A 69865-nucleotide genomic window follows, 5' to 3' on the forward strand; every position below is an offset into this window, starting at 1 on the left:
TGCTGTAGCGAAAAGGAAAGTTTGAAGCCTAATCTTAAAAGCAGAGATAGTGTCTGTCTTAGCAGCCTCGCTTCTGTCAGTCTGCCACAGGGCAGCTGTGGCTACAACTGTAGCTTGCCTCCACCAGTGTGTGAATGTGACAGTGAATGAATAATGGAATTGTAAAGCGCTTTGGGTGCCAGCGCTATATAAATCCAATCATTATTATTATTATTATTATTATTATTATTATTATTATTATTATTATTATTATGAAAGGAGTCTTTTTTATTTTTATTTTATACTTAAACAGTTTATAAACCCCGCTGACCACTGCTCGTTTATCCGTGTAAGCACATCTGTGACACAGAAAAGTCACAGAAATGTTGGAAAGTTCTGGCGCAACACCGTGAGCCCGCGGGGCCGGCAGTGACGGGCACTTCCGTGCTGTGATTTAATTGGCTGAAAGTTTGTAAGCCAGTCTTAGGCTCCGCCTTCCTCCCCTGTGTTGAAGAGTAGCGCAGCAGTGCACTATAAAGGCTCTGAGGCGGGGTGGACCGGGTCACTGACCGGAAGTAACACAGCAGGTCATCACAAGACTGTGAACCGGCAGGCTCCCAGGCAGGTGAGTGGCTCATCCCACAGGTGTGTTCCGTCCTGACAGCAGTCGTAGAGCCATGTTTTTAAGCTGTTTAACCAACTTACTCGTGCGGGTTGCCCAGCTGAGCTTTAGCCTTCGGTCTTACTTCCAGTTAAAGCTGCGGAAACAGCTTTTCTTTTAAAGAGAACCCCATGAAGACGAAAAGCTAAGGCACAGATCGGGAGACTGATTCGGAGAAGCCGTTTGTTTGGTGCTGTGTTAAGTAACGAGTCATAGTTCCTCACATGGGTGAAAGTTCACCGAGTAGAAAGGGGAAGCAATGAAAGACGGACCTGATTAGCTCTGCTGGGAATCATCGTCATGCTGCTCAGAGCCTTTGCTTAAACTAATATTGTGCACTCGGTTACCTAAATCTTTCTTAGCTTCAGAGCCTTTCAAAATCAGGCAATCTGTTGTTGTGAGATTTCATCTCCGGTTGTGGCCTCAGTGTGTGGGCATGTGCTCTGAGTAGTTCAGACAGGTAGTGACTTTTCCCACTCGGATTCATTTTTCAGTGGATATTTTCGGTGGATGGTTTCACAAGATAAAAGCCAGAGCTCAGTAGACCACATTATGTTTCACTTCTTTTAAATCGTCGGGTGACCCCATCAAATAAATCCAGGGACCATTGCAGGGCTCTGACTGCTTTCCAGCCCATGCAAAATAACATTACACATCTGTGTGTCTTTTTTAGGTGGAACTAAAGCATAGATTTCCCTTTAACCTACATAAGTGTCTCAGTAGTTTCCGATAAAGCAAAGTCACCTTTGATATCGAGACTTTGAGTTTTAGCTCTGGCTAATACACAGTAGTTTCCCCATCCCCCTGATGTGGCCCAACACTGCAAGGATGTCACACACAAAGCAGTAGGAAGAGGCTTGATAGGATTTTAATGGCCACTTTACTGGATTCAGTTGTCAGTGAGATGATCATTTTGAGAAGTCTAAAGCAGCCGGTTGTGTTGCATAAAAGCCTTCTTCATAACTTGTACTGTTATCGCAGGTTCATCTCGCACTTGATATCAGGGTGCACAGTGTCAGACTTTGCTTTGTAATAAAACTGGTGAAGATCTCATCAACTGCCACTCAGGAAAAAAAAAAACCGGCGTTGCTCAACCAAGCTGTTGCAATAACGTGTAATTCTGAGTCACGCACAGGCCAGAAAGATCTCTTCTGGATTGCCAGAGCTCACGAAAAACAAAAGTTAAATGATTTTATTCACACTGACATCCAAACTGTGTGAAATGATTGAATAGTAGCTCTATAAAAATGCCAGTCGTGGCTGAGGCTGTTGGATTTGAGGCTCGTCTCTTGCTGATCGCCTCCTCCTGTCAGGTCGATGAAGCCGACCTGAGCACTGACTTCAGGTTGCCGCTGGTTGGCTGCACACCTCAGGATGCTGCTGGCTGTTTCTCCAGCAGGAAGATCTCAGGACTCATGCTTCTCCCATTCATCTGCTTCTGTTGTGTACATCAGGTCATGCATGTCAGACGCTTGTTAACAGCATCCCAGGTAATACAGGTGGAGTCCATTTATGTCTGTATGCCATCTGGCAGAACGCAAGCAGATGCCATCCACATGTTGCAGGCACCAAAGGGAGAAGGGACGGATTTTGCTGCAGATGTTTCTTTCCAACTGGCTAACGGGCCTCTTTCCTCCTTCCTTCTCTTGCTTGTATCTCTTTGTTGTCTTAACTATATGCTTAAGATACAAAGACAGGTATGTGCATGTGCGTGTGCGTGCATATGCACAAAGACAGGTGTGTGTGCATGCATGTGCGCTAATTACCAAACTGAATATCCCCTCGTTGTTCAATGTGATGAGTCTGCCTATTCTGAGGTTTTCCGAGCTCAGGAAGTGTCCTTTGGGGCGAGTGACTACCCACCTAAGAAAATTTGGTCAGAGTACAGTGAAGCTAATGAGATTGTATTACCTCATTAAATAAAACTCAATGCATTTTCTTTAACTTGTAAAGAATATTATTTCTATATGAGACCCTAATTTAAAAATGCAGTACTGTGCAAAAGTCTTGAGCCACCCCCAATTTCTTAAAAAACTAATAATAATATTTCAAGAAAGTATGGCTTTTGGAAACAAAGGTTTTCTTTTTCACTTTATTTCCTTTCCTATTCAGTTCTTGTATCTCACTGTTGAATCTTTTTTGTTTGTTTAGCCACGTAACGTGACCTATGACACATTTGTCCACACATAACAGAAGACTTGGAAACAGGACAAACTTTAAATGGACTCTTCAGGCACTTTGTTACCAACAGCTTGTCCCAAAAAGACATCATTTGGTCCTCTTTTCTTTGGCTAATTGGAGATAATGTATCGGAATTTCAGGAGCAGGACCGCGCCTCCAAACGCGCTCCGTCCGGTTGTCATCTATATAGGTTCCCCCAGTTCTGCAAGCTGTTCATTCTCGTTTACGTGCCCCACCCTCCCTCCCTCCTTGTTCTCAATTATTTAACTTCTTCATTTCTATTTAGTGCATGGGGATCTGCCAGGCCCGGGAGCCACCGCCAGTCCCCTTTGAGGCCTTCCCCAAACCGCAGCTCAATTCATGTCAAACCATTCACTTTTACCTACTAAAACGCTGTCAAACCTAAAATGAGGATGTGGGCCCAGCTAGTGAAAGGAAGGATAAATGAATCGAGATTCCCAAAAAGCTGTTAGGTGAAAACTTGGCATCTTGGTATGATATGTTTACCTAAGAAGTGTGAGGTCTTTTTTTTTTTTAAAAAACAAACAAAAAAACCCCATCTACAGCAGACTAACCATATCTGAAAGTCATGTCATTAATAAACAGGACAAAAAAATTCAGCAAAGACCAGACGGATGATTTGGACCTTCAGCCGATCTATTGTTCACTGACACCTCATCAGAAAATGTCTCGGTGGAAGGGCGGCTGTCAGGAAGCCTTTCTTGATGAAGGGAAACGGGGAGGAAAGGCTGAAGTTTATTCAGCACATCTGGGTAGAAAAACACACAGTGGAACAGTCAGTCATGGATCGGCCTCCCCAGAGCCTGGGCCTCAGCATTATTGAAGCAGTGTGAAGAGAACAAAAGGCAGAAACACCCAAAGAAGAGCTTTGAATGTCCTTCAAGAAGCCTGGAGAACTATTCCTGAAGAGCCTCACAGAGAGCTGCTCAGAGTTCAGACTGAGCTGAAGGATAAAGCTGTGTACACCAAATTTTTCATATACTGTTCCATGTATATTTGCACGAGTTAACACATAATTTTTTGTATTATTATTATTTTTTATGGTGCTTCTGATACAGGTTTTTATAAATCCTAATTCCCACTCCTAGAAGAGACACGGCAGGCTGGCTAGGGTTGAAACGACCTGCAGTGAAACAGAATAAATTGCTGATTAATTTCACAGCGTTGCATGGCCCAGTTAAGTATTACATTTGATCTTCATTTAAGACACTTTTTCATTGTATTCATGTAATATGGTAGTTTTTCACTTGAGTAATTATTTTGGCCTAGTTCTCATTTAAAGAAATATTTGACACCAGCGCAGCACTGCTCGCCGTTTCCCGTTAGATTAATAATATCAGATGTCGTCCATTCTGCCTGCAAGCCGCCACGAGAGCTCGTGAACACTCAGTGCCCTGCGGGACCGCGGTTCGTGCCATTAGTTCTGATTTTCCTCGGACTCTCATCCATATTTTGAAATTATCAGAACTTTCATAACCACAGAGTTCTCTCGCATGATTTATCATCCCTGTTTTCTTTTTATGTTGTCGTCACATTTCCTTCGTTTTGAATGCGAGTGCAAGAAAAATGTGAGGATCCGTGTTCTGTCAGGGAGCTGTGCTCGCACTTAGAAGTCCAAGAATTGAATTAAAGGAATAAGCCCCAGATGATTTTTGTTTCACTCTTTTTAGTAACAACAGGGACTTGCGATGTGTCGTCCAGCCATTTGTACTTTCTTTATTTCTAATACACTTCAAAGCATAAATCATTCTTGGGAGTTTTCCTTTGATGCTGCTGCTGCTGCCAGTGATGTTAGTCATGTTACCCTAACTGCTGTGAAGAGCTGTTAAAATGTCAGGCTTTTATTCTTGCAGTCTTGAATCACATTTTGGCTCAAATCTTTCCTTCAAACACAGATAATCATGGAAGAAGAGCTTAAAAATCATAAGTTCAGTGATTACGTATGCATAATGCTCACGCCTTGACTTAACAAACACCTGTCTCATTAATTCTTGCTTCATACACAGCTTTGTTTTAATGATGCTGGAAGTTGACAAGAAAATACTCACTTCCAAATGTATCAGTTTTTAATGTAGTTTCGTCTGTGTTACATCATAGTGTTGACAAATGAATTTGGCGTGGCTGAGCTGCCTTTCCGCATGCATTAAACTGACAGGACAAAGATTGCTGTGAGATAAAGTATACCAGCTATTTAAACACAGAGTATCATAGAGAAAGCCGTTATTTCATCATGCACAGTGGGCAATGTGAGGCGAGTCTCTGTTTCTGACACTCTGTATTCCACGACACAGATTGAATCCAGCAGTCACAATGGCAGACAGCGGGAAGACTAATGAGAGTGCAGCTCCGGCAGCAGAACCAGCTAATGGAGAGCAGCAGGTGAGGGGCACTGTGACCTGAAATGATCCCTAATGCATAACACGAGTCTACTGTGAACTCATTTGACACTTGATATTTCCCCGTTTTGATCATCTACTCTTGGAAATTAATAATTATTCCTTATTGATTACTAATACAGACCTGAAAAGAGCTGAACTATACTGTACTGTGAGACAGGATTGTGCTTTCAATAACGGCGACGGTTCTATTTTTGTCCTAGACTGTTGTTTCACGAGTGAGCAACTTGCCCTTGGTCAGTTCGGCGTGCGAGGTGGTTTCAAACGCCTACAGTACCACCAAAGACAGCGTTCCCCTACTGAAGGGAGTGATGGATGCAGCCGAGAGCGGGGTCCGGACTCTGGGTGCAGCTGCCACCGCAGGGACCAAACCTCTCTTGAACATGATCGAGCCACAACGTAGGTTCCCATCTCTGCAAATCCGATGTAACGTATGATAATCGCACAAAGATGTACCTCAAACAGATATTTCATGCTGGTTGCGCATTAAAGGTGAGAAGCTGAAGTCAAATCCATTGCTGCCTCAGGGATAGAATGCAATAGAATCATAAGACTGTTTCTTTTATTGTCATGAGAATAAACTTTCCAAATTTTATCGTGGTGTAATTTGAATCTCTGACACTCATCCAGTTCTAGCTGTACTGTAAACCTGACACGATGCCTGTTTTTTACGGAGTGGTATTACTCTCACTGATTCTCGCGTTGTGCACTTGTTGCAGTTGCCTCTGCAAACGAGTACGCTTTGAAAGGATTGGATAAGATGGAAGAAAAGTTGCCTATTCTTCACCAACCAGCAGACAAGGTCAGAATATTTTAATGTAGCATCAAAAAAACCTAACCCTATTGTGCTTAAATGCTGTCATAAAAATCCAAAATGATAGACTTGATAAAGAAAACAGCTCTCTGGCCTCCATGTGCTTGTTTTCTTCGTATTGGTGCATTCTGGATGATTTTGACAATACAGAAAACGCAAAATGCTTCGCTGATCATTGCTCATTTACCTCTTTTCCACTAACGTGTTGTCACTGCTGGCACTAATGCAAACTGAGTAGTGGCAGCATTTTACAGCAGCATGAGCACAGTTTATCAGCTAGCATTAATGATAAACACTGGGGTAATTTCAGAGGAAGAAAGTCGTGGCAGAATTTTATTTATTTATTATAGTCGGCACCAAATCGAGCTCCGGCACCACGTTGGTTTTCAAAAGAAGGTAATTATCTTATCTCGACTTCCTCAGGTGGTGTCAGACACAGTGGGAATGGTGTACCAGTCTGTGGCAGGGGCCAAAGAAGCCGTGGTGGGGGCTGTGATGGGTGGCGTCGAGCTGACCCGGGCAGCAGTCAGCGGAGGAATCAACACAGTCATGGGCACTAGGATGGGCCAGATGGTTAGCAGTGGGATGGGCCTGGCCCTCAGCCGATCCGAGGACTGGGTCGACCAGAACCTACCGCTCACTGAGAGGGAGCTGGGTCAGTAGCTGTGCTAATCACTTCATCGAAAACACTGGGTGGTAATGAACCCGTTTGCCTGTTGTTGAATTATATGAATGTGTCTTGACAGATAAAGGTTTAAAAAATGAATAATTGAGATTATCCCAAAAAATAGGTCACAAAAGCAGGATGAGGTAATCTGGTGAAATGGGGGGGGGTGGTCATCATGACTGTTGAATTCGACCACTGTGACTGAACACGTGGATGGTCGGTGCTATTCATAGAGAGGCAGGGCATTCCAGTGAACTTCCCTTCTGTTAACTTGGCCCAAAAAGTACCTGCAATTTCCAGCACTCGCAGCTTTGACACCTGCTACTGTGATGTCATGTTATCATGACAACCTGCCATACTCCACTGTGGAAGCTGTGAAAGAGCCCCGTCTCTGATTATGGCTATGTGGCACAATTGCAACTGTGGCAGCAGCACAGTTGAAGTTGTTCCTTTAACCATCAAAGTGGCTTTTAATGAAAGCACAGTGATGCAGCGTTATGTCCTTTTGCTTGCACAGAACTGATCAGAGGCTCTGTAGTGGCTCTTAGCAGCAAAGCTTCAAACAGATGGAGGGGAAAAGTGTTTCCATCAGTCATGACATACCCAACACCCTGTGCAATGAAGATGCTACGTATTTTAACGGTCTATTTCTGTTAGTAATGTCAGGGTCACACATCTGATTTAGCACTCGCCTCTTTCAGCTGCTGTGGCCGAACCTGCCAGCAGCGAGGTAGCTACCTCTTCAGACAACCCCAGCTACTTTGTCCGGTTGGGGAAACTCTCCACTAAGGTACAGGAACGAGCTCTTCAGCACTCTTTGGATCGGGCACGTCACTACCGGGACGCAGCCTATGGTACGGTGGCTCAGATTACCATCACTCTAGACCTGCTAGAAAGCGCCCGCGCCAGTCTCGGTTCAGCAGGTAACCAGATAGGAGGAGCCTCTGAGAAACTCCTGCAGCGCTGGACCGAGTGGAAGCAGAAGCACGGAGGACATGATGGGCAGACGGAGTCTGAGCCAGAGCCAGACGGGACCAAAAATGAGTCTGAGGTCAGGACCGAAAGTCTTTGAAACAGATTATTCAGCTGTGTTTTACAGATATATTTCATAGCAGCATTTTTACTTTGACCTCCTAAGACCCGAACTGTTTCATGTCATGCATTTTTAATTTCTTTGCTATTTGGGCTGATTGGAACCTGATGAAGGTAAAAACAAAGAATTGCCTGATTTATTGATATTTTTTTTTAACCTGATTTTTGTTCCTTAGAAAATGAGATCCACATATGAGAACATTTGTTTAAAATTTAGTATTGTGGTCTAGACAACCCAAAATGTGATGTCCACATTTGACCTCTGACCTCTCCTTCAAGGTAAATAGACTGATTTTTGAAGGTTGAAGTGATAATGTATAATGTGTAGAGCCACCTTATGACCTCCTCAAGGTCATAAGGTCAAATTTTCATGTCTTTTGTTTCAAACGGCTTAATTCTTTTGCCCTTTGTTTGTCCTGGCAACATTTACATTTCACATCTGCCTGTCTGTCAAGTTGATCACAGAATGTGTGTGTTAAAGACATTATTGTCAAAAGGAAGGGAATGAGCTGCCTAGTTAATTAGAAATGTATTATATGATATAATCTCTATGAATAATGTCCAGTTACTTGCAGATCAATCCACGATCTGCTCCTAGATAATGTTTGTCTTTACTGCACTAAAAACTTGTTGAAGTACATTTAAAAAGAACAAAGAAACAATATTAATATATCCCCTTAAATAAATGCTGCCCAGAGAGTGAGCTTGCTTGGCATAGGTTCACACTCAGAGCTTTTTATTTACTTTCCACCGTCATTTCCTTCTGTGTCATTGTTGTGCTGTTTACATTTGGACTGTCCCGTTATCTTAGCTTTACATTTTATTCATTTGGTTTTTGTTTCCACTTACGTTCACAGCAGCTTGAAAGGCAGACCCTCTCTATGGTGCGTGGTCTGAGCGACCAGCTGCGGTCGGCGTGTGCCAGCGTGGTTTCAAGTGCTAAAGGTCTGCCGAGCACAGTCCAGGACCAGCTGACCGCGGCTCGACAGTCTGCCGAGGAGCTGTATTCCTCTCTGAGGAACACGAGCACCATCACGCCGGTCCTCCTCGATCGGAGCCGTCATCAGCTGAACCAAGTACGCGTCATGCTTTGCTGTCTTTACTGCTCCAGCTGTGCAGCTGCTTAATTAAATGTAGCTCATAGCTCGAGTTTTTAGTTTCACCCACAGCGCCACCACTCTCCACGTTAGTTCTTGTGTAATGTCACTGGAAAGTCCCATGCACTGCTGATGCTACAACATTCAAGTGTATGTTATACACTTACCAACCACTTTATTAGGTACATCTTGCTACTGCTGTGTTGAACCCGCTTTTTTTTTTTTTTTTTTTTTTTTTTTTGTACAAGGCCTAATTACTGGTATTTGAGTTACTGTTGCTTTCATGTGAGCTCAACACAGTCTGGCAGCAAGGTCAGGTTATTTTCCTGTGACGTCACCAGGCATTTTTATCTGGAGAACTGCTGTCTTACACATTGGATAATATTATTAATTTATTTGTTGGACCATTCTTAATCCTGGATATGGTCGTGTAGGGAAAAGCCCAACAGATCAGCAGTTTCTAATCATCTTTCTTTCCCATTCTGATGCTCAATCTGAACCTCAGCAGGTCATCTTGACCACATCGAAATGCAGAGAGTGGCTTCCATGTAATTGGCTGATTAGCTATTTGCATTAACAATCTGCTAATAAAGTGGCTAGTCAGTGAAACTAATTTGTTTTCAATCTCTGATGGTGCTCAGTATTATTTCAGATCATTTATCCTCTTATTAACTGTACATTTTTATTAAAACTGTACTGTTGTGTGTGTCCATCCCAGGTTCAGAAGTCTGTGGATGGTGTCATGGACTATCTACTGCACAACACGCCGCTCAACTGGCTGGTGGGACCGTTCGCTCCTCAGATCACTGAGCATGCAGAGGGCGACGTGGCAGAGAAGGCCGGACCAAACGAGTAGACGCGAAGACTTCCTGTGCTCCTCTGAGATGATTCAAAGTGGTGTTAGGGGACTATTTCTAGATGTTGATGAACCAGCTCAAAATAGGTGCCATAATATTCATGAAAAACTGTCATCATCATAATTCTATCAGTTTTTGACACTACATTTATCATGCAGAAGTTAAAATCTAAAATGTGGCCTTAGGAAATGATTGTTTTGCACTTTATTATTTATGGTAGATTTGTTGGTTTTTTTTTGTTTTTTTTTTTGTTGTGTTTTGTTAATCTCTGAAAGATTAATGTGTCTTTAAACATTTTTGTTTGGAAGGAATTCAAAACCTTCCCAAAACAAAGTAAAATCTAGTGGCGTATAGGAAAAATAATATAGAAAAGACATGAGGACATCTTGAATCAGATGCATTTAATTTGTTTTCGAATTTTACCTTCAGTATTCTCTTTCTGGAAAGAGTTAATTGTCATTAAACTGATATGTAAATAAATTTCTAACACTGCAGAATCATGAGCGAGTGACTCTTTATTTATGTTTGGAAACAGCCTCACACACAGGTTAGAAACAGGAGATGGTGTCAAACAGAAAAATGAGGATAAAAATAAGTCTAGAGAGATTATTTGTTTTGTGAAGAAGAAATGATTGATTTCCCTGTTTCATCACAAAAATGGAAGTCTTTTTGTGGATGTGGAACTCAAGAAGCAGCATTAGATCAATAACATAAAACAAATTAACTGTAAGATTAAAACGCCTAAATAAAAAGGCCAAAGTCAGGGATCGTGTCCACAGAGGGACTGGGGCCGAACGATGCTGTTCTGACCTTGTGTGTGTGTGTGATGATCAGCTGTGGTGGTGGAGGTGGTGTAGGTGTAGTTTGCTGTGCTGGCCCGTCGCTCTGAGGGCTGACATTGGCGGTGACGTCATGGTCGTTGTTTCGAATGTCGGGAGCTAGCGCTGGGTAGGAGGCCGCGCGCTCTGCTGGGGACACAGCTCACTCAAATCTGAACCCCTCCGTCGTCGACAGCCGCCGATTAACTACGTTTCAGGTAATGTCTTCATTCCCGACTGATTCGGCAGATTCCCGGGATGTGGTACCGGTCATAAACCCAGCCGGGACGCTGTTGGGAGGCGCTCTAGTTTTGGGTTGGCTGACTGCGTTAGCAACTCTGCTAACAGATAGCCCGCTAACACTAGCGTTTATTCGATTGAAAAGCCGCGATCTGCGTATAGTTCGTCACCGAGGACGCTGTAGCATTTAACTTTCGTATTTTTCACGATGACACAGGGCCACCGGTCGAGTTTCGTCCTTCCTTTTACACCTGTATGCAGTGTCAGACAGACCAAACGTCCAGCGAGGCTGTTTGCTAATGTTTGCTGTGAGCTATTCAAGCACAGGACGCCAATTGTTTTCTTGTGCGGACAAACTCGGACTGGGAACAGCCAGCTGGAAGTTGTTCGGCTAAACTGCACGCAGCGCAGTTTTAACGTTAGCCAGCGCGGTTTCGTACTGACGGGGTTTTTGTTTTATTCTTGTTGTCTTTTTCACAACTTTCTCCATGACCAAAAACGTCTTGTGCGGCGGAAGAAAGCGCGAAACAGCTGAGTTAGCGCATGTTTCACACACCGTCATTTACCTTCTAGGGTGTGTGTGTGCGGCTCTTTGGACCCTTTGTTTCCGTCACCGTGCACAGCTCTCCGTGTTTGTTCAAACTAATCCCACAGCTTCCTACTTTTAAAACTCGTGCTTGCTTTGATGTTGTAAGAGGTGCAGTACATTCGGCGATCCGTTTCACTGGTATTTCTATTGCTGCTACGTTTTTGTGTTTTCTAATAATTTTGAAGCATAGTTTATTTATTAGTATTTTCAGTGTGCCAAAGTCCAGGCCTGATTTTGCAGTAATCGTGGACTTTGGCCTTCAGAAGTTGGGGTTGGTCTTAATTTTGGTTTATGAAGTTTATAAAACTGCGACAGACCTTCATTACAGCTGCAAGTAGTGGACCATAACCTTTAATTCACAAAGACCTCTTTTCCACTTGTCCAGTGCCTAATCTAGAGCTGGTTCAATGCATTCCAGTAAATGGGGGGGAGGGATGACTACTTTCTGTGCCAGAAAAGTGTGAACCAGCTCAGTGCTGCAAATTTACTGGTTGTAAAAGTTGGAAGGGGCTTTAGCTAGAAAGTAACAGTATTTGCCAAATAAGCCCCAGGATTTGTCTGCTGTGATTGTCTTTTTTCTTTAAGCTATGTAACGATCAGTCCTCAAGCCTTTCAGAGCTGGACTGGCTCTGTGTCGGTGCAAAAGAGGTAAAAGAAGTCATGATGTGCTCAAACTCTACTCTCATGCTGCAATGCCAATCTCCAAGCTCTTTTAGCTCCAACCTAAAAGCTTTGTAATCAAACAGGGACTGCTAATTATTCTCACTAACTTCTGCAACCCCATTTTCAGGATTATCCTCTCCCATCCCCCTTACCCCCTCTGTCAGAGCATGGCTCAGGAGACCAATCAGACGCAGGTGCCAATGCTTTGCACTATGGGATGCGGTTTCTATGGTAACCCCCGCACCAACGGCATGTGCTCGGTCTGCTACAAGGAACACCTGCAGAGACAACAGGGAGGGGGGCGGTCCAGCCCCCCTGGAGAGAAAGGTAGGAAGATGGGAGAGACATGACCTATAAAAAGCAGGGGTCTGCTGGATAAGGGTGTACCAGGTGAATAAGTCAGGAGCTTTTAAATGGGAGTCACTCAAAAAGTGCACTGGAAATAGGGAGCCGAACTAGCTAAAAGGGGCTGGAGAACAGAGGTAGCATTAGCTGCCTACACTGTGGCATCAGAAAGCAAGAGAGTTACATTGCCATCTGTTGTTGTACATTAACTCAAAGTGCATCTGATCATGGTAAACAAATACATGTAGGGAATGTCAAGACGCTTAGAAGCAAGTGGAAAGTCATCCATGTGTGAGGCAACAACAGATTTTTGTGACTGATCTGACTGTCCTCCCCCCTCCCCGACACACACATGCGTGCACACAGCTGCTACTTCACCAGCGGGATCACCAGGATCGGCCGGTACAACTGTGGAGAGCACAACCTCAGAGCCCAGTACAGAGGTGGCAGGAACCCCACCTGAGGAACAAACAACCAGGTATGCTGAGTTACGCGTAGAAAAGCGCAGAGAGCCGTGTTGTTTCATTGAGTCATTGTGAATCAGTGTTTTAGATGTGATTCATCAAGGAAAAATATACTCCGTGTTGGCTCTTTGACTAGTCCAGTCAGTTCATGCTAGTACCGCAGCTTGCCTCTGCAGAAGGGTAGGCAGTTGTGTGCATATTTATTTATGAAAACAAAACCTTCTATCACCATGGTGCAGTCATTTTCTGGGTGAAAACATTTTTACCTTACCCTGACGACCCCAACCTTCTAGTAAGAACTTTTCAGCTATTTCAATTTGCACGTCGACATTGACAGGTGAGGTTGTGATGAGCTTCTGATGATTATCAAAAGCCAAATTAAGTGTACGATGGGCTGTGTTGTCATTGACACTGGAAGAAAATTAGCTAGAGGATGGTGTAGTTTAAAACTTAGCTTGAGGCCCTGTTCTGAAAAACTGCAGCGTAATGCTGAATAATTTTTTGCTGGCCAAGTTCTTTTTCTGCTATTCGGCGTTTTGAAGGGCCTCTTTTATAATTTGCTTTAACTTTACCATTGGGCTAACCTTTTTAAATGTTAAAAATGGATTTAATTCACTGTGAGGAAAGTGCGATAGGTAAGAAAAGTTCTGCGAGGCTCTTGAAATTGCTAAAAATGGTTTTATATTGCAGCGTGTGCACTGGATCTGTTTCCTCCCAAAGGGGACAAAACCAAAGCAAAGAGAGTACCAAGATAAATTTAATCATTTCAATTCTTTTTTTTTTTTTTTGTTTTTGTTGTGTGTTTTTTCAGTATTTTTATTTAATCTAAACTGAAATTTGCTGACTTGATTTGATGCCCTGTTAGTCCCAGCTCCACCAGCCCAGTAACTCAACAGATGACAGCTATGAGCATCTCCCAGGATTCAGGAGCTGTGGATTCTGATCGAGCAGAAGCCGAGGAGGGTGAAGAGGAGGGTACTTCAAACAGCACAGGTAAACATCGTAGAAAGCAGTAGTTCATTCCCTACCCACCGTCCACACGGTCGGCCCTACTCAAAGCAGAGGAGTACACTATTAAGAACTGCTGCGTGAATAAACAATGGGACGCACTCGCCACCGTGTTCCGGGAGCGTGCCTGAAGTGATAAACACAATATGCTCTGTGATGACTCCATTGGTTTTCCCGTTTTATTTCATTTTGCCTTCTGCTGTGTGGCATGTTCTGTGTTGCAGTCAAATAACTGTGTAAGGAAATCGTGTTTTTACGTGTTTAAATAATATTTTATAAAGCTTAAGTTACGGCCTCTGACCCGGCTAGCATATTTGATTGGTTGAAGTTAATTGTGTTGTCTTTTGTACATGTGCATAAATAAACATACAGCTGTTTTACATACGGTTGCTTTGTTTTTCCCCACCAGAGCCAGTCGGGGAAGCTGCGCAGGCTTCGTCTGATGGCGACCAGACTCCTGATAAAAACAAGAAAAAGAATCGCTGCTTTTCTTGCCGGAAGAAAGTAGGACTTACTGGTAAGTGAGGGAAGAATTTCACTCAAGTTTCTTATCTGTTTATCCTGTGTTTTATGAGTCGGCAGGGGTTCCTCACCCCTAATAAGACATTGATTTGGCACACGGATGTATGTGGTGCAATGTCAAAGACATCTTTAATATTCTTCGCCTGCAGAGCTTTTGGAGCTAAACCTGTTTTTAAAGGACAATAATGACAGCTGCACACAAATGATTCATATGTGCATTTATTCTGTGATGATTGCTTATGTACAGCGAGCGACATTCTGCACTTAAGTGATACATTTCACAGTGTGCAGCTCGGTCCTTTTTTTTTTTTTTTTTGCTTCATAGGAGACTCTGAGACTTAATAGCAATGATTATATATCAGCTTAATTGAGACCACATCTTGAGTAAGCATGTAAAATTGAGCAACATCATCAAGGCCCAGTCAAACTGAATTTAATTAAAACCTTACACAGGGCAGTGTAAGAATAAGTCTGTAAAATAATCGGGATGTAGTAGGACTGGGTGATGCATTTCTTTCTTTTTTAATATAGCCTCAGTCTCCCTCTGCACCTCGAGCTGACTCTGTTTTCCTGCAGCTTGGAGAGAGACACAGGGCTGTTCCCAACAATGAAAAATAACTCTTTAGTTTACGGATAGACAGCATGAAAACTGAGTTTTCATAATGTGTGTGTGTAACCAAAGCTTATTAACTTTTGGAAATGGTACGCTAAAAAGAAGTCGGTGAATTTTACCTCACAGAAGTTGGAAGATCTGAACCAAGTCATGTGGTGAGATTTACCGACCTAACAAGGCAGCAGTCAAGGAACAATTGCCGTATTTTTTTTTTTAAGGTCAAATGAATGTTTTTGTCAGTGGTGTCTTAGTAGTCTGGTCTGATGGCAGGTAATGCATCAAATATGCTGTATATAAACCCAAACATATGTGGGTTTTACTGCTGGCCCTATCTACTGCAGCGCATAGTTTCCTTGCTGCTCTGTCCTCTTGTCTGTTCTAACACACTGATTTGGGGTCAGCACCCGAGAAATGAAACAATCCCAAATTGAAGAAAATAGCCATTCTGCCCCAAAACGAGATGTGAGTTTTGGTCTCTGGTGTCCAGATACATGTGATATCTATAATAAAGCGTCCAAGTTTAATTGCTTCTTTTTCCTCAAGGTTTTGACTGTCGCTGTGGCAACCTGTTCTGCGCCATCCATCGTTACTCCGACAAACACGACTGTCCCTATGATTACCGGAGCGCAGCCGCTGCCCAGTTACGCAAGGAGAACCCCATCGTAGTGGCTGAGAAGATTCAGAAGTTATGAGGACTGAGAGCAAAAAAGAAGTTTCTGACTTTGTGAATTTGAACAATGGCGACTTGGATGAAAACACCTGATATCGTGGCTTCATTTGTTCATGGTAGTGTAAAGCGGGCGGGGTGGGGGTGGTGCGGTCGCAGCCACAGTCCAGACACTTCCCTTACTAGCATCTCCCTCTCTCTCCACTTGTGGCTGCAGCGCGCGCGTGTGTTTGTATGAAAGTGTGTGTGTGCGTGCACATTTGCTTGAGAGCTGGGGAGAGAGCCATGAGGGCTTGGTGGACATTTGTTTTGCCGTGGGAAGGGCAGGAATTTGATTTTTACCCCTTTTGTTCTTTTTGTTGTTGTTGTTTTTCCACTTAGCGGGATCGTGTGAGTGTATTTTTTTATACAATCCCTGTAGGTAGCTAAAATGAACGAGGATAAGCTGTTAAGGAATGTGTCAATCGGGATAATGACAGAAACACATTTAGGGGGTCTAGTGACTCATGTATCAGCAAGACCTTTAAGGGCTTTGGAATATAGTATTTTATCCCAGACTGAAAAATGATGTCAACTACTTGTCAAATTGGCAACTCCTTTACTCTGTGGGCGACCACATGTAGTACTCCAAAGTCTGAGTTTTCCACATGCGTCTCTCTTTGATATGTAGGCTTGTATGGATACCGGGTGCATGAACAGTCATTGGAAGGGGAAAGCCGGGGAGGGAAACAAACGACCTTGACTTAACTGTGTGATTGATTTTTTTTTTTCTTCTTTATTTTAATGAGCGTATGACATCAGAAGATCTATATTAATATATTGTAGTTAGCTTGAATTGTGTGATTGCATTCTATTTATTTTTTATTGTTTGGTTGGTCTGTGCTGGAGGATTGGCAGCATGTGTCCGCGAATCTTTAACGATTTGCTCTTAACTTTTTCTTCGATTATATTTAAGTAATTCCATCCTGATTATGTAACCAGTGAAGAAGAAAATGCGCGCCCGAGCTCTGACGTGACGGAGCGGAGCCCGGCTGAGCCGCTCGGAGGGAGCGAGTGCAGTAGGATGTCAGTGATTAAGGCTTTGGGTATGAAGCACAACGACGTATGTCCGCTGCAGAGCACAAGCTACGGTGCCATGCCCGCTCAGTTTTGTTCAGCATTCGGGTCACTTGCAGTTTATATCCGAGCTGTATCGCAGCCTTGCTGATGAAATTGCCTTGTCGAGTTGCTGAGATTTTCTTCTTCGGTAAGGCGGCGCGCTCGCCTCGAATGACCTTTTATGTTCTTCGGAGCCTGTATGAAGCTCCACGTTTCTCCTACCACCAGCAGACCACTGACACATGCTGAATGAAAACTGACCCGGGTCGCAGTTGCTCTCATAGACGATGGCGTACGTTCTGCTCAGCGTTGCAGTGCCGCAGAGTTGCGTGCTGTGCTTTTACAGTGTGCTCAGACTGCTTCTAGCTAGCTTCTTCTAGGAAGATCAGTCCCACGTGCATGTGTGCAGTCAAACACGCGTTGCTGTTTTGTGACCGCGTAGTTTGAAATGAAGCTGGAATGTTTAAAAAGCCGCACAGCAGTAGCACAATGCATGGCCGGAACCGTAAGGTTCCCGTTAACAGGACTCTGTTTTTTTTTTTTTTCCTCAAATGTAAATACCATACAGCTCCTCTTCTTATAGTATAACCTCAATGTAGATTTTTGCCAGGTAATAAAGGTGGGGAATTAAGGCAACAAATAGTACTCTCTGTATTAAAGTGCTTTTCATAATTATCCAAAAAAATGTGCTACAACTAGCACTGATGTTTTCCCCATCTTGTTTCCTCATTAATTTTTCAGGTTTTTACGTGTAATGTTCAAATTGTTTAATAACCACTAGTATCCCCTGCAGGCCACGTGGTTTCTATTTTACCATACTAGCTACACTCTTAACCAGCCCCCCCTCCTCCCTCCCGAGCTATATTAACGTTGCTGAATAACAGAGTATCTCAGTCAGAGCTTTTATCCTGTTACTGATTTGTAGCAATAGCGATATTACTGAAAGTTTAAAGGGCCCCAAGCAAGAAATAGAGGGTTCATCTTTTCATTATTAAAAGCTTTCCCTGTAAATGTTGCTTGATGCGGTTCATTATATATTAATGAAAGCTGGAGAAAAGTTGCATTTGAATTTTCAGGGAATGCAATTTAAAAATAATCCACCGCAAAAGGCGAAAGAGAGGAATCACACTCCTCCGTGTGTCGGCTTAGTTCTGCCTCTTCTGATTGAAAAAGAGCCTTCGTCGAGTCTTTGCGTTAATGGCCGACGTGATGACTTGGCATGCCGACGGCGAGACGTTTTGCCGTGGATGAGTTGAGCCCGCAGTGACGGTGATTTAACTTCTTCCACCGTCACACCTACAGTGTAAATTTCAAATTGAGAAGGTGTTAACTGTGATATTCAGGGGGACGAGTGGTTGGTGCTGCTCTGCAGTTCGTTGTGTTTTAGACACAGAATTCTCAGACTTGGTTGATGATTATAAAACATCGTTGCATACGGTAAGCTCGGTTTTCCTTTACAGATTAATTGTCTCTTCATGGGAGAATTTTCCTGTGATGATTGTTCAGTTATGTAAATCATGGGGGGTTGCATGGTTTACGCTCATTTTCTATTGACTGCTCATATCAGTGCTCCAAACGTTTCAGCATGTTTTTCCTGATAAATGTGAGCAGTTTGAATGTAAACCACCACAAGTCACACGATAAGTCGTGTTGCCGTCAGACTGACTGTCCGTTGGCCGACGATGGTTGTCTTTATGTGATTTGAGACATTTGAATCATTCAAATCTTTTGACTGTTTGACTTGCCACCAGCAATTAGGGCTACGTGACCTGAGTAACTGAGATATTATCAGTGCATATACTTGTGTTTTGTTTGGGTTTTTTTTTCCCCTTTTTTGTTGCATTGATTATTGTTTGATGTTCTCACACCTTTCATAATCAGTGTCTTCATCATGCAAGGGTTTTGATTGAGAATAATAAACTTGTGAGTTAGGATGAATTTTCTTCAGCTTCACTGCAGGAATAAAGACATATTATTCTGTCTTTCAAGATGAGCTTTAGGGACTTGAGATGAAATCTACGATGTTCACAGAGGTGTAGTTGCCGTCCCTTGGCACTCCAGTCCCCCAGAAACACCACCAGATATCTTTTTATTTTTTCTTTTAAGAGTTAGGATTGTATGATGTGTAAGAGTAAGTATAAACAATAAAATCACAAAGTTTATTTTAATTTACACTTGTCGTTTGTATTTATTTGTCTTAATGTATGCTAAATAAATACTCATTTTAAATCCAAGCTCCTTGCACTCTGCTTTAGAAGAAAACCTCAGTATTTTACTGTGATACAAGCTGCATGTGGAGATGTGGAAATATACGCGTTTTTACAGCTAATGTAGTTGTGCTGTTATCACCACAGCGGGAAAAGCGTATTTAACTGTTATAAATGACTTTTCTATGATTTTTCACATTTTTGTAAAGCCATCAAGTGGGCCAGTTTGTAGCCTTTGGAGGTCTTGTTCTGATCTTTCTGCAGTTTGACAGCCCTGCCCTAAGACGTAGGGGCGCCACAGGTCAATAAAGGTTATCACCTTTATCCATACTACTTTCAGATCTCCCAGAATGCTTCTGTCTATAGAACAAGGGCTTACTTTGAGTATAAACATGCCTCTGCACTCATGAAATTATTCCCAGGTCAACACGTACAACACCAAAACACAGAATGAGGAAATATCTTTTGAAGGAATGACTCAAAGAGGCGGAATGACAGGAATGACACCGGGGGCGGTCGTGGCTCAAAGAGTTGGCAGTTCGTCTTGTAACCGGAAGGTTGCCAGTTCGAGCCCCGGCTTGGTCGTTGTGTCCTTGGGCAAGACACTTCACCTACCGCCTACTGGTGATGGCCAGAGGGGCCGATGGCCGATATCCATTATTATTATTATTATTATTATTATCAAAGCCTTTCTCTAGCACATGGAGACCACGTTAATTTTTTCATTTATTCTGTTATCTGTCTGAATAATATCAGTTTGATATAGGATATTCCTGTGTTATTATGTATAATTAAGCCCGTTTATTTACATGTATAAGATATCCATCCTACTTCCATCATGATTTAGTCATTAAAGTTAACAATTACAAGTTACATTCTAGGCAGTAGCTTTGTTGTTTGATGTCATCCAGTGTTTAATAAAGGGCAAAAAAAAAGTTAGACCTCCTCTCGGGGCCCTGTGGGTTTGTACTGATGTGCCTAATGGACCTTAAGATAAGATAACTCTTTATTGTCATTGCACAGTCGTACATAGTCCAATAGTCCAATGAAATTGGAAAACTGTCCTACATCGACACTACATATAACACAACATGACCCGATACGACACATCACAACGCAACACAAACAACACAACACAACACAGTATAATAACTTAGGAATAAAAAATAAGAATAAGTGTATTTGTATTACACACTGTTATTATTGCACATTAATTGTTATTGCACCTTGTTATAAATATAAATATTATTATTGTTACTGTTTTTACCATTGTTACCTCCCCCCCCAAAAAGTCCAGGTAGGTAGCCAGTCAGGTGAGCTATTTGCATTGATCAGGGCTATTGCCCTGTTGTAAAAGCTGTCCTTGAGTCTATTTGTTCGGGACCTCAGCAGCCTGAACCTCCTGGCAGACGGCAGCAGCTTAAACACCCGGTGTCCTGGGTGTGTACCGTCCCGTAGGATGCTGCGTGCCCTCTTGAGACAGCGAGTGCTGTACAGGTCCTTCAGGGAGGGAAGAGGATGTCCAATGATTTTTTGGGCCATATTGATGACCCTCTGGAGTGCCTTTCTGTGTGAAACTGGAGACCTTTTCCACACACTCGCCATTGATGCTGACAGGCTACAGCTCAGACTTCCTCCTTCTGAAGTCAACTACCAGTTCTTTTGTCTTGGTGGTATTGAGGTCCAGGTTGTTATCTACACACCAATCTGACAGCCTCTGAACTTCTCCCCCTGAGATGAGCCCCACCACGGTGGTATCATCTGCAAACTTGATGACTGTGTTGTCTGGGTGGGTACTAGCACAGTCATGTGTGTACAGTAGGGGACTCAGTACACAGCCTTGTGGAGAGCCGGTGTTAAGGCTGAGGGCTGAGGAAAGATGAGGCCCCACTCTAACTCTCTGTACACGGTCTGAGAGGAAGTCTCTGATCCAGCGGCAGGTGGTAGAAGGAAGTCCAATTTCCAGCAGTTTAACTATTAGTCTGTCCGGGAGTATCGTATTGAAAGCAGAGCTAAAGTCAACAAAGAGCAGCCTGGCGTAACGGCCCTGCACTTCCAGGTGAGAGATGGTGGTGTGGAGCGTTGTAGCAATGGCATCTTCAGTTGATCTGTTAGCTCTGTATGCGAACTGGAGCAGGTCGAGTGTGGGTGGCAGGCAGGACATGATGTGACGTCGGACCAGTTTCTCGAAGCACTTCATTATAACAGGTGTTAGAGCAACTGGTCGGTAGTCATTGAGGCTCCATCATCGGCCTCTGATGGATTCATTTCTAATCCTGTCCATCCTGCTCACTCACAGAGAAGATCTCAGTATCTTCAGCTCAGCCCCCAATTTTTGTCAGTACCCCTGTCTCCAAACCACATGACAGCAAGTCTCACTGCCATCTTATAAATCTTCCCTTTGGCTCTTGCTGCTATCCTCCCCTCATAAATCACCCCGACACTTGTCAGTTCCAGTGCAAAGGTGAATCTCTCAAAATCTGTGCAAAAATAACTGAGGTAAAGGTGTGGGTATGCAGGGCTGTTTTAACAAGGCTATGGATATTTATGTAGGATGGCCTACATAGCAGGTTGTAAAGCTGACATTTCTCTTGAATAGATGGTAAAGGTGGCTCCTGAGCCAGCAAAGCTCTGTGTGTGTGTGTGTGTGTGTGTGTGTGTGTGTGTGTGTGTGTGTGTGTGTGTGTGTGTGTGTGTGTGTGTGTGTGTGTGTGTGTGTGTGTGTGTGTTTTAATATAAACTGTTGGGGAGAGTTACAGCTTAAGAGTGTTGACCTGTGGAAGACCCACCTTCCTTTAGGACACAAAACAAGCTTAAATCATTTACTTTAATTATTGGTTATGGTCAAACTTCCTGTTAAAAGGGATTTTTTTCCCCTTCCCACAGTTGGGAAGTACCTGGTCATTTGATTGTTGGTTTTTCTTTGTATTTTTTTCTTACATCTTTACAATATAAAGCGTCTTGAGGTGACTGTTGTTGCGATTTGACTTTATATAAATAAAACTGAACTGAGAAATTAAAGGGGATATAAGCTGTTAACTGAATTGAGATCACACATAGATCCATTAGGGCACAATGTGCTCTTTATCAAATAAAATTAGTTGTAAGTAGCACATATCATCTTTGATGAATCAGCCGGGTCTCCAAGTAACTGCGATGACTCTTGGATTATGAGAAATACCGTGAATTGAGCTTCTTTATCTTTAAAGATACAAATTAACAGTCAAGTTCAAACATGTCACCTTTTACAGCGCCGTCATCCGCGCTGATAACACCTTTCCCATAATTGTCCAATGGAAACTTCCTGCGTCATATCCGGTCAACTGTCACTTCCGGATGCGGTGAAACAGCAGAGAAGTAGGAAAACACCGCATCTGTGTGGATTAATAACGACAGGCAGGGCTGTGTATAAACCGGGAGGACACGCCAGCAGCGTCCAGAATGGGCTCGCGGACAGAAGCGTTCACACCGGGATCTGCATTTTAACGGCGCTGTACGTCACAGCGCGAGCCCGCTTTTACCGAGCAGCTGTGTTTGTGTCTTCTTGCTAGCTTAAGCCAGCATAGCGTTAGCTGGGACGCGCTAAAAAAACTACGTCTCTCCGGGAAGCGAGGGGAAGACTTGTCCCTTCTTTTGGTCTTCACTGTCACTTCTTCGGACAGGGGGCACAGAGGGACATCTCTGTGTTCGTGTATAAAGTTAGTTTCGGTAACTTTGAGGGCAGGACTTTTATTGGAAGCGAGTCTCCCAAACTGAGAAGTCGGGATCTCAAACTAAAACCAGCTGCTGGTGTTTTTATTTAGTTAGCTCTCCAGGACGCGTTTGGAGAGAAAAGCGCGTCGTTTGTCTGTCCCAGGGTGTAAAATGAGTGGAATGTGGCGTTCAGGGACTACAAAGAAAAGCCAGCAGACACTTTGTAAATAACACTTCCCTGTCAGCCGGAAGGCTCCAGCTCTTTTTCCTTGTTCAGCTGACAGGGCTGCAGGCAGCGTCCCGAGTTTGAATTCTGGTCAGGTGGAAGGAAGACTTCCTTGTTTGTTTTGTTTCAGCACAGCTCGTTTCTCTTTGACCAGGCTTCAACTCAACAGGTAGGTCTGCTGTTTCACACGGGGGGGGGGTCATGTTGGACCCCGTGTACGTGCATTTATTCTCACTCATGACTTGTAATAAAAACAACGAGCATTAGTCACTGTGGTTTACCTGGAACTCTATAAACATCAGTGTGAAGTATGAAGAAAAAACGATGGGTCTGTGGCTCAAGTCTGTCAAATCATTTAACACATTTAATATATGGTCCATCACAGCTGCAAAAGCCCAGGTTGGCGTTCAGATTTCTTAAAAAAACAACAACAACAAACAAAAAAACCCTGAAACTTATTCTGTGAATAATTATTGAGCCACATTTAAGGAGATTAAGGCGCTCAAGGTGGCAAACTTTTACAGATTATTATTATTGCTTATTATGATTGACAGTGCATTAACCGTCAAAATTAATTGAATATGTTTGAAATGCTTTCTGCCAAAACTGGTGTAGACAAATCTTCATCCCCATTGTCGGCACCCACAGACTAAGGGCCTGTGCATTAAATTGTAATAAGTGTTTCATTGTGTTAACGTTTGCATGATGTGAATTCATTTGCACAGTGATCCTCTTGTCTGTGTTCTTCTTCTCAGTGAAGGATGAATGGCCTCTCTCTCAGTGAGCTCTGCTGCCTGTTCTGTTGCCCGCCTTGCCCGAGCCGCATTGCAGCCAAGCTAGCTTTCCTACCCCCAGAACCCACGTACACCTTTCTGCCAGACCCAGAGGTGGGCCCTGCTGCACCAGGGGCGACGGGGACATCCAGCCTGCGGGCGCGGAGTGGCGCCTCGGTTGCTGGAAGCGGGGGGACCGGGGCCGTAGAGGGGGGATGGAAGCTTCACCTGACGGACCGAGCGGAGTTTCAGTACTCTCAAAGAGAGCTGGACACTACGGAGGTCTTTCTTGCTCGATCCAGCCGAGGGAACCGAGTCGGCTGCATGTACATTCGCTGCGCTCCTAGTTCCAGGTAAATGGAATTAGCTGTCAGCTGTGACTGACAGGTATGTCACACTCGCTCTGAAGCATTTAAACAGTCTTCTTCCTCAACAGTCTTCTTCACGCCCAGGTTTGCTTTCTTTTCTTTTCTTGTTGACTCAGCTGACGCAAAGATTTTCTCTTCCTCGTTTTTTCTGTAGATCATGGCACACCTGTCAGACTTTATTCTGTTGTCTTTATTCTTTCTCATTATTTTCTCTGCTTGTTTGTAGAGCCTTAAAGTTGAATTTACTGTTGTTCGTGATACTGATCGCAGTAAAAAGATTTGCACACTCCCTGACAACATAAGTTTCCAGTCAGAGACAAAACATTTGCAGCTATGTGGTGTGATTGACTTTATTGGCCGTTGTTGGTAAATGGCTTTATAAGAGGAAATAACCTTCTTCATCTTAGAAGGTTTGACAGTATTTTATGAGATGTAAAAGAATTTAACTCTCAACTGCTACTGATTAATTTACCAAATGAATTAAAAAGAAATGGACAGGCTTGTGTTACAGTCCATTTATCTTGCATTAATGTGTCTCTAGTATTACAAAGAATGATCCCAGGCCTGACGTGATATGGCAGAGTCATTGTTTTGCTGCTTTCTAAGTGGAAAGGCTAAGAGCGAAGCCACGGGCTGCAAGAGCTCATAAACAAAACCACTGAGGGAGAATTTCAAAACAGTCGGTGTGTAGAAAAAGTATCAGGTTACTCCAGAGAGCACAACACGCATTCATGAATAACAGCCAAGGGCTAGATACCCAGCGTTCACAGTGGATACCCTGCTTCTCAGGTTATACTAAATGTCTGGAAGCAAGAGTCCTTCGTGGTAAATAATCCTTCAACCTGCAACAGTTTTATAGAATCAAGTACCTTTTTGATTTAAACAGCAGGTTACTTGTGATTTGATTAATTTCTGATTGATTAAGTTCTGTGTTTAGCTATGGTATTGTTGGCAACGCTAAACAAGAATATTTCTCATGTAATCACAATGTAGTTCTCTGTATATCATATATTTCTGATTAGAGCACAGCAGAGGCTGGATCTTTGGCTCCAGTGCTGATAGTGATTTTTATTTATTTATTTTAAAGGAAATAGGAAAACCGACAAGCGTGCACCTGTCTGTGTCTGTTAGCTCGTTACTAACCCTTTGTCTGAATCATCCCTGCAGGTTTACGGTGCTTTTCTCCCACGGCAATGCAGTTGACCTCGGCCAGATGAGCAGTTTCTACATTGGCCTCGGCACTCGCATCAACTGCAACATCTTCTCTTATGATTACTCGGGCTATGGCGTCAGCACCGGCAAGCCCTCCGAGAAGAATCTGTATGCAGACATAGATGCTGCCTGGCACGCCCTGCGTACACGGTATGTGATGATGCAGTTGGCCCAAACGTGTCCTTCGAGGTGTAATTTTATTATCCCAGGCGAACTTGTTCGGGCAAAATGGGGCATGAGTTTACAATGGATACAGCTGGGATCAAACGATGTTTAAAATGTGCCCAGGCAAAAAATGCCTTTGTTGTGAGAAGTGCTAAAGAAGAGAAAAAGCAGAAAACGAACGTTCGAATAAAGGGGCGTGATGAAGGGGGTTGAATGGAGGTGGTGGTGAGGACGGAGCAGAGTGAGGACAGCTGCTGTGTGAATAAAGAAGAGCGAGATGGATGGATGAGGGAAGGCTAAGGGGTGATGTATCTCAAGGGCGTTGTAGGGTGATGAAGTGTCTCATTAACAGAAGCGGTGCTGTGCTAATGCAGCTGTAGCCCGGGGGTTACAAAACAGAGCGCTAACTAAAGGTCGGCTCATGTAAAAGTCACCGTTGTGTGTCACTCTTTACTCGGGTCTTAATTTCAGCATGTTGAAAAAAATATGCATGTGCTTTCTGAAATATAAAGGTTTCTGTGAAAGTCCTTCTGTTACAGAAGAATCCCACTGTTAGTAAACTTTTGTGTTGTGTGTGGGCCAGTAAAAGATTCACTCATTAACGGAGCTGCGAGTAGTCAATTCAATTCAATTCAATTTTATTTACCGGTATATAGCGCCAAATCACAACAAAAGTCGCCTCAAGGCGCTTCATAGATACAGAGAAAAACCCAACAATCATATGACCCCCTATGAGCAAGCACTTTGGCGACAGTGGGAAGGAAAAACTCCCTTTTAACAGGAAGAAACCTCCGGCAGAACCAGGCTCAGGGAGGGGCGGCCATCTGCTCCGACCGGTTGGGGTGAGAGAAGGAAGACAGGATAAAGACATGCTGTGGAAGAGAGACAGAGGTTAATAACAGATATGATTCAATGCAGAGAGGTCTATTAATACATAGTGAGTGAGAAAGGTGACTGGAAAGGAAAAACTCAATGCATCATGGGAATCCCCCGGCAGCCTACATCTATTGCAGCATAACAAAGGGAGGATTCAGGGTCACCTGGTCCAGCCCTAACTATATGCTTTAGAAAAAAGGAAAGTTTTAAGCTTAATCTTAAAAGTAGAGATAGTGTCTGTCTCCCGAATCCAAACTGGAAGCTGGTTCCACAGAAGAGGGGCCTGAAAACTGAAGGCTCTCCCTCCCATTCTACTTTTAAATACTCTAGGAACAACAAGTAGGCCTGCAGAGCGAGAGCGGAGCGCTCTAATAGGGTGATATGGTACTACAAGGTCATTAAGATAAGATGGGGCCTGATTATTTAAGACCTTGTATGTGAGGAGCAGGATTTTGAATTCAATTCTGGATTTAACAGGAAGCCAATGAAGGGAAGCCAAAACAGGAGAAGTATGCTCTCTCTTTCTAGTCCCTGTCAGGACTCTTGCTGCAGCATTTTGGATTAGCTGAAGGCTTTTCAGTGAGTTTTTTGGACATCCTGATAATAATGAATTACAGTAGTCCAGCCTGGAAGTAATAAATGCATGAACTAGTTTTTCAGCGTCACTCTGAGACAGGATATTTCTAATTTTAGAGATGTTGCGCAAATGGAAGAAAGCAGTCTTACATATTTGTTTAATATGTGCGTTGAAGGACATGTCCTGGTCAAAAATGACTCCAAGGTTCCTCACCGCGTTACTGGAGGCCAAGGTAATGCCATCCAGAGTAAGAATCTGATTAGATACCATATTTCTAAGATTTTCAGGGCCGAGTACAATAACCTCAGTTTTATCTGAATTAAGAAGCAGAAAGTTAGCGGCCATCCAGGTCTTTATGTCTTTAAGACATTCCTGCAGTTTAACTAATTGGTGTGTGTTATCTGGCTTCATGGACAGATAGAGCTGGGTGTCATCTGCATAGCAGTGAAAATGTATGCTATGTCTTCTAATGATACTGCCTAAGGAAAGCATGTATAATGTAAACAGAATTGGTCCTAGCACTGAACCCTGTGGAACTCCATAATTAACCTCAGTGTGTGAAGAGGACTCTCCATTTACATGCACGAATTGGAGTCTATTAGATAGATATGATACAAACCACTGCAGCGCAGTACTTGTAATACCTACAGCATGTTCTAATCGCTCTAATAGGATATTATGATCAACAGTATCGAACGCTGCACTGAGGTCTAGCAGGACAAGCACAGAGATGAGTCCACTGTCAGAGGCCATAAGAAGATCATTTGTAACCTTCACTAAAGCTGTTTCTGTGCTGTGCTGAGCTCTGAAACCTGACTGAAACTCTTCAAATAAACCATTCCTCTGCAGATGATCTGTTAGCTGTTTGACAACTACTCTTTCAAGGATTTTTGATATGAAAGGAAGGTTGGAGATTGGCCTATAATTAGCTAAGACTGCTGGGTCTAGAGATGGCTTTTTGAGTAAAGGTTTAACTACAGCCAGCTTGAAGGCCTGTGGTACATAGCCGATTATTAGAGATAGGTTGACCATATTTAAGATCGAAGAATTAATTAATGGCAGGACTTCTTTGAGCAGTTTTGTAGGAATGGGGTCTAAAAGACACGTTGATGGTTTGGAGGAAGTAATTATTGAAGTTAACTCAGAAAGATCAATTGGAGAAAAAGAGTCTAACTTAATATCAATGGTACTAAGAGTAACTGTAGATAATATGACATCTGTGGGATGATTATTGGTAATTTTTTCTCTAATGATAAAAATTTTATTTGTGAAGAAGTTCATGAAGTCATTACTAGTTAACGTTAAAGGGATGGTTGGCTCAAAAGAGCTCTGACTTTTTGTCAGCCTGGCTACAGTGCTGAAGAGAAACCTAGGGTTGTTCTTATTTTCTTCAATCAGTGATGAATAGTAAGATGTTCTGGCTTTGCGGAGGGCTTTCTTATAAAGCAGCAAACTATTTCTCCAGGCTCATGAAGTGAAATAAAAATTTGAATTTTAGAAACTGGTCAGTCATTTTTGGTGACTATAAAAAAATTTACCTGACATGTGACCTTTGACCCTTGAGGAACAAAATTCTTTCTGAAAAATAACTAAAGCATTAATGAAAGTACTGTCAGTAATCATTAGTACACCAAAGGTAATATTTGTGGATTTGGCTGCTGTCTCTCATCTGTATTATACGTATTTTTTCTTTCTGTTTATTTCTAACCAGGTATGGCATAAGCCCGGAGAACATCATCCTGTACGGGCAGAGCATCGGTACAGTTCCCACTGTAGACCTGGCGTCACGGTACGAGTGTGCCGCCGTGGTTCTTCACTCGCCTCTAACATCTGGTATGAGAGTGGCGTTTCCTGACACAAAGAAAACCTACTGCTTCGACGCTTTCCCCAAGTAAGAGAGAGTCTTCTTACTGTTCACACGTTTTGTATGTATGAAGCTCTTCATTTCTTTCCCACATAACATTTTGTTCGTAAACACAAAATGTTAATTTGATATGAACTGGTTTTGTGTTTCCCTGCGTTGTCCAATTAAAATGATGTTTGATAAACTGCGGCATATCAAACACATCATAGCAATTGGCTGTGAAAGCCGTATATGTGATGCATGCTCAGTCATCCTGGTAAGGAAATCCCAGACAGTTGAGCCATTATGCAGCTGTGAGTCAGCTGAGACTGTACAAGTCATGTGGATGAGTTGGAAACGGGATCTGCTTTCTATACTGCCCTCTAGCTGTTCGTGCTTCATCTTCTTTCTTTCTGTCACTGAGTAGGGTGTTTAAACGTCATGCACAAAAACAAAATGCACAATCTGTGTGCTCTGACTCTTTGACTGTCTGTTGATATTTTCACATTATTATTAATCTGTCAGCAGAAGAGCATGATTCCCACTTAGACTTGTGAAAGTGTGTTTGTCCAGGGAAAACAGACGTGCTGAAAGGAAAGCCTTTCTTCTTCTGAAGTGCTGTTTAAATTATTTGTTTTTAGTTTTTTCAGTGTAGTGAGTCTCATTTGTTGGAAAATCCTGTTGACACATAGTTTTTTGTTTGTTTGGTTTTTTTGGACTGGAAAATCACGAAGGCAAGGTTGAGTGCATTTACAAACCACTCACACTTATACTGGGTGTACTGGTATCGACTGGATGATTGATAATATCTGCTGATTTGTAGGTTATGATTCGTGGTTGCTCTTTCTCACTATGGAAATGCATTGCTATTATGACCACTCAAAGCACTTTGCAAGACACATCTAACCGTGCATGCTGGCAGTGCTGCGGAGCTCACACTCACACAGGTGACTACGTTAGGATCCCCAACGTGTTCATTCTGTGGGACGACATGTGAACTCTACACGGTAAAGCCACCAATGGGGTTTGGACTACAAACCGTCTTTGACTGAGGTGTCTGTACTAACTGTTGTTCCACCATGCCACTGTTTATTTTCAGACTTTACATAATTACGTCTGGAGGACTCATCACACACACTGCCCTGTGTGTGTGTGCTTGTTTTGTTAGTCCAGTTGGACTAACTGTGGTTGTTCAAGTCTCTCTGTAAACAGTTTTAATCCCAGTATGTGCCAGTAGGATTGTTGAAGCTCTTTGTTCAGTTTAACCCCACGTGCTGCTACACATGGGTGTGCAGTTGTAGTGTGGGTGTTCACTCGAATGTGTTGTTACAGTTCTTTTATTTTTGATCCTCGGCCCCAGAACGAGTCTCTTGGCCACACAATAAGGACTCGGAGTCAGTAGCAGCCCATGTCAGCTTTAGCACTAATATCCGATGGTAAAGTGGGCGAGGAACAGAGGTGGTAGGAAAACAACAGAAGACTTCTGGAGAACTCAGCCTTGACCTGGAGTGGGCACTGCAACCTTTTCCTGCTGAGGGCCACGGGGTCAGACTCGATAACCTGATCTCTGGTCAGAACGGTCCACACTGTTTCAGCGGGTTCTGTTTCTAATTCCTGTTTTCCTCTCTTTCCATTTCAGCATTGAGAAAGTATCCAAAATCACTTCCCCAGTGCTCATCATCCACGGCACGGAGGACGAGGTGATCGACTTTTCCCACGGCCTGGCCTTGTTCGAGCGCTGCCCGAAGGCTGTGGAGCCTCTCTGGGTTGAGGGAGCGGGACACAACGACATTGAACTCTACAGCCAGTATCTGGAGCGCCTGCGCCGCTTCATAGGACAGGAGCTGGCGGTACAGCACGGCTGACCATCAACACTACGCTCGTCATAATGACCATATTTCCCGGTCCGTTCAAAGCACCTCACCTGTTTTTGTCTGAGATGGAAACCATCTGACCCGTCCTAACCGTCCTGTGTGACGTGTGCACATACTTCAGGACACAGTTCACCTTTAATGGACCGTGGATCATTTAGACGCAGGGGAAAAGAGGCGTCTCTTCATAATCACAGTGGAGACTGTTGGGGTTTGTGTTTGTTTGTGTGTCTTTTAGCAGAAACTTTAATAGTGCAGATGCCTGTACTGTGCAATAACATGAAAAAGAGGGAAAGGTTTTCACTGATAGATGTAAAAGTAGAACAACAAAGTGATCACATGACCTGGAAAGCTCCTGTCACCACCTCAGCGTACACTTCGAGTGGAACTTCATTTTTGCTAGCAGCTTTTTATTAGAGGACTTTTGTTGAAGCAGGTATTATGTTACATTGAATTATTGCACCTGTACAGTTGAATGGAAGCCAATTTAAACACAATATATCATGTTTTAAAGGTATTCGTTTACCTGCATTTTGTTGGCGCAGACTGCATCATCTTTAAAATCGTTTCTAACTTTCATCATGAAGGTTTGAAACCGCTCACAGCTTTTAATCTTGGGGAAAATTATGCTGGCATAAATATGAGTTTATATTTTGCGTCTTGTTTTTACGTATTGAACATTTCGCTCAGGTAACTTTTTCGAGTGTTCGCAATTGTTTAGCGCGCGGACAGCTGAAGCGCCTCAGATTTCATCCAGCCTAAAATATTTCCTTCCAACGAAGCGTTCAGCCGAACTTCGATCCTACATCTGAGCTGCAGTCCACACCTCCAGTTTGCTGAGCCGTCGATGCCCCCTCACGCTTCTCTCTAACACATCTGTGTCCCACTGCTGCTGTGGGATTGGCTGTATGAAAGAAAGACGTTGAAGAGGCTCAGATGGAAAATTCCTCCAGTTCTTTCATTTAATGGAATGGGTTCGAGTCCATTAGCCCCGTCCGTTTCTTTTAGCCTTGTTTATGTCTCGCACTGCTGGGTCACAGCTGTCGGCCTGTTCTTGCTCCTCACGGTGCGCAGAGACAAGGAGAGCAACACTAAAGTTCAACACATTACTCACCTGCACCCCGTCATCAGGGATTTGTTTTTGTTGTTTTTTTTCAGTGAAGGCAGGGAGAGTAACCACATTCAGGTCCATATTCTGATAGTTCCCCAGTTTCGCAGGAACATCTGTGTGATCAGAGCACATGTTCTTCTTAGAACATATCAGCAGATTTGTCAGAGTTAAGCAGGAACACTAACACCAGGCACTAAACAGATTAGTGTTTCATCTAAATAATTTAGACTTTATAACAGCTGCTTGTATTATTATCCTGTCTATGTGTACAAACCTGCATAATGATTAAAGGGGACCTGTTATGCTTATATCCATTATTAAACAGCACCAAGTTTCAGACGATCTGGCGAGTCGAGGTCAGACTGTCTCTGGTTCTGTGTGATCGCACTGAGAGCCATTGTTTATTATGCTTTTCTCAGAAAACAGATCAGGTCTTGAGCTCCTGCTGTTCACGAGACCCATTGTAGGACAAATAAGGATTATTTTAGGCTGGGAATCATGCAAAGCTACTCTAGTAGAGCCCAAGTATAGAAATATGGAGCTGGAAAGGAGCATAATAGGTCCTCTTTAAGTATAATTTTTGTTTTGTGAGGTGCGTTTTCTGTCTTCTAAGAATATTTTTAGGAAATATTGGCACATTATTTGATTGATCTCAATTCTTCAGCTTGTTATTGGAGAAATCTGACTAACCCGTAACAGGAGACGGACCTGCCTCGTACCTGAACTGGTACAAATAGATGTTGGAGCCTGTTGGAATTGCTGTAGGTGGCTCTGAGGGTAAATGCATATCTGTTGTGGGGGTTTTCCATGTGGTTTTTTTTTTTTCCCCTTTTCTTTGTGGTGATCCAGCAATCCACCAAAGTTTTAAAACTGTAACCAAAATTGTAATATTTATAACAAATTGTAAAGGAATCGGGTGTTTTTGCTTACGTGCGTTGTTGTATTTGAAGCTTAGGCACGATTGATGAACACTCAGATTCTCAACATTTTTGAGGAGAATTTTTAGGCTCGGTGGACAAACCAAAGCTTTTGTTGTTAGTGCTTTACCCAGTTTACCTGCTGCTTATGTTTTATATCTTATGTAAAGAACGTTAAATCGAGCTTATCTTCTTATTCTCTTCACATTTGGATACAGATTCATTGTAAAATTCTCTGTTTGCTAAATAATCGAGTTTTATCAAATCACGTTTGCTTTGAAATATGCAAGAACCGAATATGAACTTGATAAATTAACCAAGTTGGGATTTTTTGTTTTTCTCTAAGCTGTTTATGATTTCTCGTTTGTGCAGGGAGGAAACCACGTGTATTTGAATATGATTGTGTGATGAAAGAAGATGAAAGGCCGGCTTCATGCCGACACATGAAAAGCTTTTTTCAGACGTGTGGGTTTCTGCTGAGGATTGTTTCATTTCTGGGTTTTATTTTCATCATCAAACATTCTTATCAATTGTTTATTATACTGACAGTTTTTTAGTTTTTAAAGATTTTCTTTCTTTCTTTTTCATGAATTAAAGAGAATAAGTTAATAAATCATAACCAGAAGTTGATATTAAATGTGACTCTTTTTTTTTTATTTTTTATTTTTATTTGGTGTCCTTGCTTAAATCTGCCAGAGATGAGTGTTTTCAACAGTCCCTGATTTTGCACTCATGGCAGACCTGGCACTGGCTGAATAAAGACCTGTCTGCTGTGAAAGGCCTCATGGGGCTGAGCATCGAGGCTCCAGGACTGGCTCGGACGAAGGCAAAATGAGTGTTTAATTGCCTGGTGTTGTCTTCTTTGGCTGATGTGTTGGACGCTTGTTAGATTCTGAGCCAACAGAGGCTCAAATCGTGTTTTAATTAAAGCAGTACAAGGACTCGGGTCTGTCCCAGCCTCCCCTCGCTGCCTGCTACCGTGTTGAGCTGTGGAGAAACGGAGACAGATGGATCATAAGCTCCTCCCCCTGAACACACACACACTTGCCAGCTGTTTTCAGTGGACCACATAAACTACAGCGTGTCACTCAGAGGCTCGTACGGATTAACAACAGCTGCAGTAATGCGTCCCTCTGTGTACGGCAATGTTAGTGCGTCCTGCAAGAGCAGAGGAAGACCTCTAACACTGAAGCACACAAAGCTGAAGCTTAACAGCACTTATTAATCTGCCTTTAAGTGTTCCTAACCTGAGGATTGTTGTCAAGATTTAGACTGAAAAAGGAGAGCGAGCATGAGTCGAAGTACAGAATAACTCCTCCATGTGAATACTTTATCAGCTTCAGGAGAATAAATAACATTCACTCACATGACATTTAAAATAGCACAAAAGTTCAAACACATATGTGAACATTAACGATGGTGCACTGATGCTGCACCTGTTAGCTGAGCCCGCCGAGACTTACAGTAGGCGGAGAATGTTGAGGTAAATTCGCAGACTCGTGTCTTTTGAGTGCAAATAACACTATTCATGACAACACAAAGCCAGTTAAAGTTCAGGTTCCCAGTCTGTCCGGTTAGAAAGCACAAACCACTGCGAGTTCTGTTCAGCTGCTTTGGTGCAAATGAAACAGACGACAGGGTCTCTAGATGATTCTTCTTCCTCCCTACTCGTTTTTCTCAGGTTTTGCTTTTTGTTGGTGTCCTTTTCGATACTGGCAGGAAGAGATGGTCTCAGAAAGGTACATCCATGCGTGTCTTCACACCAAGGTTTGCTGTGAGCGTCTGTCACAGAAGGACCGGTATCTGCTCCTCTGTGTGAGAGGAACTGGAGGAGCGCCAACATGTTTCTGACTAATCTGTCAAAATGAAACTCCATGAGGGTAGCATAAAACCCCAGCAACACTTCTCACAAACACGTCTTCCCGGTTTATTCTGTAGCTGTCGACCTCAAACTAATCGAGCACAAATTCCCGCTCTAACCTGAATCCTAAACTCTATCCTTAACCCCGAAACAGGCCTTTGAAGGTGAAGTGATGACCCTCAATCACAGGGTCTAACACTACATTGGTCCTCATAAGCACACCCACCCACCCACACATACTTTTAACTGTTCGTTTCATTTTGTATTGCCTCTTACATGGTGACCGCTTTGAAAAAGTAGACTAGTCTCTGCTTTTTAGTTCTTTTCATCATTTCATGTTTGAATTAAAATGAAATTCTTTTATTGGCAGTTGTTAGGCTGTCAGCTGAACGAGTCCTTGAAACAACCAAGCACACCCACCAGCAACTTAACCAGCACATCACACAGGGACAACCTATTAATGTCTGTGATAATGTTTAGAATGTAAAATCTAGTGTTTTTAAAGAAGGGGAATCTCATTTGCTTCTGCCGTGTCCTGTTTTACAGTAAAACCTGTGGATGTCACACGTTCGTGTTTGAATTCCTAAAAAACAAATTGTATAACCAAGGAAGGAAGGTCATGACTGCTGCATTCAAGTCAGCACAAACGTTTCCCACTCAGCAGAATGAGTTGGGTTCAGTCCAGAGCAGCAATGTCAGTCCTAACAGTGCGGAGCACGTGATCTGCCACTGCACAAGGGTAAAAATACAGACGCGAAGCTTCCTTAGGCCTTACGGATAATAAAGTCATTAAACACGACAGGCAATGAGTCAGAATAGTGATAATAATTTATTTATTCAGAGTCTTTGGCAGTGGAGAACAAACACCGAGGCTGAATTAATGGGAACATTTTCACGTGACGTTCAGTTTTTATCTGCGGTGGAGTGAAAGTGTGAAGGCTTCTGACATGTCTTGAAACAGACAAACAGATGGGCGTTTACGGCGTTAAATGAAATGAAGTATCCCGCCAGATTTATGACACTCTGACACAATTAGCATGTATGTTAGCAATGCTCCAGTCTGGTATACATGTGTGGCTTGAACTGTGTTACAAAAAGCATAGAAAAAGCAACAAAATTACAAAAAAGAAACTCATTTAGTGAAGAGGGAGCAAACTACTTCACGCGGCAGTTTGCACGCTCTCCCATATTCACATCCCATTGGCATCTGCTACCAACTGTCAAGTGCAACTCTGTAGTTCATATAATGAAGGGCAAAGAGGTACAAATACTTTCCATTTCAGTACGATACTCCGCTTTATCCTTTTTGTTCTTGTACAACTCGGGTTTTTTGTAGATCTGAGAGTCTCTCTAGATTAGAAAGAAGCTCAAACACTCTTTACACCCAAAACATTGGGCAGGTAAGGCAATTCAGCATTTGCAGAGGACTTGATAAAACCAAGTACTGGAACCAATCAGAATGCACAAAATGATGCATTCGTCACACAGCTCACAATATGGAGAAGAACACACACACGTAGCTGTCTGACAAGAGAAACCAAAGGCATCACAGCTTCTGTCAATTATTAATATCATTCAGAATACTGTTAGAGGTCCATTCATTCATTCTTTCACTGCTCCATCTTCTGTCTCTGCATTCAGCACTCTTGTATTAGGAGAAAGGTAAAGCTTGAGCTACATGTACGTCACAAGACATAAAGGAGTTCATTCAATATCAGAATACTGTTGGAGGTCAGGAGGTTGGTGCTCCCAATACATGTGCAAAAAATATCTGTTGTAGTAAAGAGTTCAGGCCACTTGGGGTCACTGTTTCACTCTGTCACAGGCATTAGCAGTTTAATCCACATCCAAGGTTCACGTTAAGGCTGGGCGAGGAATGGCACAGTTCGGGATGAGAGGGAAAGTCTGAAAGCCCGGAGGGTTCCACCCTGGATCCCAGAGAGCTCCTCATCCAATTATATGTCCACCCTCCGTCGTGTCTCGCCCTGGGTTAGTGGTGACACGGCAGGGTCACAACGTGACTTTGCTAAGTCTAAGCGAGAGGCTCGAGCGGTGCTGGGTCCGCGGGAGCGTGGAACTACATCGGCTACGCAGCTGCACGGGCCGGCCTGCCGAGCCCCGCACCCGCAGCAGGAAGTCAAAGTTTGCCGACGTGTTCATGGCGTAAAAAACGTTAGCGTTGTCTGGAATCACCAGTTCTGAAAGAAATTAAGAGCAGGATAAGAACCGGGTATATTTTACAACCAGTGATACCATCTTCACACCAGTACAGAGGGCAGTGTGGTTCACAAAGCCTGAAAACAGCTGATTAGTGGAAAAAATAAATTAAAATTCTGACGTGCAAATCTTAAAGAATTGAGTTTTTATATGACTACTGCTAGCGAGCAATGTTAGCTTACGGTTAGCTTACAGTTCCCAAAGATTTTAAAGTCGATGTTTTACCTCTCTCCTCCGAGATGACCTGCACCAGCTCGTATCCTTCCTCCGGCTCCACCTCCAGGTTGTGCTTTGCCATTGCTCTAGCGATTACAGCTGGGGTCTTATCCTGATTGGTCAGCTGTTTGTGGGACAGATTAGATTAAGTTAGCTTTAACATAAACTGTGAAAATGTAAATCTTTAGCAGAAGCGTCAGTACTTATTCACCAGTATGCTCTTGTACAGATTTCCGTTGCCGTGTTCCAGACTGACTCTTATGATGCAGGCGTCCTGGGCCTGGGTGTTATAGGCGAGAGTCTGACTCGGGGAAGACAGGGGTGTGAGGGAGATGGAGCGTCGGTGCATACAGGAAGGCCCGGGGAAGGAGGGAGATGTAGGAATCACGGAGACGCTGGCTGTGGAGGAGTTTGTGTCCATAGAGTGGAGTGAAGTGCAGGAGGATGATTCTGATAGCTGGGGGTCACGATGAAAAACAACAATTATTTTCATTTTTCATTAAAATTATTATTAAGATTCATTATCATCTGACACAACTCCAACATTTACTTCATTTTGCATCTTGTGTCAAAAGAGTTAAATGTAGCTTATACGCTGGCCGGCCACTTGGCTCATTACACCTATTTAACCGTCCAATCAAAGAGACTTTGACTGTGGCGTGGTTGCAGGTGCCAGACACACTGCTCTCAATATTTCAGAAATATCTGATCTGCTGGGACTTTCCCACACAACCATCATTACAGCCAAGGTCTGCGGAAGAGCATCTCTGAATACACAATAGGTCCATGCTTCTTGTAGCAGATGGGCTACAGCAGCAGAAGACCACACTTGCGCCAATCCTGTCCGCTAAGAACAGGAGACTGAGGCTACAGTTCATACAGGGTCAGAATTAGGGCGCGAGGGAACGGGAGAGTCACGGATGCAGCAGCTGTGTGATGAACTGCGCGTTCATATCAACGCGGAACAAAATCTGAATAATGTTTCCAGCACCGTGTTGAATCTGTGCCATGAAGAACTGCACCAGTTCTGAAGGAAAATGCATACTTAATGAAGTGGCCAGTGAATGCTCAAAAATTAGAACATTTGTTAATTCTCATGTGCAACTTTATATGTGTAAAAATGTTAATCCAATAAAAAATTTAAATGGAATTGACTCGTTTTTAATAAAGTTGTGTACTTTTTTTAGTGCACAGCACTTCCTCCCAGTGGCTTTGTCACCCACCTTGTTTTGCTGGGAGTCGGAGGTGTGAGTCGGGGTGGCGAGTCCCTCGCTGTCCGACGGACTGCCGGAGTCACTGGAGGACACGCTGACCGAGTCCATGCTCTCTCCGGAGCTGCCAGTAGGGGGCGAGCGTGGCGTCTCTCTGACCGGAGAACTGGCCGAATTACTGTCTGTTCCAAGAAAAAGCCTGAACAGAAAATGAAGCGAGCTGTTAGATGATAAAACATTAAAAAGTCCCTGCAGTTTCATTTCCTCATTCTACTCTGGACTTCACTTCAAATTTAAAAACAGCACTCGTCTTTATTAGCTTCGAAAAATGTCCCCTTTCTTAATGCACTTACAAGCTGAGCCTCTTCACCATGCTTTTCCGAGGTTTGGTTAAAGTCGGACTGCTGTCACCGAGACCTTCAATCTCACAAGACAAGGCATAGCTGCAAGAAAGAGTATTAACAGTGAACCTTCAAGCGGATGGTGGTTTCAAGAATAGCAGTGAGACAAAAAAAAGCGCTCAGAGAGCAAAACAACATGTAGAACAGATCAGTAGGAACTAAAGAAATGACAAAATCAGCAGGGAGAGACGATAAGAAAAGACAGAACAAAGCTGCTCTGGTGTATTTGTGGGGGAATGGATCCAGCAGACCATGACTCATGCACTAATTTGCTTATTATCACATGGATAACGGTGCAATGAAAATAAAAAAGGTATTCAGAGTAGAGTGTACCTTTCCTCCTCGCTGAGCTGAGGCTGGCCCTTAAACCAGCGCAGGAAAGCTGGGTCTGCAGTCAGACAGTAGCTGTTACAGGCCGACTGGAGCAGCTTGATCTGAGCGATCACCTCAAACTCCTGCAGAGGCACAAAGAAGGTTGCTCAGAGTAAACACCACGTGAGTAACTGTAATCACGTCAAAGGAGGCAGACTAAAGACTCACCCTGCGTCTCTTCTCAAAGTTGATCAGACCACCCTGCAGAAGACACAAAGAGCACGCCGTCAGAGCCGAGACATCACGCGCCAGCGACCGCTTACGCAAACAGCGTTCGGCGGACAGCTCCACAAACGCACCGACAAAATTCCTCACGCACTTATGGAAACTTAGGCCCATTTCTGACAGATAGACTTTCAAATGTTCAAACACTCGCACACACGATCAGCAGGTGCTCTTACCTCCACTAGGTCAGGCAGGGCCGTATCCAGCATGGTCAGGTCGGTGAGGAAAGTCCCCAGGTACGGTATCGTTCCCTGCATCGCTCCCTGTGGAGGAACGGTTCGATTATTCCGTGGGATGTTGCAGTAAAGTCACATCTTTATTTACACTTTGTTCTCTGCAGATGGCGATGATAATAACAATGGGAGCGTGGCACGTGGAGTAAGCAGAGCTGTGTGGCTTCACGATCTGCACAGGCTAGCAGTTAGTGTAGAGTACACCGCTTTGTTTGGCGTTTGTTTCTAAAGCTCGTTGTCAGCCGGCATTTGTCTTACCATTTCCTTCTGCAGCTGGAGCCTCTTGTGGGTGCGTTTCTGGTGCTCTTTGGCACAGCTCTCGAGACTGGCAAACTTTGACGTGCCTTCCTGTGGGGCAAACAAAAAAATGGCTCCAATTCTGGTTCCAACCATGCGGCGAACAAGCAATTTTGGGATTTCGAGTAACAGATGGTTACTAAGCATTCCTAAACTGGATCAGATATGAAATGAACACACTCACCCTCATCAGTAGCTCTCTGCTGGTCAGGTAGTTGTTATGGTCCGAGAAAATGTCGGAGAGCTCCTCGAATGTCTGCACGCTGTCTCTGCAACAAGCGCAGATTCGCGTCAGCTAACGTGATGTGACATGGCAGGAAAACACGCGTGCAAAACACACCGAAGGATCTGCGAGATCTCGTTACTATCAAAACCAGCTGAGATCATCTGCAGAGACGAGAGTTCGGAGGCTTACTTGTGCACGCAGGCCCACACTCTCTTCAGTCTGTACAGAGGGTTGGACTGAAGTGCCGACACAATGGCTCGCAGAGATGAGAAGTTCTTCCGTATTCTGCACTCCTGTTAAAAGACGATCACAAGTCAGATAACATTCTTACTGATTCCAAGCGTTCGTGAGCGAGTCTGTCTCTTCGGCCGACCTGCGCGATGTCTATCCAGCGCTGGATGACCCGTGCTCTGACGTGAGGCCTGAGCTGTCTGTGCTTCAGCACTGTGTTGACCACGCAGGCCGCGACAGCATTGAACTGCGTAATGGTGGCACGGATGGTGGGAGCGCTGTGCTTGTTGTCCTTCTTGTCCCTCTGAGACCAGACAGAGCCCAGACAATGATGGGGTACGACCTTTTTGAACAGCACCTAAAGCCCCCCCCAAAGAGTACGATGTTAGTGAGGCGACGCAGAAGAAACGGGATGTAACCTTTCCCTCCTGTTTCCACATCATTTCCCTCCACTTACCGCATCCATGTAGGTCAGCTGCTCGGCCACCAGGTCGGCGTCAAACGACAGGAAGTCCTCCTGGACCTCAATCTCCGCTTCATCCTCTTCCCCCAGGCTATATGAATGGTTGCTGTGGAAACCAGCTGAAAATAAACAAAACAGGCACAGGAAATAAACGACACATCTAAGATAACGCATCGTTTCTCAGCGTCGGAGGAAGACATTTTAAAGGAGACCTGCTATGCTTTTTCCCATGAATACAGGAGGCAGTGATGTGAGCCGTTCTCAGCGTAAACACTGAATCCTCGTTAAATATGGTCAAAGTTTACAATACTGACGTCAGCATCATCTGCATGATATCACAGAGAGGCAATACTCATAATATGAACTCCACCCCACCCAAGTGCTCTTCAAATCCTCTGTTTGTGAGGGGTAGCCAATCAGAGGGAAGTTAGCTTAAAGGCAGCTTGTGCTGCTTGAAGGCCCAGCACAAGGTAAAGAAGGAATTTTAAAATTGTGAGTCATGCAAAGCTTAAAAAGATAAATAAATAAAAAGAAAATAGCAGTACCATCAGTGTCATCCATGCCGGCCTGAGCCTGCAGCTGTTCCAGCAGACCCTCTGCCTTTCTGAGAGCCTCTGAGCCTGGCAGAACCTTGCGCAGGTAGTCCATCACCCTGTGGAGACAGGGGTAATCTGGAGGCTCCTGGAAGTCTTCGGGACACTGATCGAGCCAGGCACGCAGGATCGAAGCCAAGGTGCTGTGGAGAGAGCCGGGAAACCTTTTAGAGAGGTGGAAATCCAGGTGAGCGGGAACACTGATGCGCACGTCACACTGCAGCTCACTTTCTGATGGCGCCGGTGGTTTCAGAGCTGTGGCATCTGTCAGCGCCTTGCTCGTTTTCTTCCATGCTTCCATATCTGTCACAGAAAATAAGAAGACGACGCGTTTTAAAAATCGCCACAACAAACAGGCAGAGTATTATTTTTCAGTTCGGATCGTGTCATTTCAGCCTACTTGTCGAGCAGCTGCTGCAGTACGGTTTGCGTGCACGCGAAGGCTCTGTAGGTGGAGAGGAAGATGGACGTGTAGGTGAGGTCGTTGTCTCCGAACGCCGTGAGCAAAGTCTCCACCAGTCGCTCCAGCGTTCCAGCACGGATACTTCGGATTTTGCAGGTCTCCAGCTGGCTCACCGTGTGGCCAGGAGGCAGGCGATCCCCTTCCGCCTAAACAAGAAACATGCGAATTATGACAAATTTAAGCAAAAACCACCAGAAACCTATTCTACAGCCGTGGGTAAGTCTACCGCAGGGACACAGTGATTCATAACAAATCCACAAATGTTTCTTTAACTTGTCACCCATCTGCCTTATACATTTTTAAACTGTTGCATTTCTGCAGTTGGCTGGTGCTTGTAATGCATTTAATACATTTAAGTAAAGGGTCGAGAGGAACTCTGAAAGAAATGGAAACAAACAACGAGGGCTCGAAACATCAGGGGGATGAAGGAAACAGTACGGTGACCTATATTTAATTTGGATTTCTCCAGATGTGTCCGACTATTGTGTCTACAGGGAAAACAGAACGGGTGGTTGCAAAACAGCAGGGGAGAGAGAGAAGAGAGAGTAAGGGGTGGCACAAGACCCAGAGAGAGAGAGAGACCTTGGTGAAGTTAGCACGCTACAACAGGAAACGCTCCAATCTGCTTTTAATCACAGCGAAGCCCCTCCTCCACCATCCCTCCAGACAGAGAGGAGGATGGCGGCACAGTCGACTTCTCCCCTCCGATAACAGCACGGAGCACACAAAAAGTCTGATTATTTATCTGTCCGAGGCGATCCACGGCACCGCCACAATGAGCACAACTGCACACACACACACACACACACACACACGCCTCAAACTGTGCAGACTGGAGCTGCTTTTGTTCTCGTACAGCTGACTGTTTATAGTAAATATACTCATCTCATTGGGAGCTCGCTCTTTGTTCTGCACAAAACACCCATGTTGTTTTAATCAGCTCTAATTGGGCTTACACCACTGTCAATACATCCAGGCAGTGTTGGAGGCTCGCAGCAGATATCAGATTCTTCTTTATGCGCCAGCTCTCATCCCTTATGTCAGCCACACAGTTCCAAAGAAGCTAACAAACACAATATCCTGAAGATCCTTTAGCATTTTCTGGGAAAACTCACCAGAGAAACTATGAAACTAAGAGAAACAATGCTCCTAATTGCCCCGTCTGTGCAGTATAATGATGCACTGCATAACATCTTATTACAGATACATAAACAGCTCTGTGGGGGAAACGGCAATGCCTTATATTCACTGAAAAAATGCACAACTGTGGGAAACTATGTCACACCAGCATTCTGCAAAACAGGGGAACGTGCTGGCTTTGTTGGCAGCTCGGAAAGTCAGGAAATCACATGCTTTGGCTAAACGGTCCAGCTCTGGTGAAGCTGTTCGTTTTCAGCAGGCAGCTCAAAGGTGTTGTCTCCACTGGGAGATTTATAGCTCAAACGTTAAAACAATAGGAGCCTCGGTAGAGCACAATGCCCCGAGAGAAGACAATACAGATTAGGTTTGCCATTTTTAAGGTCAGCAGTCTGAACACAGATAACTGGACTGCTTTAAACAAAAAAAGCCATCTGGACACGATAAAATCTAATCCGGACATTGTTTGCTTTAAAAACATTCACTTTTTTCCCTCTACAGCAGCTGAGAGTGCAGAAAGGAGTCTGAACTTTTAACGTTTGAAGGTTTGGAGCTCAGCTCCTCATCAGGGCCTACTCACCCCCAGCCATCTCGCTCCCTTGTTGGCCGCCTGCTGAATCTGGACCCTCTTCAGCGTCACGTTGTAGACTGCTCCGTCCTCTACTTCCTCCCCCCAGTCCTGCACTGAGCTCTGAAAGAAGATATCGGTGGAAATATTAGAAAGATCGAGACAGACGCGCTGCAGAGCTGACCAACACAAGTCTAACTTCAGTAGTTTAACAAGAAAGGAAAGTGATTTTTGTGTATGAGAAAAGCAGAGGGAACGGAAAAACGCACACACAAACAACTCCAGTGCTTAAAAAACTAAGAAGAAGAAGTGAAGTGCAGTAAAACATCAAGAATGACCAACTCCCCAACCCCCATCCCTGCAGCCTGCCAGGCCTCCCTCCCTCCTCCTCTCTGTCTCTACTCCCTCTTTTATTCCCAATCCATGTCTTTCATGATGTCTTGGTGTCTCTGGAGCTGAAGTCAGAGCTGGACAGCTTTACCCGAGCTCACCCAAGTTGTAGATAAGAGCCAGAATGGGCCAAGTCCAGAATAAACACCTCCACAGTAATATTTACATTGCTTCCCCCCCCCCCCCCCCCCCTCTATGAACATATGAGTTTGTCGGTTTGTCTGCTTCTACAAGTCGGCGGCGCTTGATTACAAATCAGTGTCGCAACCACACCGAGACTAAAAGGATCCACCGAGTCGAAAGCGCTGCGTCTGCTGCTGGTTGTAAATCAATGACGGCAGCAGAGTGCATAAACAAACAGAGGGAGCAGAGAGGAATCAAAACCCCAAACTGCTGCTCAGATATCGCATCCAGACAGAGGCCGAGGCCGGCTCAGACACCAACACATGGAGACGGAGACGAAAACAGAAGGAGCGGACAGCCATCGAAGGATAAGGTGCCTATAAACAGCACACAGGCAAAATCTCAGCCAAGTCCTCACACAAAGGCAACGGACGCCAAGATTACTCGTCCCCATAAAGTCCACACAGACGGGCCGCCGGCAAAGAGATCAAGGGCCAAACTCACCATTAGCAAGTTCAATGGTCAGTCCTGGAGACCAGTGGCGCTCAGCCATTACTCGGCAGTGTTTGGATTCGAACAGAAACACGTGAGGGGCAGATATTCAAAGAAAGCCAAAAACAAAAAGATGTGATTTTAACCGACTCTGACAGATGAAACCAGCCAACGCGCCTGCGTTACTGCAAGTCAGAGGATCTGAAACATGTCTGCACGCCCGTCCCATGCTGCTGTTCTCCATCTTGTCCTATGGTCAGCAACATGTTTCTCTCCCTTTCTCTTTTTTGGCTGCTGCCCGCTGGCTGGCACAGAGACAGATAAATACATCAGTGTATGAGTCATGCAGTCCACACACTCCCAAAACAATAGCGGGAGGTCCCTGTGCTGGCTGGCCGGGCTGCTGAGTTCACAGTCTGCACACACAGACTGCTTTCTGAAAGGTGGACAGATTTTTTTTTTTTTTAAAAAAAGCTACACTCTCTTTGTGTATCAAGTTTGCTTTTTGTTGTTGTTTTCCCAATGCAAATGCAAATGAAAGCAGCCAGTAACATAAGTGAATAAGTTATCCAAGCATCCAAAAAACAGAGTTCTCAGAGAGCAGGAGGTGAGCTCTTTACACCGCACTACCTGGGATCCTTCAAAAATCTGCACAAACATTACTCTCTCTCTGCAAATAATTCTAATCTGCACATCAGCCCATCAGCTGGTTGGGAAGAATAACGGAGATAAGGAGAGTGGCGCTGATCTGTTCGCCTGGACCCAGCTGCACGGGCTGTGATGGCCCCGGGGCCTCGCCTTTTGCTCCCTCTCTGCTTTTTGCTGTGGAGCCCATAAAAAACCCACGAAGAAGTTTGGATCTACAGCATCAGGTGAGGACATTTCTCAGCATTATCCACTGAACCGAACTCCTCCACGTACAGGTTCGAGCTCACCGCGACATCTTTACGCAGCAGTAAAAACAACCCTCACCACCACCCCCGCCCTCTCCCCCTCACTCAGTTATCCGCTACTTTCCCAAGCCTACAAACACTCACCCCCTTTTCCACTCTAACCCCCCCCCCCCACTCTGACCACAAACAACAGACACTGCGAGTCTGCGCTTGGATTTTTACCATCTTAGTTTTCCAGGCGAACTTCATAGTGAGCGCTTCTCTCATGATCTGAAGTCAGCATCAGAGATCGACGTTTCTCCCGCACGTACACAAGAAGATGCGCTCCTTTCAAAATAAACTGCGATCCGCAAACGTTCACTGCGCTCTTTTCCAAACTCCAAGCCCTCCTCTGTCAACAGGCGCTCGACTCTCCGCTGAATGAGCAGACTCCTCCTTCCTGCACTCGCAGCAGCCCCATTTAAACTCCTCCCCCGAGCTCTTTCTCCAACTTCCATCAGACTGACATCAGCGCACACGCAGGGCTGGGACTCGAGCGTGCAAAATATTCCACATGCATAAATGTCCTTCCTCCGAAATTCATAAAAACATTGACTCAAAAAACAATAATAACGTGTTTGTAGTATAACCTGGTTATAACCTGTGTTTCATTCATTAATCACCAATAACTCTCATTTGTTTTATAGTCATTTTCATTCATCGCTGTTTGTTTTTTAAAGAAATTATATTTTAGGCTCTACCTTCGTATAGTAAACTTTTTTTTAAAATAAATTTTTAAATTTAATGTATAATTTATGGTGGTGGTGGTGGTGGTGGTGGTGGGGGGGGGGGGGGGGTTTAAATTAAACTGCCTAATCACTTAAATTTTTCTTTCAATCCTGTTTGTCCTCATTAAGTGAAAATTCATCCAGAATATTCACCAACTCGCGGCTGCTGAGAGAGAACGTGAAGCTTCTCAGGCAGGCAATCCAACTTTATTTATAAAGCACTTTAGAAAAGGACCAAGGTGCTCTACAGTAAATAAGTTAAGAACAATAGATAAAACGAAGCAGCAAAAACAAACAAAAAAAACACATAATACATAAAAATTAAAACAGCCCTATATTAGAAAAAACAACAACAACATACAATCAGCTTTAAAAAACAACATCTCACAGGGTGTCAAAGAATAGGCCTGTCTCATCTCTAAAGGCAGATCGCTCCACAGTTTGGGAGCTGCTAAAGCAAAAGCACAATCTCCTCTAAGTTTACGCTCAGTCCTGGACCAGCTGATCAGCTGACCTGAGAGAGCGGGTGGCTGTATAAGGCTGTAGCAGCTCACAGAGATAAGATAGGGCTAGGCCATGGAGGGCTTTAAAAGCAAATAAAAGAATTTTAAAATGAATCCTAAAATGAAGGGGCAGCCAGTGAAGTGAAGCTAAAATAGGGAAATGTGCTCAAACTTTCAAGTGACAGTTAAAAGATGAGCTGCAGCAGTTTGCATCCTCTGTAGATAAGTAAAGTATGAAGCACTGACCCTAATATAAAGCGCATTACAGTAATCCAGCCGACTGCTAACAAAGACCATAAATAATTCACTTAAAGTTTATTTTTTAAACACCTGTTATGGTGGATTTGGGTTTTTTGCGGTTTGTTGCAGTCAGGGTGGATATCCTGTACTCTAACACATTCAGGGTTTTCTTTGGTTGATGATGAAACACACCAGCTTTATGGATACAGTTCACCGGTCCGATTACGAACATAAGCACCACCCATGTGGAGAAAAAGTGAAAACACTTTCCTTTATGCTTTGAATTACCCATGCAAATGGCAATTTTCCCATTTTCATCCTAATTGGAGTCATAATTCTTAGTCAAATGGGACACTTTAATAAGCAAATCATTGCAGGAGAATGGAGAAAGCTATAAAACTACAATTTCCTTTCCATATGGGCAGTTAAAATGAAGATTATTGCTATAATGCATTAACATACAGATGTTGTTTAAGAGGATGAAGTGATGGACTGTAGGCCCTTCTTGTATGAAGCAGCTGCAGCCTCGCAGTCCCTGCGTGGGACAATACAAGGAAGGCTTCAGATGGCGTCACCGCTACTGTGCATTGTCAGTAACCGGAGAGGAGAACAGGCCGAGTGTGTGAGAATGGATAACTCTGTTCCACTGTGTCTACACACGTACTCAAACAGCCCACTTTTGTGAATAAACAGGAGGATGTGAATCGAGTGGCTGCGTTGTGAGGGCTCTTTTGGTGTATTGTAAACAAATATGAAAAAATGAGCCACCTGTGACTCATTTACATGCGCTAAAATGCTAAATTGGTGATCCAATAGTCACAAGGCCTTATCCAGAGGGGACACTGGAAGCCTTATGATGCTAACTGTCTTCTGAAGCAGTGGGAGGTAGATCTGTGGTGGTCCCCTTTTCAAAATTGTGTGTTTTTTGTGTGTAGATGCGTAATCACCCAACCCACCTCCCTGGCTCCCAAACGTCACCCTCTTCGTCACTGGCTCCCACTGTCGTCCACGGTGCACCCCACTCACAGACACACACACAGCACTGCACTGTAGCTCCACCCAGCTTTGCCAGGAGTACAACTGAGTTGGTGGTTCTCCATGTGCGGTAACCGCACAGGATTGGCTTTTCTTCTAGCTGAATCTTCATCGTGCTGCACATCTGGCTGCTGTCCAGTTCCCAGGCCCAGTCTTAGGAACTCTGGGAAGCCCAGAGTGCCAGTGGGAAGGTTGTGACCCCACACGACCTCTAGCTCAGCCCCTTGGGGATTGGAGTGTTGGTCTCACAGTGGGAGTGATGTCATCCCTCAGTGTAAACAAGACGTCTGATGAGCGTGACAGCTGCCGCTCTGTCTGATGGACGAGTCGATGAGCGTGCTCATCTTTCAGTTTGCTTCCATTGGGCCCATTAAAGTCTGCTCTGAGCTCTAAAGTAGATTTAGACTGCAGATTTCAGTAAATTCAGAGCTGCTTCTGGTTTCAGTCAATCCCAGCTCTGAAGGACAAATCCAAGAGGAAACAGCCTGACATTTGGGAAAATCCACCTTCTGTAAGAAGGTACACCAGATTCGAGCCAGCAGGTCAGCTGACTTTAAAGAATGAAATGAAGCTTATCACACTTTCAATTAATTCATGAACCACAGACTGTAAATAAAAGATGAACTTCCAGGACTGAAAGTAGAGCTGCAATCTTTAGAAAGGCCAGCAGGGGGCGACTCATCTGTCTGCAAAAAAGAAGTCCAACTGTAGAAGCAAAACAATCAAACACTGAGCTGACCCGTGATCTCAGTAAACTCTGTCCTGATTGGTTTATGGTCTTGGTCAGCTGCTGGGTTGAAATATTATTAATTTGTGTCCATTTTGTAAATTATGGTCCAGAAAAGAGTCAATCATGTGAAGTATGTCTCAGAGTAGATCAAAACAGACCGTTTGTTTTATATGTTATAATATTAGGAAAATATAGTTGGATGAAACAAAGGTTCTTATAATCGTGCACAGCGGTGCATCTTATTTGCTTCATTCATTATTAAATATAGTAAATCAGAATTAAATTCCAGAGGTGTGGACTCGAGTCACATGACTTGGACTCGAGTCAGACTCGAGTCATTAATTTTATGACTTTAGACTTGACTTGAAAAAATGTTCTAAGACTTGTGACTTGACTTGGACTTTTACACCAATGACTTGGGACTTGAATTGGACTTGAACCGGTTTACTTGAAAAGACTTGATATTTTACCCCAAATATAAAATTTAACATGCATATTATATAGAGATTGAAAATGTGACGTCATTCAGGGGTAGAACCGCAAAGGATTCTGGGAACTCGTGGCAAGCGGTACTAGCGCACGCAGGCTTTCAATTAAAATCAGTTACACAGCGATAAAAAGAAACACAAAAATGTCAAGAAGCCGTTGTATTATTAACTGCAATAGCCGGTCGCATGACAGCCACGGGAAGCTGACGGGTAAAGAGATCGGTTGTTATCGGATTACGTCGTTGAAGAGAAATTGTTCGAGCCATGTTTCCGAAGTAACAAAGATGCGATGGATGGCCTGGATTGCAGCCACTCAAAGATCAAATACAACGTCCCAGAACACTCCAGCTCACAGGTTAGTCTGCTCCAAGCATTTACACGAAGGTCAGTGTTTTTTAGTAGTTAATACGTCATTTTCATAACATAATTAGTGATATAGGTTACAAGCAAGTCTGGCGCTGAACAGAAATTGTCGCGCTATGCTCCTTTATTTATTGTGCATAAATAGTGAATTGTCCTGACACAATATTGCGTTTCGCTTCTGTTATTATGGTACATTGACAAAAACATACTTTTATTCACAGGATAAAACAGGTTTTTTGTATCACTAATTGCCCAGTACGATTACAGCATACAGTATTATTGTCACTGCTACATTTCTGTGATGCTACCAGAAATTATTTCCACTACTAATTAATTACCGTTGAGCTCAAAGGTCCTATTAATAAACGGTTAATGAATGTGTATTTATGACGACAATTTGTGAGACTGGTAAACTTATGATAGGTACGATGGTCTTTCGTTCTACACGGTGCATTTCAAGGTCCTGTACCCATCCGTCGGTAAACTGTACCTGGGCTTGTTGCAGTGACCGGAAGTTACTAAACTTCATGAGTGTGTGCACTCACTCCAAGAACCATATGATTATAAATATGCATATAAATATGCTACGATGAGATAGCTGACTTCATCTAACTAGCAAATGTTGTACAGGCTACGTTGGTGATGCAGTTTTTTTTAATATGTATGATATTTTTGTCATGCGATTTTAAAGCCAGTCCTACAACCGCATCCAAGAATAACATGCAGCTTATCTCAGAACTGTCGGTGAAAATTATTCTTGGAGCTAGGTTTAATTGAGCTGCATTTTAAAGAGGTGCAATTTCACAATTTGTGTATATTTTCTAAGTTCACTATTTTGTCATGTGTTGAGAAAAACACAGATTTAAAAACTACATGGTCTAATATTTACATTTAGCATAACTGCAACATGCTTTTTTTCGTTGTTTTTTTTTTAAAGACTCGAAAGGACTTGAAATTCAAAGTTTCAGACTTGTGACTTGACTCGGACTTTTACACCAGTGACTTGAGACTCGACTCTGACTTGCCTGACATTACTTGAGACTTGACTTGAGACTTGAGGATAAAGACTTGAGACTTACTTGAGACTTGCAAAACAATGACTTGGTCCCACCTCTGTTAAATTCTGTGGAGGAGAGGTGCAATACTGTAACACAATGCTACAGGGTAAATACGTCTTTATACACTGTATAAAAAAATGTTTTTCCATCCTTGCATGTATACGCGTGCACAGCTCCGTAAATCGAACTCAGCTTCATGCATCTCTCTAGAAAGCCAAAGTTTATCATGTTTCTCTGTCTGAACACTGCACACTAAACTCCGACACAGTCGTCCAGGCAAATCCTCATTCCAAGTTTTCCGCTCTGTTGAAAAACTAATGACGTAATTACACTTAGGAAAGCCCTTGACAAGGGAAGGCCATTTTTTGAATGATGGATTACAGCCATTATTGGGCTTCCCGAGTACTCTCTTCCCTTTGTTCCTTGGTCAGAATAGCTACAGCAGAGACAGAGAGGGGACAAAAACAGGAGGAGCACCGCTTGCACTGTTATTACACCACAGCAGGGAAAAAACGCACATTCCAGGAAATCTCCCGCTTCCTGCCTCCAGCCTCTCGACTCCACCGAGGCTGGTGTCCTCATACCTGACTGGCTGTGGAGCCACTCTGTCCTGGAGAATGGTCATAAAGGAAAGGAAAGGAAAGGAGAGGAAAGGAAAGGATAGGAAAGGAGACGGGAGGTGATTTAGTACTTAACATGAACAGATTACGTGAGAGACTCACGTCAGCTAGGAATGTCAGCACAGAAAAAACAGAAACCGCTAACACACAGGGGACAAAATTAGGAGGGTCTTGGGTGGCATGTGCAACGTCTCTGTGTTTACACGTTAGATAAGAAGGTCACGTATCAGAGAAAGTGTAGTACACTTTGGAGATTAACTTGAAATGGCACTATCTGTGCTGTGAGAGGGAGAGACCGAGGCAGGCGGGGGAAGAGTTCACGGCACAGTCAGAAACCGAGAAGATCCACACTTGTGGAAAGACAGGCGCGATACAGCTGGACCAGCTCATGCTGGCATGCAGAGAGAAAGTCATTCCGTCATGTAGGCCGGAAAGAGACGTCCCTCTCTTTCTCCCGCGTAAACAGCAGACAGGAGATTCATCGCAGTGAGAGGAGTATCAGCTGTGATCCTGCCGTGGAAAGTCTCTGCGTCAAGTCCAAAAATTTGGGAGGATCTTTCCCGGTACTGCATCGGAACCAGATGTTGCTCAGAATGTCGTCCATTTCTCTTTTGCGCGCACAGTCACTTAATCACACTTGCCTTTCACTGTGTGTTTGTGTGTGGTTGGTGGGTTTGTGTTTGTGTTTGTGTTTCCAAAGCATGCTTCCCAGCAGAGGGCAGAGTTCATAAACTGCTGTGTTTATCCAGAGTCAGCAGAGGCTCAAGTCACCCCGGGGCAGAGGGAAAAAAACAAGAGGGCTGGATTTATGGGTCAGGATGATCTGCTATAACTTCATAAAAAGCTGAAATGACAGAATCAAAGCAGCTTAAATGGGTCGTTTAGGAGCAATGAAGCAGTGGCAATGCCCCCAGTCAGCACATGTGTTCATGTGACGGGGTTTTAATGATGTGGCACATCAGCAGGAGATGGTCAGGGAATCCAGCAAAAACAATAGATAATAGGCATAAAGACTGTCAGGTCATCTCTCATGAAAACACACAGCTGCACGCAGCTTTTCTTCTGTTTCTCCCTCACTCAGCTCAGCCTTTGTTCAGGCGGCCACATTAAACGCTCCTCTCCTCGCTCCTTCCCACTCTCCCCTCCTCTGATGTCACGTCTCTGCTCCCCTCAGATCTATTGTCCCGGCTGTTGTTGAGCTAGCTCTCTCTTTCTCTCTCTGCCTCTGGACGGGTGACATCATTAGTTTCCAGTAAAGTCCAGAGCTGCAGACAAGAGACCCCCCACACCTCCTCCTCCACCTCCTCCTCCACACTTCACATACAAACCAAACTAATACAGCTTTCAGCTAAAACTGTTTTTCAGTCCAGGCTTGTTATCATCAAAGCTACCAAATAATGTTTAACGAATGCAAAATTTGGGGGCACATGGTTTTTCTCAGCCTGCATACGGGCTCAGTTGGACCGTTACACAGAAGCTGGATAATCCGATTTCTGGTGACTCAGATACCACGATGCTTGCTAAGGTGATTTCAGGTGTCTCTGTGTTTAAAAGAGTAAGAGAAGTCATGGTAAACCCTCCCCTCTGTAGCCCCCAACTGTGACCACCCCCTCCCAGATCTAAGCCCTGCTAAGCCCTGAATGAATCGGTCTGGACTGGCTTGGTTGGGCTGTCTGACCCTCTGCTAATGAGAGCAGGACCATCTGTTGCTCAGCCAATAATACATGCGACTCTGAAAGCATCACGTGTGCAAAACAAAGCAACACAAACACACCAAAGTGCAGCAGCCAACAAACCAAAACGACAGCAGCGTGCTGTTTCCACTTGTTTTTTTATGCACTTCCCCGTAGCAACAAAAACACACTCCTTGCATTTCATTTCTGCTGCTCAGATTAATTCTGAGCATTATTATGCACATCCACGGGTTTTTTCATAGGAAATGAAACTGCAGGAGATGCACAAAAAGCAAACATGAGCTGCTCCGAGGCACAGAAACGGCGCATTCACGTCACCGGTGATACTATACCATTGACCGAAATGTAGCAATATGTTTACTCTGCCAGAGAGCGAACACTGTGAAAACCATGGTTCCTTAGCATATAGTTTTCATGTTATTTATTATCCACTGTAAGGTCAGCACAGTTATTGCAGTCAGTAATCTGCTGGTATAAAATCTGTGAGTGCTGGCCAATCATATTAGAGCTGGAAACCAACAAGCCCCAGCTTTACTAAAACTGGGCACACACACACACACACAATGCCAGCTTGATCCCAGTCACGGGTCCTGCTAATGCTGCATGTCCTGCCTGAGCAGGAAAAGGAGTAGAGAATTTTGTGTGTGTTTAACACACACACACACACACACACACACACACACACACACACACACACACACACACACACACACACACACACACACACACACACACACACGCGCCAGGTATTCATATCTTGTGGGGACATCTAATTGACGTAATTTTCTTAGCCCCTTGCCTTAAACCTAACAATGAAAAATTTATTCCTGACCCTAACCCTAAATCTAACTATAACCCAATTGTAACCCTGTCACCAGGATTTTGGTCCCCACAAGTATAGTAAGCTTCCAATTTTTGGTCCCCACACACACACACACACACACACCGCTCACACACACCGCTGCCAAAGCATTGAAAACAAACTAAATGAAAGCCGGTGCTGCCTCATATTAACCCACTTTTAGCACAACAGTCAGCACCATGCACCCTTACAGCTACCATATGGTGTGATGAGTTTCTGCCCCAGTTGAGCAGGCTGCTCCTGGGGTGTTGTTGCCCTGGGATGGACATTTGAGTGACAGAAGCAATGCCTTTAGTATTGACTTTTCACACGAGTCCTATTATGTGACTTAATTAGGTCGAAGTTAACAATACGGACCTCTACAGAGCTGCAGGCGACTAGACAACTTGACTCGCAGCACGTGTAAACAACATTCGTCGTGGCTGACTGACTGAAAACGGCGGCCGAGGTCCGCATTTAGGAGAAAAGAGAAGTCAGTGTAGTGTCAGAAAGTTACTGAACTGTGCTGCTGAAGAGGATATGGTCCTGTTTTTGTGTAAATTCAGAAAGAAAGAGGTCAAAAGGCATAAAAACTAGTTTCATCCGGACGAACAAATCACCTAAATGTCGAAATCATTGTCAAGTCATCAAAACAAATGACAAGTAAGAGGCAGAACTGGAAGACTGGAAATACTGAGACGTCACGGAGCATCAGCACTAAACGTGCACTTCTCTCTCCAAAGAAGTCGAGAAAGAGGAAGCAGGAGCGCTAACTCAGCTTTCTGCCTTTCTTTCAATGGAAAACACAGCATCATCAAAACTGCCTGCTCTTGTTTTTCCTGTATAAAGTCACTTCTGTGTTTCCAGCTTATGGCCAGCTGAGGTTATTGAACTGCCCTGCAGGTTACTGTAAGCCATCCGCTGATATTCCCAGTGCCGGAGCTCTTATTGATGGGCCTGCTGCTTAATTAAACTGCCTAATCAGTGAGTAAGAGGAGGGTGCAAAGGACACTACAGACCACAAAATGAAGACAACATTTCTATCGAGTCCTTCATTCCTACTTGCCACTAACCCTCCAATGTTGAATTTTATGTAACAAAAAACATGCATTTTATTATCGAGTTCATTTTTTTATGTGCACATTCCAGTCGTAAGTTTAACTGTCAGTGAACCTTTGATACTGACTGCCTCCTCAGCACTCCTCCCTCATCTCTGACTTGAACTGTGGACCTGACAGCTGTCTGCAACAGGCTGAGTACTGCAGTCACTAACTTTATGACTGATATGGTTTCATAACCATGTGTAACTGGGTACAAAGCAAACTAAGAATAGAAGCACTCGGTGCAGGTTATCCTACATGACTAAAAGAAATTTCTTGGAGTTGCTGCAAGTAGCTGCACCACAAATACTTTTCTTTACCTTACATAATTTTATGGAAAGACTATTCCAAGCATGTGGACAATCGCAGCTCTGTAAAAACAGTCAAACAGATAAGCATCTGACAGCAGAGCCGATGTATGTAACCTGAGCATTCAGAGGAGGTCTGTGGGCTAACCTCCAGCATCCTTACCCCTTCAAACAATCGCAGGAAACAGCGCTGTGTGATGGGGCAACATGACAGCCAGGATGTCAGACAAGCACTGAGGAGGATGGTCTTCAGGCACCACTGTGTCACACTCGTCTCCTCTGAATGTGAATTATAACTACAAATACATCACTGCACTGTGTTAGATGCTCAGTTTACCAATAAAAGAGCAATCACAGTGAATCCAGCAGAACCGTGTGTTTCCCTCCTCGTGTTCTTTTTCCTTTGCAAAACCTAAACCTGCAGAACCAACGCTGCACACACTCAAATTGAATTTGAGTGTGTAGCAGCTAATGCAGCCTCCCATAGACATGTGGACTTGCTCAAGAGAAGAAGAAAGAGAACGCTGCGCTAATTTTAAAAGAACGACGTTACCCACCCCTGTACAATTCTGGGCCCACACACAATTAGCATCCTTCTCCGCTAAGCATGGCAGAGATTCCTGCGAACTGAGTCAGCTGACTTCCTGCCTGCTCTCTGCACACACGAATGGAATAAAAGAAATCATATGGCTCTTTTTACACTTTCCAAATCTTATCGGACTAAATAGAAGAAATCATGATAGCAAAAAGTTGAGCTAATTTCATACAGTTTGTTTACACTCGCAAAAATGTTTCCACGAATTTCTTCTCCAGTGACTGTGATGGGTTTTGAATTGCTCATTGGATCAGTTTCCAGCACTTGTTGAATGCTGTAGCAACAAATGTTTGGCCCCTCCACCACTCAGTGATCTTCCTAGCAGCTTAGATTGAACTCTTGTGTACTTTTTTTTTCATAAACTCTTAAACAGGCAGGAAACAGACAGAAACCCTCTGAGGAGTCAGCATCTGATGTGCTTACATAGCATCCTCGGGTTCTCAGACTGAGCCTCACAGTCCCGACATTCACTTTTAAATTTGTAGGTGTCATCGCGGTGGCTTTGTCGATCTTTAATATACTGTTTCTGTTCTTACACCCAGATTTTTTTCAGTTGTCAGAGTTTTCGTTTTCAAACGTCTGCACATCTCTCTGCTTTTCAAAGTTTTCACTGCTCGTGCTTTATCCTCATGGAGTTATTAAGTTTCAGTTATTTTGCAATAAATGTATTTTAGGTTAAAAAATCCGGCTTCTGGGAGATTTTATTCTTTCTTCCTCTTATTGTTTTTATTAAAGGACGTTTCATCGGGTTGGTTTTCAGACCTCAGTTTCTCTCCTCTACAAGCCAATAAGTGCCTATGCGCTGTCTGAAAACACCAAACATACTTTCACTTCAGCATTAATACCACAAGTAAGTGTGTGCATCAAAAAAAATAGCCACAGCTTAGCTGGAATAAGCCGCTGCTAATTTTCTGGCAGTCACGCTGTTTTGGGAAATGAGAAACACCAAAGATGAATAAAAATAGAGCTGAATAGAAGAATAAATTTAACAAAAGCAAAATCCAACACATTATGGCTCCTGTTAACTTAACATTTAGCAAGACACACTCACAGAACGACCAGTAAGGGGCCGTTCGAATGAATGAGAATTACTGCGTTTCATAAGAGGTCAGCCGGACACCCGTCTGTGTCACCAAAGGTTACCGTCGTGTTTGCGTTATTTCACTATGAGCTGTCAGATTATTGCATAAAACTTACTCAAGTAGAGGCCAAATAGAGGAATCATATGACAGACGGCAAAACATTAACCAAGCGATTTCTTGGATTAATATATGGAGAAAATTAAAGGTGTGTTTCATGTGGTTTTTGTTGTGTAGACAGCTGGATGCAGGATGTGTACATGTTAGCTGTCCCTGTGTAACATCTGCAGATTTTCCTTCCCTATGCTTCTCCTCAACTTTCTCAAGATCACCATCCGACAAACAGAAGTGGCAAACATCACCTGTATCTTTGCTCCTCAGTGCGTATCTTTAATGTTTATAATTCCAAGCTTCTTTTCTCAGTGTCGTTTTTTTCTCTCTTCTCTGGCTCCCAAACTTTTCCATTTACATTTCCAAAAACTCAGCATTTGACAGCACGTACACACACACATACTTCAGCACCTCACACATTCCCAAACAACAGAAGGCCTTCATACGAAGGCCAGCAGCTGCCAGATTGTTTAAGGAGACTGGAAATGTCTGTGCTTCCCAGAAATACAAATAGATTTCGTGCAAACAAAAGAGTTGATAGATATGATTATTCTCTGACTGACCCAGTGTCGCGGGCTGCTCTCCGGGGAGCGAGGCTGGTACCTCTGCAGGGCAACCCCTCCCTCCCCCTCCAGTAGTAAGGTGCAGTCCAGGTCGGGGTAGTGGTGATGGTAGGAGCCTGTAGGCCAGGGTAGGAAGGTGGCCAGAGGGTAGTGAGAGATCATGCTGATCGCCTGCATCAGCGACAGGGGTGACGAGGATAGCAGATCATACTCTAGCTTGGACGGCAGGGTGGATGGAAACGTCTGCGTCTGCAGCCTTTACGAACTGTGACGAGGTAAAGGGTTTCCTTCAGGATGATCTTATGTCAGATTTGCCCTCCTCTCTTCTCAGTAAGGTTGCAAACTGGTCTTGGCTTCAGCTCAGAGGTGTGACTGATGAGAAATGCCCACTCAAGTTGTCCACCTCAGTCTTCTCCCTTCCTGTTTCTTCTGTTTTTTTCCTCCCCTCTCAGCGCTCAAGGAACTCCGTTTGCCAACAGCTCTCAGCCACATGAGTGATTAAAGTCTATTGTCTCTCTCTCTCTTTCTTTCCTTGCCCCTTACATTCATCAGAGCTAAAAGGGGAGGAGTTATGACCTAGTGGCCCTGCCCCCCTCCTACGAAAACTACACACTAAAAGCAGAAAAGGACAGTGAAGATAGAGACTTAAAGTGTGTCTAACATATTGGTCCTGAGGACTCTCCAAAGGTTCCTCAATAAATCCTCAGAGTTTTGAGAAATGACCGTGTTTTAATCTAAGCTTAAAATCTTCCTTTCTTAATGTTCTCGTCTTTGGGTTATAAAAGTCCTTAAAGTCTAATAAAATGTTACAGCTGAAGTGTGAACAACCTCATGAAGTTACTGATTTAACTCTCTGATAAGCAGCGCAGCTTGTTGGCATTCGTGACAGCGGGGTCAAAGGTCAAACCATAATAAATGTGTAACAATGATGGCCAGAGGGAGAGAGAGAGCGCTTGTGTGTGTGTGTGTGTGGGAAGGGAATAAGAAGCAGTCATGTGTAAAACACAGAGAGGAGGATTATCTGGGACCAGGCAGTGCTCTCTCTCACACACACACACACACACACACACACACACACACACACACACACACACACACACACACACACACACACACACACACACACACACTGTAGCCTGAGCAGTTAATACTGAACAAGGTGTGATGAAAGCTGCTTTCTACAGTAGCGAGGTGCACTATGAAGTCAGACATCGCATCCGTTTTCTCGAGTAAATAAACAACCATCAGAAAAACACAAGCATCCGGTCACACACACACAGACACACACACACAGGTCTGAAACAGAACTTTAAAGTAAAAGATTTTCATTTACTCGAGAGTTGTATTCTTTTATTTTTTAATCTGGCTGGTTTGATGTATTTGAGATTGAAGACTGGCGGCTTTCTTCGCTTTCTGTTGCCGTTCGTCATTTCTTTTAGATTAAAAATGCTACTCAAAAATCACTAATAAGCCAAGAAAATACAAATGATTACAGAAGTTAAACCAGGACCGTCTGCGTCGGGGTTGCTCAAAGATCCAGCGGACACGCTTCCCTCCAAACCGTTCAGAGTGCATCGTTTAAATATTGTGGTTTGACTCAGACAGATAAAACAGAAAAGCCTCTCTCGTTTTCTTTCCCATAATCATTTTCATCGAATGGGACTTTTTGAAACACATGAAGCTATCGTATTTACAGGATCTCCTCGAAAAGCTGACACGGTCCCTGTGGTTTTTACATTAGTGTTTCATAATTTGAGAAGAGACCAACTGAATTAAATCCTGCTAAACTAATGAAACTAGATCAAATAAACCATTCTAAACTTAATTAGACTAAATTAAAGTGAACTAAACTAAATAAAGTTAAAAACACACACATTACAAACTGCTTCCTTACTAATTGTGGGTGTTTGGGTCTCCTCTTGGTCTCAAATTGAGGATTAACTACTCTAAACCAATTAAAATGAACTAAACTAAAAATAAAAAGTCTTCAGAAACTGAACAAATTGAACAGATTGAGAACGACTGCACTAAACTAAACTAGGATCCAACTAAAATAAACCATGCCAAACAAAATAAACTGAACTTAACTAAACTCGACTTAACTGCCATCCAGGTCGAACGTGGTTTCCTGCTGTTTATGTTAGTGCTTTCATTTTTAATTGCTGATATGACCACTTCTGGATTTCATATGTGAGGTGTTTCTTTGTTTACCCTCTGTGTGTGCGTGCGTGTGTGTGAGCACTTTTACTAAATTGTCTTTAATCGGTGCAGCAGCGCTCCAGCATCAGAAAACCTCCCCTGAAACTCGAGCTCGCTGCGGCCGTGACTCAGACCTACTCTCTGACTCAGCGTGACAAAATTCCTTTGAATCCATTGCACACACAGAAATGCAGTCAGGCTCCTCCTAAAATATGCTTATATTTAGCACTGATTCATGATTGCAGCTCATGCATGGAAACAGCACTGAAATGCCTGCCTAATCAAACCGGATGAACCCAGCTCCAATGGAGTGTCTGAAGAGGGAGGATAAACAAGGTCATGACTGCCGGTGCCTTCTGGGAACGAATGGACAGGAAGAGTGAGCAAACATGCGGCCACTCTTCTCGCTGTCTGGACGGACTTCCAGTGAACTGGAAGTTACTTCACTTCAGCCCAAATTGCTCTTTTTTATCTCTCATTGAACCCACCCACATTTGGTCTTTCTGTGTAACATGTTGTTCTTGACATTTTCTTATTTCTTCTTCCCACTGCTTCAGTCTGAGTGTGCTGACACAGTCGCAGCGTGGCCAGCGCTGGGAAACCAAACCTCTGTGCACACACTACACATTCGAGCTCTGCTCGGCTTGGGTCAATACAAACAAAATCTCTCTCCCCCTCATTTTCTCTCTCACAGAGCCTCAAACAATGGCACACAAAACAAGACGAACACAATAGTAAATGCTCTGTAAATAAGTAGGAATGAGATAAAGACAGTGGAAGAAGAAGAAAAGTATACTTTGTCCTGCAATGAAGCTCCTCACTGAAACGTTCCCCTTCTCTCTGGGGTTCATTCGCTGTCCGTGTGCAGCAAGATCTCCGTCTAAATAAATAAATAAATCTGGGTAAATTCCCAGATGATTAAACATGCAACTATTTTGCTGGCAATAACTGAAATGAGTAAAGAAAATCAACAACCTATTCATGCAAGATAATTCATAATTTTATTTGGGGGGGGGGGGGGGGGGGGGTTATATTGGCTGGGTCTGATTATTGGGGGGGGGCATAACCCCCCTAACCCCCCTGGAAATTACACCCCTGATGTGCAGGCTCTTTCAGTGGACATCAGTACATGTAACTGTCAAATGTTATAAGAGTAAATGTACTTCAGTGAAAACCCACAACATCAACTCGAACATGACAAATGAACATCTGTGACATATCTTACACATCCCTTTATTAAATATATATATATATATATATATATATATATATATATATATATATATATATATATATCCTCTGAAATGATCGAACGTTGCACATCTCCACACTGCCCTCTGCTGGCTGCCAGTGGACACCACAAATACAGAGAGGATTTTCTTATCTTTTTGCACAACAGACTGTTTATATTAAGATTCTCTTTGTCTCTGCTATGCTGTTGTAGAGTTGGCCTTTTCTCCCTTGCCTCATGCGCACTTGCTCTTGCTCACTGAGTGGCTGTCTGAGGAGCTCTTGTTGACATTGAACAGTTACTTATTATCAGTATGAGGAAGAGAACAGAAGGAGATAACGGGCACTGTCTCCCAATCACTGACCGGGAGAAAAGGAAAAACTAAAGAGAAGCAGGAGGCCGTGTTTTGAGAACAATGCTTTCTTTTTCCACATCCTTCTCTTTTCTTGTGAGTGTGAGTTGAATGTATTGTGCGCATGCATAAAAGCCCGCATGCATGTGAGTGTTTTACGACAGCACTTGTTGGTCACTGCGTCTTCACTGTTCAGCACAGCAACACTGACTCATTTATTCGTTTACGCAACAATTTCACTTCGTTATTCAAAGAGTCGCCAAATACTGTAATCCGTGTCAGGAACACTGACAGATCACCAGCTGTTTCCTGTGACGACTTAGACTCCCACACTGATATGAGCTGCAAAGCATGCACGGTCATAGATGATCAGTGAACAGGTGACAACTACCACACTTATCCTGGATGTGCTTTAAATCAGCCTCATCCCCAAAGTGAAAAACAGCCCACTAATATGATCTAATTCTGAAAATTATCAATAAAAAGTTGTGACGATCCTGCTTTCTGTCTCTTTGGCTCTCTGATGTTTTTTAGCTGATGATAGGTTCGTCATCATCTTTTGTGTTCCCATTCTGTCCCTCCAACCTCTGTCTTTGTGTCAGGTTCATATGTCGTATGTTAGAGTTAGTCATTTCCTGTTTTATTTTGATAGTCTTTCACTCCATGTCCATTATGTTCAGTTTTGCTTTGTGTGCCTCATTAGTCTGTGATTAGTTTGAGCTGTGTTTGTCCGCCTGCGTGCATACATACTAGCTCACTCTTTTGTGTTATCCCTTGAGTGCTTCAGGTCCGATTGCTGCCTGCCACACAGCCCACTTTGACACATTTCCTGCTGTTTGGTTCAGTGAGATCCAAACGGTAGCAGCTCAGAATATTCAAGAAAAGTGAAAACAGAGCCTCATAATGAGGAAGAAAGCTGATGTAGGTGACTTTGAGTGCAGCACGGTTGATGGTGAGATTTTCCCACACAAACATTCCCATGGTTCACAGAGAATGGACCCAAAAAGAGAAAACGTTCAGTGAGCAGCAGCTCTCTGAGAGAAAATGCTTGATGCCAGAGAAGAATGGCCGAGCTGCTTTGAGCTGATAGGAACAGTAACTCATTTCTGAATAAACACATCTAACCTCGAAGCAGCAGAAAACCACACTGACTCACATGGGCTCACTACAACTCAACGACATGAGACTGGAAGAAGTTCCTCGGTCTGATGAATCTCGATTTCTGCTGTGACATTCGGCAGGTCGAATCAAAGTTTGGAGTAAACGTCATAAAGGCACAGATCCAGGATCGTTAATGCTAATCATAATCATAAATACTTGTCACAGTCTGGCTGAGGCAGACTGTATGCGTTTGCAAAAGAGGACTCAAACGCAGACCAAAAACAAACGTGACGTGGATTAACAAAAAACAAGCCGTTTATTAAGGCTAGCAAAAACGGTACAAACAAAGTAAACAAAAACCTAAACTCGGTGAACAAAAACTAAAAAGGCTAATGAGGGAAGTGGGAACACATGGGGAAACAGCTGACACACATGAATGTAACAACGTCACAAGGGGAGATTAAAACTAAAAATATTGAAAAGAGGACCCCTTCAAAATAAAACAGGAAACATAATGAGACGCAGACATGAGAACATGAATCAGAATCAGAATCCTTTATTTCCCCTAGGGAGCAATACTTGACAACATAAGACACACAGACATGAAACACATGAAGGGCAAGGGAGACTTAACAGGGGTTGAAAACACAAGGGGAAACTAAAAGGCAAATGAACGTAGAGAACCTAAATAACTTAAACATACCATAAACAACAGAATAAACCAAAACTCCAAAACGCTGGGGCAAAAGACCCAGGATCGTGATAATACTACAACATACCGACAAGTATGGTAGCCGTTGAACGTTTTAGATTCAAGGATGCATTACTGAAAAGCTGGGCTAAAGTAGGCCTGTTGATAAAGACGTGAAAGTGTTGGCTAAAATGGTATCAATAAAAAAAAGGCTCTAAACATAATGATTAAAATGAGTAAATAGTTGGTTGTAATCGCAGGTCAGTGGTTCTTGGTTTCTGTCTCTGTGCTTCTCCTGTGCTCCTTGTGTTGCATCTAGTTTAGTTTTGTTTTCACGTCTGTGCTTCTCATCGTTTCAGTGTCAAGTGTTTCCTGTTTTACTTTGACAGGCTGCAGTTTTGATTACCCCGGTCTCGTTGTGTGGGATTTCTCACAGCTGTGCTCTGCTCCTGTGTCTCATTCTCTAGTTATCCCTCTGTGTGTTGAGCCCCTTGTCGTCCTCTGTTTGTTGCCGGATTGTCTGTGTATTACCTTCTTTGAGTTCCTGGTCTCAGGTTTTCATGTTCTGTGTTTCACGTCTCAGGTTTTTAGTTCCTTTGTATTACTTTGCAGTTGTTCCCAGTTTAAGTTTTGTGTAGTTCTTAGTCACTTTCTCCTTTGATTTTTATTGTGTTCCTGCCACCATTAAAGTCCATTCGTCAGTGTCTGCAGTTGGGTCCACACTCTCTCCACTCCACAAGTTTATTAGCATTCATTTATGCACAGCTCTCTGAAGTGGGTTTAGGGTTAGGGTGGACAAACATCTCCGCTTTGATCCTGTCTGTCCAAAACAAGCCTGGTCAGCCTTTTTCTGACTATTTGTGACTATGCTGTCGTTATCTTTAACCTTTAACATGCTAACAGAGGCCTGTAGACTCGGAGATGGATCTCTTTTTACAGTTTCTCTGAGCGTTGCATGGTCTAACTATGTTGCGAGGTCCACTTGTAACTGTGCTAAATGATTTCCACTGTCTATTAGGCTTTCTCACTGCAGCCTGATAGACTTCATATTGTTTGGAAATGGCCTGATAAACCTCCTTGGTGTCATGTTAGCTCACACCTGAATCCTCCAGACCTGCAAAGTGTCGCAACTTTTGCTTTCATAGAGTGCTCATACTGACGTTCGTAGTCAAATACAATTACCAGCTGTGTTGTACTCTCTTAATTCTTACAGAGGTCGTAAAGTTGTACTTAGGGCTCCGTACAGGCCTGTGAAAAACTATGTGAAAACCTTTTTTTTCTGTATATACACTGTGAAAAGCGTTACTCATCGAGGTTAAGACACCCACCATGAACTGTAATGTGGAAAAAGCAGCTGAGGACCTCTGTTGTATCTCCCTCTTGTTTCCTGTCATCTATGCACGATTGGTATCTGGTAAAATCAAAACAGGAACACGCTGCTTATGGACTGAACACATTCTTTGTGGTCCAATGAGCTTCACGCCAGAAACTTGGAAGTCAGTTATTAATGTAATCGCAATGAAACCACGGTTAAATGAGTGGAAACACAGCCAATGTAAAAGTCATTATTATTTCAACGGCTGACATGTTTAATTTACTCAGTTAATCTGGTGATGATCGTCTTGCCTGTGATATTTGTTTCCGAGTCACATTTTCATATATTGGTGCACTTGTAGAAGAAATGTGATTTTTAAGATGCATTACAGATGCTTTACGGTGACACCAGCATAACAAAGGCCTGATGTTCAGTGTGTGGTGTGTACATAGGTCTAACCATAGCTCATTTTCATACAATATGGAAATGAGATTCCTAGAAACTTGAAAGCACAACAGCGTGCTTTAGAAATGGCGTCTTTTTGAATGCTTCTGTGGATGGAAAATTACATTATGCTTTATGGTGTTATGACAGTGAGCTAAGAGTCAATCAACTTTTAAATAAGAGATGAAGGAGCAATCACAGAAGGAGGCGACTGGGACTGATGAATGCTGCAGACTCTGTTCTGGTAAAGTAAAGCTGCTCTGCTGCTACTGTACCTCTAGTCTACTCACAGCACACATACTTACACTAACACACAAACATTCACATTTTGCAGAAAAGCATGCATGCATATGTGAGCTTCCACACAAACACAGACATGTGTAACACACTGCAGGACAAGCAGGCTTTTGGGTCTACTGCATTATTAATAAAGTGCAAGGTGCTGTATGTGACAATATTAAATGTCTAAGGGCCCTGCTACAAAACTGCTGCAGCACCTGCTCAATTTTTCAGGTAATAAAGAGCCGAGTTATGTTGACTGGATATAAAATCTGAGCCAAAAAATATCGTAAAAACTGTAAAATCTCTTACCTCAATGCAGAATCTGCTTCCCTGTCAACACAGGAGTTATGAGCAGAGCTGTCCACTTGCAGCTCTTCCGCTATGTTTCATGTTTGCATCATCCAGCTAAACGCATGCAAACATCACATGTGGTAGACCAGGCCCCAAATTTCTGTGTTTTCAAATGATGCAGTTTGGAAATATGCACAGCACACGAGAGAGGGCTCCAACTCAATATTTGTATGTGTTTTAGCAAATTGTGGTGTAAAATATTTTATTTATGTCTTACATTGTCGATTTGACCATGATCTGGATCTTAGCATATGTGGTTATGTTATGTCCACGTGACAGTCCTCATTAAGCAACACGTAGCATTCAATTGCTGTATCACACGTGGCCACCAGAGAGCAGCACAATCTCTCTTCTAAAGGAAAAGAAAAGAGGGGGGGACACCTGAGGTAAACTGAAATGAATAAGAAGCAACTTCAGGACATAACAGCTGTATTAGGTAAGGTCTGGTTAGTGCTGCATGAACCAGGATTCATATAGTAGAAACAAGTAAACCAACATGTGTATGTGTGTATGTATATGGTGTTTTACAGTAAAGACAGAAGAAGGCTCCCACACTGCTTCTACACATAAAAACACCAACTGCACAGAAAATGAGAGGACAGAGGTGCATCTTCAGGTTAGACTTAAACATAATTCAAGCTGACGGATGTCTGAGGTCGCTCAGATCATTTTAAAGTCTTGGTGCAATGAGAGCAAAAGCATGAGCTAAGACGGGAGGAGAGCTTTGTGCTCAATAATCAATTACAGGCTCTTTCCATTTCTTACTCTCTATCTCACAAGATCCCATAAAAACTCCGCCACCCCCACCCTGCTTGCCCATTTCCCCTTCCACCCTTTTCTCTGTCAGATCTTGCATTTGCAGAAACTATAAAGTTTGGAGCTGAATTTCACTCAGCCACTGAGGTGAAAGACAAATAGTGGAGGACAGTGTAGTCCTGCACATGGTCACCATTCTAACCTTTAAAATTACTGGGAGGTTGGAGCTGTGTGCAGGCTTCACCACAATTTGTGTGATTCCATGAGGAGCAAAAGCCTCGACTTCCACTGGAGGAGACAGCAGAAGATCATGGGAACAAAGTAGCAACGTTTATGTTTGCTGTTCAACCGAATACACGATAATATGCATTACTTAGTGGAAGCTCTGTTAGTCCCACAGGAATAACACACTCACTCTCACACACACACACAATAATAACCTAATTTCTGTAAGAAGACAGACAGATAACATCTGCATCAGTTTATCCTGCAGAGTCAATGAAAACACAGAAATAGAGAAGAAGTTTTATTAGTTCAGCCCAGCAGCACAACTGAACAAAGACCATGTGGACATGAAAACTTTTGATAATCCAGTTTTTCCTAAATATTTAGCACACATAATTGCAAAAGCATGTGTCTGAAACGGCATATCACGCATCGTTCAGGCGTTATGTAGTGTGAGACTGGCGCTCTGAATTCCTAACCAGCAGGTCCAGCCTGCTGCACAGCAGAGACTTTGGGTCTGTTACCCCCCCCGCGTGGCGAGAAAAGGACTTTTATTTACTTTGTGTGCTTCTGACATCATTTGAAGCAGTGACACTCTTGGGTACGATACATCAGCCTCCCTCCTCCCACACATGTTCAGCTCTATAAACACGTGCATATGTCCACACGCACACGCAATAACACCAAAGGGATGCTGATGGGCAGTTTCTCACGCTTAAAGCTTACAGAGTTGTTTTAGGAAAGCTTTTAGTTTCTTTTATTCTTCCACTAAAACACATCTGTTTTCTTTAAATAAAATATAAATTTCAATTGTGATTTTTTTTTCACACCCTGCAAATGATGCTAGTTGTCTTCCATGTGTCGCTTGGATTTTTTTCAGGCCCAACGGTCTCCACATGCTGAGAGGAGGCAAGTGGGAAATAAATAAAGCTTTTGTCAAACGCCTGCTGGCCCTCGTCCCAGTTTCTTCATCCCATCCTCTTCCTCTGTGCGTCCTCTGTGCCTCCTCAGGTAGCAGACAAGGCTGACAGCTCAATACTGCCTTTATCCGTTTGGACACCTGTGCTATGCATGCACAGAGTGTCTGCTTGTACTGTCTTTTCAGTGTGTGTACGCATGGCATTCACTGTGTTTTTTCTAAACACGAGTCTTTCTCTTCGAGTCTCCGTATCACAGTTCATCACGCGACGCTCGGGCCGCAGGAGGCGGCGAGTCTCCCGTCACGCTGTTTTGCGCCACGGGCCGGATGCGACCCTGCTGGGCCGTTTTGCGGGCGTGCTGCCGGTCCCAGTCTGTCGCCACGGCATCATCGTCCCAAATGGTGGAGGTCTCGGTGTCGCTGATGTACCCCGGCTCTCCGGTGTAGTGTGTGGGATAGATGAGCAGCGGCTCCACGGAGAAGGCCTTCAGGTCTCGGGGCCCAAAGTGAGACATGTACTCAACGCTGAGAATATAGAGGAGAGGAAGAGGAGGGGCATAAGAGACAATGTTGAAACAAACTTCATGATGATAACAGCAAGTTTGTTTTACTTTGGCTGCAGACAAGAACCCATATTCTTTGTACATGAAGTCAGAGGAGACGCTATATGGATAGAAATATTGCGCCACACCTCTTAATATTTAAATAAAGCACAGTAAAAGTGAATATACAGGGAGTGCAGAATTATTAGGCAAATGAGTATTTTGTCCACATCATCCTCTTCATGCATCTTGTCTTACTCCAAGCTGTATAGGCTCGAAAGCCTACTACCAATTAAGCATATTAGGTGATGTGCATCTCTGTAATGAGAAGGGGTGTGGTCTAATGACATCAACACCCTATATCAGGTGTGCATAATTATTAGGCAACGTCCTTTCCTTTGGCAAAATGGGTCAAAAGAAGGACTTGACAGGCTCAGAAAAGTCAAAAATAGTGAGATATCTTGCAGAGAGATGCAGCAGTCTCAAAATTGCAAAGCTTCTGAAGCGTGATCATCGAACAATCAAGCGTTTCATTCAAAATAGTCAACAGGGTCGCAAGAAGCATGTGGAAAAACCAAGGCGCCAAATAACTGCCCATGAACTGAGAAAAGTCAAGCGTGCAGCTGCCAAGATGCCACTTGCCACCAGTTTGGCCATATTTCAGAGCTGCAACATCACTGGAGTGCCCAAAAGCACAAGGTGTGCAATACTCAGAGACATGGCCAAGGTAAGAAAGGCTGAAAGACGACCACCGCTGAACAAGACACACAAGCTGAAACGTCAAGACTGGGCCAAGAAATATCTCAAGACTGATTTTTCTAAGGTTTTATGGACTGATGAAATGAGAGTGAGTCTTGATGGGCCAGATGGATGGGCCCGTGGCTGGATTGGTAAAGGGCAGAGAGCTCCAGTCCGACTCAGACGCCAGCAAGGTGGAGGTGGAGTACTGGTTTGGGCTGGTATCATCAAAGATGAGCTTGTGGGACCTTTTCGGGTTGAGGATGGAGTCAAGCTCAACTCCCAGTCCTACTGCCAGTTTCTGGAAGACACCTTCTTCAAGCAGTGGTACAGGAAGAAGTCTGCATCCTTCAAGAAAAACATGATTTTCATGCAGGACAATGCTCCATCACACGCGTCCAAGTACTCCACAGCATGGCTGGCAAGAAAGGGTATAAAAGAACAAAAACTAATGACATGGCCTCCTTGTTCACCTGATCTGAACCCCATTGAGAACCTGTGGTCCATCATCAAATGTGAGATTTACAAGGAGGGAAAACAGTACACCTCTCTGAACAGTGTCTGGGAGGCTGTGGTTGCTGCTGCACGCAATGTTGATGGTGAACAGATCAAAACACTGACAGAATCCATGGATGGCAGGCTTTTGAATGTCCTTGCAAAGAAAGGTGGCTATATTGGTCGCTGATTTGTTTTTGTCAGAAATGTATGTTTGTGAATGTGGAGATGTTATATTGGTGTCACTGGTAAAAATAAATAATTGAAATGGGTATATATTTGTTTTTTGTTAAGTCGCCTAATAATTATGCACAGTAATAGTCACCTGCACACACAGATATCCCCCTAAAATAGCTAAAACTAAAAACAAACTAAAACTACTTCCAAAAACATTCAGCTTTGATATTAATTAGTTTTTTGGGTTCATTGAGAACATGGTTGTTGTTCAATAATAAAATTATTCCTCAAAAATACAACTTGCCTAATAATTCTGCACTCCCTGTATTTGGTTTGTGGTGTGTTTATCTTTTTCAAAATCTCACTTACATGAAACAGACCAGGCAGTTCTAATCACACGTTAAAAGCCCGTTAACACTCCACAAGGACAGTGAAACCCTACACCTTTATTAGTGCTGAAAGGAGCTGCTGCCTCTTCCACACAATGAGGTCTTTCACTCTGGCTTCACTGTCAGATATTCCTCTTTCTCCTGTTTTTGTGTATTTGTGAGCAAAGACGGGGATGGAAGACAACAAAATCCCACACGAAAAATGGAGCTGATAACCCCTGCTGTTTACGCGCTAGTATCGTACAACACATGGCACTTTTTCCCCCGCACACTTTTCCACATTTCCCTCACAAACTCTCTCACTGTTGAATACACACAGC

At 43.6% G+C, this 69865-nt stretch overlaps 5 protein-coding genes across 11 annotated transcripts in view; 3 read left to right on the forward strand and 2 right to left on the reverse strand.

Annotated features, from left to right (window-relative positions):
* The first annotated feature begins 471 nt into the window (after positions 1-471).
* plin3 (perilipin 3) lies at positions 472-10265 on the forward strand. Of its 2 annotated transcripts, none has more exons than XM_026158173.2 (8): positions 472-604; positions 5134-5221; positions 5442-5637; positions 5958-6040; positions 6476-6707; positions 7421-7770; positions 8669-8887; positions 9627-10265. In XM_026158173.2, exons 2-8 carry the CDS (start codon positions 5153-5155, stop codon positions 9762-9764), a joined length of 1287 nt encoding a protein of 428 aa, XP_026013958.2. In that variant the 5' UTR covers positions 472-604; positions 5134-5152; the 3' UTR covers positions 9765-10265. The 2 variants fall into 2 exon arrangements, with proteins under 2 accessions (XP_026013958.2, XP_080153440.1); XM_080297314.1 differs by having other exon boundaries at positions 8672-8887.
* A 389-nt stretch (positions 10266-10654) lies between these two features.
* On the forward strand, positions 10655-15785 carry LOC113015823 (AN1-type zinc finger protein 5). Of its 3 annotated transcripts, none has more exons than XM_026158174.2 (6): positions 10655-10801; positions 12203-12402; positions 12787-12898; positions 13750-13877; positions 14302-14409; positions 15571-15785. In XM_026158174.2, exons 2-6 carry the CDS (start codon positions 12243-12245, stop codon positions 15717-15719), a joined length of 657 nt encoding a protein of 218 aa, XP_026013959.1. In that variant the 5' UTR covers positions 10655-10801; positions 12203-12242; the 3' UTR covers positions 15720-15785. The 3 variants fall into 3 exon arrangements, with proteins under 3 accessions (XP_026013959.1, XP_080153442.1, XP_026013961.1); XM_080297316.1 differs by lacking the exon at positions 10655-10801 and adding an exon at positions 11423-11550; XM_026158176.2 differs by lacking the exon at positions 10655-10801 and adding an exon at positions 11944-12060.
* Positions 15786-22324: 6539 nt separating this feature from the next.
* abhd17ab (abhydrolase domain containing 17A, depalmitoylase b) lies at positions 22325-31120 on the forward strand. The gene is made up of 5 exons (XM_026159465.2): positions 22325-23087; positions 23674-24044; positions 25227-25421; positions 28601-28780; positions 30372-31120. Exons 2-5 carry the CDS (start codon positions 23680-23682, stop codon positions 30595-30597), a joined length of 966 nt encoding a protein of 321 aa, XP_026015250.1. The 5' UTR covers positions 22325-23087; positions 23674-23679; the 3' UTR covers positions 30598-31120.
* A 4188-nt stretch (positions 31121-35308) lies between these two features.
* Positions 35309-57647, reverse strand: rgl1 (ral guanine nucleotide dissociation stimulator-like 1). Of its 3 annotated transcripts, none has more exons than XM_026159181.2 (18): positions 57339-57647; positions 43358-43468; positions 41578-41786; positions 41406-41480; positions 41130-41320; positions 40579-40703; positions 40264-40479; positions 40080-40183; positions 39849-39933; positions 39626-39715; positions 39311-39397; positions 39078-39110; positions 38871-38992; positions 38490-38579; positions 38149-38335; positions 37137-37382; positions 36935-37049; positions 35309-36690 (listed from the first exon to the last, which is right to left on the reverse strand). In XM_026159181.2, the coding sequence occupies exons 1-18, from the start codon at positions 57513-57515 to the stop codon at positions 36503-36505; spliced, it is 2451 nt and encodes an 816-aa protein (XP_026014966.1). In that variant the 5' UTR covers positions 57516-57647; the 3' UTR covers positions 35309-36502. The 3 variants fall into 3 exon arrangements, with proteins under 3 accessions (XP_026014966.1, XP_026014967.1, XP_026014968.1); XM_026159182.2 differs by lacking the exon at positions 57339-57647 and adding an exon at positions 45466-45662; XM_026159183.2 differs by lacking the exon at positions 57339-57647 and adding an exon at positions 44363-44381.
* An 8926-nt stretch (positions 57648-66573) lies between these two features.
* Positions 66574-69865, reverse strand: part of colgalt2b (collagen beta(1-O)galactosyltransferase 2b) — a 22472-nt gene continuing 19180 nt past the window's right edge. Inside the window, exon 12 of one of the 2 annotated variants that reach the window (XM_026159348.2) lies at positions 66574-67729. In XM_026159348.2, coding sequence (XP_026015133.1) covers positions 67456-67729 — 274 coding nt within the window. In that variant the 3' untranslated portion in view covers positions 66574-67455. The remainder of the gene's footprint in view (positions 67730-69865) is intronic. The other variant, XM_026159349.2, reaches the window with a different exon arrangement.

The sequence above is a fragment of the Astatotilapia calliptera genome, chromosome 23 (genome assembly GCF_964374335.1).
Source record: "Astatotilapia calliptera chromosome 23, fAstCal68.1, whole genome shotgun sequence".
Lineage (NCBI taxonomy): Eukaryota > Metazoa > Chordata > Actinopteri > Cichliformes > Cichlidae > Astatotilapia > Astatotilapia calliptera.

What these genes read in the sequence shown, in the direction of transcription:
- rgl1 (XM_026159181.2), bottom strand. Translation starts at nt 57,515, where the DNA reads ATGCAGGCGATCAGCATGATCTCTCACTACCCTCTGGCCACCTTCCTA. An exon ending in GCTGGATAGACATCGCGCAG is followed by an intron (nt 40,184 to 40,263) that starts GTCGGCCGAAGA and finishes GTCTTTTAACAG; the next exon opens with GAGTGCAGAATACGGAAGAA. An exon ending in GTGTGGGCCTGCGTGCACAA is followed by an intron (nt 39,934 to 40,079) that starts GTAAGCCTCCGA and finishes CGCTTGTTGCAG; the next exon opens with AGACAGCGTGCAGACATTCG.
- LOC113015823 (XM_026158174.2), top strand. Translation starts at nt 12,243, where the DNA reads ATGGCTCAGGAGACCAATCAGACGCAGGTGCCAATGCTTTGCACTATG. An exon ending in CCTGAGGAACAAACAACCAG is followed by an intron (nt 12,899 to 13,749) that starts GTATGCTGAGTT and finishes ATGCCCTGTTAG; the next exon opens with TCCCAGCTCCACCAGCCCAG. An exon ending in GAAGAAAGTAGGACTTACTG is followed by an intron (nt 14,410 to 15,570) that starts GTAAGTGAGGGA and finishes TTTTTCCTCAAG; the next exon opens with GTTTTGACTGTCGCTGTGGC.
- abhd17ab (XM_026159465.2), top strand. Translation starts at nt 23,680, where the DNA reads ATGAATGGCCTCTCTCTCAGTGAGCTCTGCTGCCTGTTCTGTTGCCCG. An exon ending in TGGCACGCCCTGCGTACACG is followed by an intron (nt 25,422 to 28,600) that starts GTATGTGATGAT and finishes ATTTCTAACCAG; the next exon opens with GTATGGCATAAGCCCGGAGA. An exon ending in TGCTTCGACGCTTTCCCCAA is followed by an intron (nt 28,781 to 30,371) that starts GTAAGAGAGAGT and finishes TTTCCATTTCAG; the next exon opens with CATTGAGAAAGTATCCAAAA.
- plin3 (XM_026158173.2), top strand. Translation starts at nt 5,153, where the DNA reads ATGGCAGACAGCGGGAAGACTAATGAGAGTGCAGCTCCGGCAGCAGAA. An exon ending in CAGCTAATGGAGAGCAGCAG is followed by an intron (nt 5,222 to 5,441) that starts GTGAGGGGCACT and finishes TTTTTGTCCTAG; the next exon opens with ACTGTTGTTTCACGAGTGAG. An exon ending in GAACATGATCGAGCCACAAC is followed by an intron (nt 5,638 to 5,957) that starts GTAGGTTCCCAT and finishes CACTTGTTGCAG; the next exon opens with TTGCCTCTGCAAACGAGTAC.